The sequence below is a fragment of the Mesoplodon mirus genome, assembly GCF_964341445.2.
Source record: "Mesoplodon mirus genome assembly, chromosome: 3".
NCBI classification, from domain to species: domain Eukaryota; kingdom Metazoa; phylum Chordata; class Mammalia; order Artiodactyla; family Ziphiidae; genus Mesoplodon; species Mesoplodon mirus.
Window position 1 is genome coordinate 108709881 of NC_138978.1, and position 71234 is coordinate 108781114.

The following is a 71234-nucleotide window of genomic DNA, read 5'->3' on the forward strand; positions in this document are numbered from 1 at the left end:
AGTCTGATTACACTACCCAGTGCTTCATGGATTGTGAGGTTTGCCAGCCTGGCTGGTCATAACAGATACTATTTACTGTGTGACTCTAGGTATTGCCCCCTTTTATCCTTTCAGGGTGTTCTTTCCTCACACACATACACTGAACAGCCCTCAACTGAGTACTTGAGGGGAGCCTCTGTGTTTTTCTAGAGTTCTCCTTACCTGCAGCTTTCTCATCTCTGTTACTTTGCCTCCTTAAACCCTATTAGCTCTACCTGTTCAGTGCAGGGGGCCCACTAGGCTCTGCTTGGTTCCCCCTCCTTATACCACAGCCTAAAAACTCTTTAGGCAGAAAGTTAGGGCCATCGTGGGGATTACCTAGTTGGTGTCCTGCATCTCAGGGATCACTGTCTTCTGTTACCTGATCCAATTTCTTGAATCCTGTTGTTTCATATATTTTTTCTGAATTTATAGTTATTTCACATGGGAGGATAAATCCAGACCTTTTCCTCTATCTTGGCCCTGGTGTTTTAAAAAAGCATTTAAAACGAAGTACATATTTGAAATTGGATTATTGCACTTAAAATGTAAAAATACTTATAAGTTCAGAACTGAAAGTTTTTGTAGTTAAAATAAGAAATTTTATTATATCCTGGAATTTATGATTTGTCTTTTAGATTTTCACCTAGTTAAAAAACACACACACAAATAACAATGCCAAGAAATTTTTTTGTTTAAGGGGAAAGGTAGGGCCTTTCTGAACTACCCAGACAGGGGTCCATATGGTGCTGTTCTGCGTTCCCATCATAACTTAAAGGGAAACGTTCACAATATCTGGAGCCCTTGATGTCCTGCAAATAAAGGAGGAGGATGTCCTCAAATTCCTTGCAGCAGGAACCCACTTAGGCGTCAGCAACCTCGACTTCCAAATGGAACAGCACATCTACAAAAGGAATCTACATGGCATCTATATCATAAATCTGGAGAGAACTTGGGAGAAGGTTCTGTTGGCAGCTTGCACCATTGTTGCCATTGAAAACCTGGCTGATGTCAGTGTCATATCCTCTGGCCAGCGAGTTGTGCTGAAGCTTGCTGCTGCCATCGGAGCCACTCCTATAGTGGGTGCTCCACTTCTGGAACCTTCACTGACCAGATCCAGGCAGCCTTCGGGGAGCCAAGAGTTCTGGTGGTTACTGATCCCAGGGCTGACACCAGCCTCTCACAGAGGAGTCTTATGTTAACCTGCCTACCACTGCTCCCTGTAACACAGACTCTCTTCTGTGCTATGTGGACATTGCCATCCTGTGTAGCAATAAGAGAGCCCACTCAGCGGGTCTGATGTGCTGGGTGCTGGCCTGGGAAGTTCTGCACATGCGTGGCACCACCTCCCGTGAACACCCGTGGGAGATCATGCCTGATCTCTGCTTCTACAGGGATCCTGAAGAGATTGAAAAGGAAGAGCAGGCCTCAGCTGAAAAGGCTGTGACCAAGAAGGGATTTCAGAGTGAATGGACTGCTCCAGCTCCCATGTTCACTGCTACTCGACCTCAGGTCACAGACTGGTCTGAAGGCACAGGTGCCATCTGTGCCTATTCAGCAGTTCCCTACTTAAGACCAGAGTGCTTAGCCCACCACTGAGGACTGGTCTGCAGCTTCCACTGCTCAGGCCACTGAATGGGTAGGAACAACCACTGAGTGGTCTTAAGCTGTTCTTTCACAAACTCTTACAATGGAAATAGGTTGATGGAAAATAAACAGTTGCTAGTAAATAAATAAATATATAAATAAATAAATGGAAAAGTAGAAGGAAAGAAAAGTGGTAGAGGATGGGGTAAGCAGTGATCATTAATCAGAGAAGGGAAGAGGGAATAAAGTAACAGCAAGAAGAAATCTGTCTTAGTTATCTACAACCAGTGCAATGGGAAAGTCTGGCTAGAAACCAGAAAGCCTGGGTTTAGCTTCTGTGACCTTGGAAATGGCACTTAAACTATTTGAGTTTTTGTAAAAAAAAAAAAAAAAAAAAAACTACACTAGTGTTACCAGGAAAATATTATTAAATAATAGATTAAAAATGACTATTACAGGGCTTCCCTGGTGGCGCAGTGGTTGAGAGTCCGCCTGCCAATGCAGGGGACACGGGTTTGTGCCCCGGTCCGGGAAGATCCCACATGCCGCGGAACAGCTGGGCCTGTGAGCCATGACCGCTGAGCCTGCAAGTCCGGAGCCTGTGCTCCGCAACGGGAGAGGCCACAACAGTGAGAGGCCCACACACTGCAAAAAAAAAAAAAAGACTATTACAATGCCTGCCACATAATAAAAAACAGAATAAATATTAATTCCTTCTCTCTGCCTAATCATTTATATGGTTCACAAATGAGCAGCTTCAATAGAAACCCTGTTTTAAAATGTAGGTTTTATTATTATTCAGGTATGATAAGGCCAACAGATCAGGAGACAATTGCCTTTGAGAAGACAATTCCAAGAGGAGGGGGTACACTACACCAGGCAGGGCCACACAGAGAAGCACCAGGGTCAGTCAGGAGGCAGGGAGAGTGGGAGGAAAACATGGGCAAGAGCCTTTATTTTCCTGTGAGAGGGAACAAGTAAGGCAGGGTAAACAAGCTTAAGGATTTCTGGTTTAAATAATTTCAGCCGGTTCTGGGGTATAGGACCTGTCTCTACTTGTCCCATACCTGACCCTGGGGTGATTAGGGCAGATGGATAGTGGTCCAGAGTGTGAGAGTTGGATAGAGGATAAGGATGGGGTACGGGTTCTAGATTGGTTGGTTTGCATATGAAGAGCATCGCTATGTCTACTATGTCTAGGAATTAGCTAGCCCTGAGGGGGGCAGTCTCTCCTGGGGCAGCAAGGCCCCCAGATGTCAAAGCATTAGAAATGCAGAAAATAAAAAGGTATAATTAACTCAAACCCTGATCACTAAGATGGATTAATGGTGCTGTTCTTCTATGCCCAGACTTGGCCTTCCCCTTCTGCAGCAACCATGGAGACTATTGGTGACTTGTGGTGAGTGGATCTGGCTGTGGGCCAGAAGCCGAGGCCTTCCTTCCACACCTGTGTCTGCTCCACAGTCCGGAGTCGGAGCCTAGGCCAGGAGTGCCAGAGGCTGGTTCACCCTTAGGAAATAATGCCACCTGGTGTTAGTCCAAGTAATTAGCTTAACGCAGTATGCAGGGTGTTATTCAAGTGTTTCTTATAAATAGGTAATGAATTACTGACAATGACTCCCCAGATTAAAAACAACATTAAAGAAGAAACTCCCAGTCCCCAGAAGGTATTATTAGCCAGTCCATCCCTGCCCATGACTGGCCCTGAGTGTGATCCTTTGCACAGCCCAGGCAAGTGGAATCACCTTGGGAACACCTAGAAGCCCCAGAGCCATGTGTTCTGACCGGTGTCTCCATCAGGTTCTCTGCCCCGGCTTCTCTCCTTTTCACTGATAACAAGTGAAAAGAAAGGGTTGACTGAAGCCTTGGCAGCATCCTGCTTCTGAGATCTGAGCTCTACCCGGCATTGCGCTGCCTCCCAGCTCCCCTGGTAATGAGAGCCGCTGGGCCTGGGAGTCAGCTGCCCACCCAGGCCTGTGGACCAGTGCAGATGCCAGGGCCTGGCCCCACTGGGGCGTTAGTGCACTTGGTCCATGGGTCATGGCTGAGTGTTTAGGTCCCCCTTTACACAGAGCACATTTGCTTTCTTGTCCATAGACTACACTCCCGAGCCCAAGAAAGCTGTTGAATAGAATAGAAAATAGAAAGTCTCATCATTTTCTCTGCTTTTTCAAGTTTCTATTTGGGCATCCCACTCTCACCTCAAACTTAACTCATTAAAGATAACAATTCTTAGACATGGAAGAGGCTGTAGAGAGGACAATGTCTGGGGTCCCTTAGAGGCCTTGAGTCTGAGTCCATTCAAATGGTTTGCAAAAAAAAAGGGGAATGTGCATTTTCTGTGATTTCCATCCCAGCGGCAATCAGATGTTCAAAGGGCCCCTGAGAAGCCATCAGATATACCTCCTCTCTCTGGACGCCATCTCCTGGCCTCCCAGGCTCCGTTAGAGCCTCTTGCTTCCTACTTCATGGAGAATACTGAGATGCCCTTGACTCTCCATGCTCACATTAGGCTCACCTCTGTCTGTACATTTACAAGGTTAGTCCTTCCACCCGACCCCCAAGTTACCCCTCCCATCTTAAATTTTGAAATTTAAGATTTCTTCTCCCTGGTCTATAAACAGGCTTCAGAATTTCCTATTTCGAAACAAAACAACTATGACACCTGTCACCTCTGCATGTCCCTGTCATATCTCTCTGCCTCACACGTTCTGCAGTTTCCTACCCACCTCTTACTCTTTTCTCTACTTCATTGTCAACCACATGTAATCTCCGAAAACTGTATCCATTGTCAGTAGCCCGTCTCCTCCTGAGTTCTAAATGTACACTGCCAAGAAGCCATATAGCTGATGGATTAAAGGCGGGGAGTCTGTGGTCAGCAAAACTTGGGTCAAAGCCTGGCGCCACCTGTCAGCTGCTGCATGATCTCCTGCTGTTTATTTAACCTTTCTATGCCTGAGTTTCCTTCTCTGTAAAATGGATATAGAGGATATAATACCTAAAACGTGGGTTGTTGTGAAGGATGAATAAGACCTATAAAATACTCAGAACAGTGCTGGCATATAATAAATGCTCAATAAATGTGACCTCTTATTGTTTGCACCTGCACCTCCCAAAGATACTTACACTCAACATACCTAAAACTGAACTTACATTTTCTCCTTGAACTTCTTCTTCCTCTCTGTTCCCCATTTGTGATTAATACTTGCCTCCAAAGGCTGCAGTAACTCAGGCCCATTCATCACTTCAGGCTCCCTATGTCTCTCCTATTTGGTCCCTCTGCCTTCACTCTTTCCTCAAAAAGCCACTCTTCAAACCGCAAAGTCAGCTCGTCTTATTCCTTTCCGTAAAAATCTTCAATGGCTCCCTATTGCCTACCAGATAAAACCCACACTTTTAAGCTCACCACATAGAGCCCTGCGAGCTCCGGACTCTGCCCCCTTTTTCCAGGTCGTGCTGCCCCTTTCCACCCATCCCAGACCTGCTTCCTCCCGTATGCTCTCCCCAGGCCAAACTGCTGGCAGGCTTCCGAGGAGCTGTGCTGCTTCAGAGCTTCCTTCCTGTCCTTCCGGACACCAGCGGCATTTCAGTGCCTCACCCTTCCAGACCTGCGGCTCTGCACGGCCTCCTGTGCCACCCCGCCCCACTCTCCTCCGGCGCATCAGCGCGGCACACCGTCAGACATGGCTTCCTGGACATACTCTGCCACGCTTCTGTGCCTGTACCCAGAATGCTTCCTCCCGTTTCCTCTGTCAAATACTCATCCTTCAAGTTTTGCTCCCAGGGTCATGGCCGGGTGAAGCCACGCCGCTTCTTCAGGCTAAGCTGGCCCCTTTCTCTGTGCTGCTCTGGTCCCAGTCCCAGCGCTCTCCTCTTCCACTGTGAGGCTCTGTTGAAGCTGCAGTAAGACATCCTCCAGGACAGGGAGGGGCACACCCCACCCCCACCCCTGTCTCCCATCCCGCTTTGTTCTCTCCTGGGCACTTGTTAAACCATCTGACATGCTGCTCATTTGCCCATCTCCCCTCACTAGAAAATAAACTACATGAGGGCAGAAGCTTTTGTCTATTTTGATGTATCCCCAGAGCCTAGAATAGTGACTGGCATGTAATAAGTGCTCAACAGGGACTTCCTGGTGGTGCAGCGGTTAAGAATCCGCCTGCCAATGCAGGAGACACGGGTTCGATCCCTGGTCCAGGAAGATCCCACATGCCGTGGAGCAACTAAGCCCATGCACCACAACTACTGAGCCCGCATGCCACAGCTACTGAAGCCCGAGCGCCTAGAGCCCATGCTCCGCAACAGGAGAAGCCACCACAATGAGAAGCCCGTGCACCAAAACAGAGTAGCTCCCTCTCACTGCAACTAGAGAAAAGCCCACATGCAGCAACAAAGAACCAATGGAGCCAAATATTAATTAATTAATTAATTTAAAAAAAATAAGTGCTCAATAAATATTTGTTGACTAACTTGTCGAATCACGGATCAATGTTACATTATCTACTTTTGTTTCTCCGTAGCTCATATATTGTCTGCCTCTAGTAGGTACTAAGTATGTGTTTTTGAATGAATGGATGGGTGGATGAATACTTTATCACATTTACTAGCCCATTTTAAAAAGTTCAAATACTAATATTGGATTCCAAGTTCTCCATCTTCTAATCCTAGCCACTCAACTTTGAATCCTCTATGTCTCAGCATGAGCCCTTTTCTTGAGCTTAACCACTCTGCTCACTGCCCTTGACTCTATCTCAGACACTGTTCTCTCCACACCCCTGCCCAGACTCCAAACAGAAATACTATTTACCCATTTATTCAACTCATATTGATTAAGCAAGTACTTGAGATAAGCCAGTCACTGTTCCAGCCACTGTCCTCCACCTGTGCTCGTTCCACTTCTTTCTTTCCTCTTTTCCTTCTTTTCTTTTCTTGTCCTCATGGACAAGTTGACCTTGACCATTCAGACCCATGTGACTCTCCCTGTGGGCCCTAATAACCCATATTTTAGCACCTCATCACTGGCATTATTAACCTATAAGCAGATATTACACATATGTAGATTTTACAGAAAATGGGCTTTTAAAGAACCAGCACTTAACACTTCAAACATTTTTGTATGGAAATCTAATTTTTTTCAACATCTTCCGTCTTCTTAAATAGAGTACTATCTACAGAATATCCATCTAACTTTTATAACTCGAGGTCATCAGTATTCTGTGATGTGATAATGTACCAAGAGGAGTAACTGGTAAAAGGAAAGGGCATGAGTTTTGGAGTTAAACAGTCTTTGCAATGACCCCCCTTTGTGGTCCCTGCGGTCTCCTGAGGTCACCTCCTGCTCTCTTTTAATGTGTTTCTAACCTACAGTGGGCTTAGGAATCAGAGGACGAAGTTTATAGAAATATTTGTGAACTATATGTAAACAGTGTCTTAAGTGAGGGCATGAGAGATTCTCCTATGTATAAAATCTATTTGTTTTGGGTTTTTTAAAGTTTTATTTATTTATTTATTTATTTTTGGCTGCGCTGGGTCTTCATTGCTGCACGCGGGTTTTCTCTAGTTGCAGCGAGCTGGGGCTACTTTTCATTGCAGTGTGTGGGCTTCTCATTGCAGTGGCTTCTCTTGTTGCGGAGCACGGGCACTAGGCGCTCAGGCTTCAGTAGCTATGGCACGTGGTCTCAGTAGTTGTGGTTCGCGGGCTCTAGAGCGCAGGCTCAGTAGATGTGGCACACAGGCTTAGTTGCTCCGCGGCATGTGGGATCTTCCCGGGTTCGAACCCCTGTGCCCTACATTGGCAGGTGGATTCTTAACCACTGCACCACCAGGGAAGTCCCAAAGTCTATCTGTTTTAAATCATAAATTTATGCAATCTATTCAGTTGATCAGAGGCCATTCTCACTTAACTCCTGTTTTTCAGGTGTATTCAGAATTCTTGAGGCTGGATAAGTGACTTCGTAAAAAGTGTGCCAATAGTGCATTTAGCATTTTATATATTCTTTTGTTGTTAACTATCTTTATGTGCACATGTCATAACTTTCCAATTAGATTACTTTCCAATTAGATTATTTCCTGATTAGATTATTAATTTCCCAGGACAAGTGATATTTTATAGCCATTCATTCATTTGCTAAGTAGTTTTCAAAATGACTACTATGTGGAAAGAGCTGTGACAGAAAAGAGATAAAGACTTAGCATTTACACATTATTGAGGAGTGAGACAAAATAACCAATACACGGTAGAAGGTGAACATAAAAATCCAGAGAATTCAAATGAGGAGAAGAGAATGTTTTCTCGTTGGGGGAACTGGAGAAGGCTTTATAGAGACAGCATTTGTGTTGGACCTTGGTAGCAGGAAGAACTTTAGTGGGTAGCATTTTAGGGTTTGGGAAATCTGCAAGAATGGGTAGGAAGGGAGAGAGAGATATGCATGAATTTGTGGAATTACAGTCACGCTGTTGTCTTGAGAGCACCCAGTACATAGTACCCACTTTCCCCAACTGACTTTGGCCCAAATGATAAGACCAAGGAGTGGCAGATGGAGCCCCCAATATTACCCTTTTTACTGATTAAGGTTAAGCTAGAGTCTAGGCAAGAGTTCGGTAAGCCTGCTAACCGAACCCTAGGTTAAGGCTGACCCACTTTGTGACAGGTAATGGGAGCCAGGTTATACAGTCATTCAGTTCCTGAGAAATTTTCCAACTCATCTTTTAAACTCGAATACTTAAGACTGTCAGATAAAAACAAACAGTAGATGGCGTTTAAAGGTGAATTTATTATCTTAAAAAAGGGTTTATTTTGCACTACCTCTCTTTCCCACAAAAGCACCACATGGTAAGGTAGACATAATACACTAAAGTGTACTAAAATCACTTTTCATGAAAATCCATTGAGGATCTGTATATCTCATGGGGGCTATTCAGTAATATCATAACTACAATTGGAAAACCCTGGCCTGTTATAACTTTGAAGGGTCTACACTTTAAAGATGAAAGAGACATGTTTTTATAAAACTCTACATTTCTGCACCTGAGCACTGATTCGGGTGGACAGACAATGGGCTTTACCCTTAGGAAGCTGGCTGCCCTCAGGAGACAGGTAAGAGGCTGGCGAGGGGGAGGGTCAGACGCCTTACACGGCCAAGAGTGAGCAGTAAGCCTGGTGGCCGGATGGGGCTGCATGAAGATCACCTACATTGAACATATAATGTCCTCAAGAAATATAATATATATGGGAGAGAGAATGGGGACTAGGGAGGATGGGGAAGAGGTGGTGAGGGAAGAGTGAGGGCTTTGGAGGCTAAAGTTCCGTAACTAAGGCTAGCTCCGCGTGGGTATGTTTCCCCACCCCACTGCCCACACTACTTCATTATACACCACCTCTACTGGGCAGCGCTGCCATGTAAGCTGCTTTGGGTCCCAGCCAGACTCCAGACTCTCCACATGGATCCCTAACCCTATTCACCCACACAAGACAGCTAAGTAAGAAGAGTGTAAATATTCACATGAATAGTTGGCAACTGTTCAGTGTCTACTGGGCACCAGCCACTTTTCATAATCCTCACCGCTATCCTGCAAAGGCTGGCTTTATCTTCCTCTCTGCTTTTCAGACAGGGAAACAAAGACTTAGAAGCAGACCTGGTTGAATCAGGATTGGAACCTGGGGCTGCCTGCCTTCAGGGGTGTGCTCTTCTAGTAACTTCTAGGATACTGGGGTTGGGGGGGCAGCGACCACGCTGTTAAAGGGAGGAGGAGGGGTAGGGTCAACTTTGGGGGCCTATGGGGGTCTAGGTGTGCATGGTTATATGTGGGGTCATTTCCTGAGCTGCATGTGAGTTTAAGGGTGACTGTGTATGTGGGTTGAGGTGTGGGTATATATGGACATTTGTGGGCTGGTTCTTGGAATATGTGTATTTGAGAGTGTGTGTGTCGGGGGGGGTTAGTCCCTGGGCTGCTGGGCAAATGTGTTTTGGGGCTCCAGTGGGGGCAGACAGGCTTGAATTTTGTGCATGATTGTGAGTCTGTGTGTGCATGAGTGTGTAAGCTTGAGCGTGCAAGTATGTTGGGGTGCTGGGGGGGTAATCCCTGACCATGTGTTTGTGATGTGTGGATGTGTGTGTGTGTGTGTGGTCAGCCCCTAGGGTCTGTGTGGGTACGAGTGTGCCTGCGTGTGTGTGCGTGTGAGTCGGTATGTGTGTTTGAGTGTGTGTGTGTGTGTCCGGGGCGCGTTGAGCCTGAGGGTTCGGGGGAGACGCCGTTGGGCCCCGCCCTGCGCTGCAGGTGGGCCGGGCCCTCGGCTGGGCCGGCCGCGCTCGCTGCTCTTGGCTCGCGGCCGCGCCGGGCTCGCAGGGCTGGGCTCGGGCTGCGGGGCGGCGCCGGGACAGGAAGCGGAAAGCAGCAGTGCAGCGGCGGCGGCGGCGGGGCTCTGCCTCTACAGGAGCCCAGTGCAGGCCGCAGAGTCGGGGCCGCTGCGAGCCGAGACCGCGGGCCGCGGAGCCCGCACGGCCGGCGAGGAGGTGAGTCCCGCCGCAGGCCGGGCGCGGCGGGGCGGCGGGCGCGGGGTGCAGACCTCCCGCGGGGAGACGCCCCCACCCGGACCCGCGAGCCCCTGAGTCCTCCTCCCGCAGCCCCACCCCGGACTCAGACCCCGGTTCACTGCCCTCCTCCCGCCTCTGGCCAGGAGCCTCCTTCCCTCCCGCGGTCCATAGCCCGAGCCGTGCTTCCCGGGACCCCACTCCTCTCCCATCCCCGCGAGGTGCGCCCCTCCCTCCCCGGGGCCGCGCTCCCCGCGCACCCCACTTCCTCGGTCCGGGCATTTCCTCCCCACGCCTCGGACGCTCGCTTCTCCCCTGGCTGCACTTTGGGGTGCGCGCCCCGGCCGGCAGGGAGTGGCCGAGGGTTCCTGTAGGCACCCGCGCTGAGACACCGGCCCTGCGGGGCTGGGGCCGGACCGCCCTGCGCACCCCGGGAGCCGGGCGCGCTCCGTGGTTCCCACCCCGCCGCGGGGCTCGACCCGGGAACAGCCCGCGCCCGGGGGCCCGCCCGACCCTGGGCCAGAAACCGGCACAGAGCTGGCCTGTGTTCCCACCTCGCTTACAAAAGGGAGCTGGCCCTGGAGGCGGGCGGGGGGCGAGTCCGGTTGCGCATCGGAGAGCGCAACAGGCAGGTAGGAGTTTACTTTCAAAAACGCCGGGGTGGAGCAGGAGGCGTCCGGCTAGTCTCTGCCCGAGGCGTCCCGGTTGGAGGCAACCTCACCGCCTTGGGGCAGTCTTCGCCACGGGCAGGACCTCATTTCCTCCTGCAGGCTTTAAACTGCCCCAAGCAAACGTGTCCGGGGAAGTGTGAAGCTTTATAAAAATTTAAACGCGTCGGTGGCGGAGGCAGGAGTGGGGCGGAGCCGCGGCCTGGCGGCCCGGAGATGAGCTAGTGAGACTTGGAGCCGAGAAACCTGTGGCAGTTTTCACAGCTTCAAACCAGGTATAAAGCCCACCCCAAGAAGGTGTTGTGAGCTCGTTTAGCCGCTTGTTAAGAGATGTTAGAGCTCTTTATTATGATGATTTTGTGGCTGGCACGTGCATTTTGTTAAACCCCTTTTGGGGGGCTGTGATTGGAAATGCATGTATTTTTAGACAAATATTCCAAAAGTTAGCAAGCTGTAAAGAATCTGGCATTTTCACTGATGTGTTTATAAATTTTACAGGGTTGCTGAAAAATATTATAACTTGTGTCACCAATCAACAATGCTAATTAGCATTCTCCTTCCAGTGGGTGGGTTTGATTACACAGCTCCTAGTCTCTTTAAGTGAGATGGCAGAAACTGTCTGAATCCAGGGAGATGTAATTAGTCATTTTATGTAACCACTAATTAGAGTTTTTAGAGTTGAATTAAATCAATGTGATATAGTTGGGGCTTTGATTTGTGGGAGAAAACTGTTTACTCTCCAGTTCAAAGGAATAACACTCTTCACCTATCCATAAGCATTTAGCATTCCCAGACTTTGGTGTCTCTCAATATAATTAGTGAAACAGGTAGGGTGAAATATTCACTGTTACAGTGTTGGCAGTGTGACTTGGTTGCAACTTAATTTGTAAGTAAAATGGGAGAATTCTGAGAATGGCATATTTGTAAGGACTGCTTGCCAGGCAACACATTTTCATTGCCTTGTGTACTTGAGCAAAGGGATGAAACCGTAAGGGAAGGTTTCCTGACCGTGAAGCAATGCCAGGTCACCCTGGTCCACTGGAGAATAAACAAATGTTGAGTGAGGAAGGTATTCTCCCCTCCAGCCCCCAACACACACAAACACACACCCTGTTTGTTATCCCAGACCTCAGCAGCATTTGGGTTGAGTGGGCACTTATCACATTGTATTTTAATAGGCAGGCTCTACCTTTAGGCTGTGAGCTCCTTGGAGTTAGAACTATTTCAGATTCATTTCTTTTCTTTTGGACTCCCCACAATGCTTGGGACACTGAACCTGTGAGTAGGAGTTGAAATTGCAGAATTCTTTGTGGGTTATGTGTGGTTTGGGACAATTTGTGATTGTTGCCTCCCCTCCTCTCTGTAAATAAACAAGTCTGGTAATTGCTACATTGTTATATAGTTTCCATAGTCAAGGGTACAGGTTCTGGCATTAGACTCTCAGAGTTCAAGGCCCGGCTCCAGCACTTAACAGGTATGCCACCTTGGTTTTCTTAACTGTAACATGAAATTCATATTTTTTCTCCCATATAAGGCGTATTCTGAGGATTAAGTGAGATATTTTATGCAAATGACTTAAAACAGTTCCTAATACATGTGAAGCACTCGATTAACTGTGATCCATTAGATTATTATGGCCCTTCTCTCTCTATAAAGTGAACTAGCTGTGGCTAGGGGACTAGCTGTGTATGGGCATCGTGCTGTGCCATTTTCCAGAAGGTGGACAAGACAGGATTAGGTGGACGTGGGGCTGGACCATGTTTCTAGTAGTGGCTTTGGCCTCACCTGAAGCCTGATGAAAAGGTGCATGTATGTTCAGATGAGGTCTGTCATTGGTATCCTTCTGAATACCACTTATTGGACAGCAGTCATTGGACCCGGCATCATGGAATTTACAGGGGAGGTAGTACTTATGAAATTTACTTTTCCGAAGCTTAAAAATCTGGCAGGGGACAAGGGGGCGTCACTTGAAAACAAATATGCATCGTAAGAACTCCAGACACATTAACCATTCACAGCTTTTGGAAATCTATACCCAGCTGTTAAGGGTGTTTCAGAGGTAATTGATGACTGGAGCCAAGAGGAGATATTCTGGGAAGGTGAGCTGAAATCATTGGCAAGACAGGTAAAATGAGGTTGACATTTTCTTTTCTTGTGAATAGTGGCCCGGAATCACTCATTTATAAGAGCACTGTTGTAATGAAAGAATCACTGGGTTTGTTGCAAATGCCACAATCCCTCTGATCCCCACATCAGTGGACTGGATGATGTGTTATGGTTTATAGACCACAAGTTCAGCAAAATACTTCTTCCCATCCTCCCTTACAACCCTGAGGTCCTCCAGATAAACCCAATAAAACACACAGAGCTTTCTCCGATACTCACTTCTAACCTGGGGATGGTAAAAGAAGGCCTGCAAGGAAAAGAATGGAAATCAATAAATTAGTTAACTATAGCTAATGGGATTCATTAAAGGTAGACTCACATAGACCAAAAAAAGTACATAAGTTTAATGAAAAGGATACATAAGTCATGGGCCTCACAAAGGTATTCTTTCCAATGGAAGGAATTTAACTTTACTAAATAGTAATAATGCTTACCAGTTGTGAGTGCTTACCGTGTGCTAGGCATTAGTCTGAATGATTATGAATGATCTCATTTAACCCACCTTGAGCCTATAAGGTAAGCAAAATATAATTCTGTTGTTATAATTAGGGAAACAGGCACAGAAAGGTTAAGTAATTAATCTGAGGTCACACAGCTGATAAGTAGCAGAGCCAGGATTTGAACAGTGACAATCTAACTTCAAAACCTGTGCTCATTGCTTGTCCCCTGTAGAAGAAAAGTTGACTAAACAAAATTATCTAAATTATCCTTTTCCCCTTGAGTGCCACATAATTAAAAATGGGTAGCTTGAGGAAAATGTTAGCTTGAAAACAATAAAAATAATAAACGGTATAAACCCTTTAGAATTATATATATGATAAAAATCAAATATTCAAAGTGATGTGCACAGTATATGTAAACACAGTTGCTTCCCTTGGAAATACATCCACTGCAGAAGGAGTAGAATGGCTCTTTAAATTCAGCGTGTGTCTCTGTACCCCTTGCAAGGTAACTTTCTACCCTCCAACCCAAGTTCCCTTAATAGCTCTAGGCAGAGCTGTTGACATTTTTATAATCTCCTTTCTGAGAAGGTTAGCTTATGTTTACCACTGTCATTACCATAACATATTATTTCCCTCATATGATTTTCTGAACACTGTGTTTTCCTTTCAAGTAGGAGTCAGGTATATTTTATGTGAGTGAATGTGACTAGGGGCAGATTCTCTTCGAGGCCTCTGATCCCCACTTTGCTTTTAATAAAGGGGGGGCGGTGAAGGAGGGTCTCTGACATTTTTGCTGGGGAATTCCAGATTTAAGATGCTGCCACTTAGTCAAAAGTGCTCTTGCACCTGTCTCAACACTGCCCTCTGACCTTCATGAGATGTGATTTGACAAGCTCTAGCCCTATCCTGGTGTTTGCTTGCAGCCCGGAAGGGATAAATGACAGGAGGACAGGGGGTGGCAGAGACTGATGCCAGTTCTTACTGTGTCTGGCATATAACCTTTGCCGCTGAGTGAGACTTGTGCAAGCAGCAGAGCAGCTCCACTCTTGCTGGTTCGGATATCACTGTGGAATGTAATCTCTGCATCTTTTTCTTCGGTTGTAAAACGGAGGATTTAAAATAGACGACCTCTAAGGTTTCTTCCACAGTGAACCTATGGGCTCCACATCCCGAGATCTGCCACCTAAACCCTTCCTTTATTCAGCACACATTTACAGAGAGCCTGTTGTGCTCCAGGAGCTGGAGAGAGGGTAATGAAAGAGGCCCCTGCCCTTGTGGAGCTTACTGTCTCTACAGGAGCCAGTCCCTGTGTAATTGGAAATTGGGATATCAAGAAGTACAGGAAGCTGGGAAAGGGCCAGTTGAGGCCGGAGGACCGGAAAGGCCCTTGAAAGAAGCTGTATTTCAGCTGAGAGGGATGAGTAGGAATTGGGCAAAAGGAGGTGGGTGAAGAGTGAGTAGAGCAGATATACTGAGGCTGCAGAGAGCCGGGTGCCTTAGAGAACCTCGGGTAGAGAAGGAAAGCCCAGCTGGAGAGGTGGGCAGGGCCTGGCAGACCAAGTGAAGGATTTTGAGTTTTATTTGCAGTGCAGCGGAACACCGTGGAGGGGTTTTAAGCAGGGAAGTGACGTCCACGTCGTGACTTGAAAGATCACTCTGGCAGCTGCCCAGCCAGAGCCAGGCACAGTCTGGGTCATGTCAGGGGTCAGTGTGATAGACAGATAGTTCCAGATTCCAGGATCCACATTGACACCTTTATATGACCCTATCCTATTCAAGCCAGTGCAGCAGCCTATCAGTTTATTACCCAGAGAACCTGATTCCTTTTCTTTACTTTATTATCTTCCTGATAAGGCCTCCCTCTGACCTTATCTGAGTTCGGCTAATTTCTTGTGCATACAAGGGAACTATCTTGTAAATGTACTGCTGCAATGATAAGCTTCAGGATGTGTTTTTCTGTTAACTCTGTCAAAACTCTTCCATTGGCTTTTGAGATGAGTTCGCTCTGGATTTTGTCCGTCTGCCTCTGGTTGCTGCTTCTTAATCCTCACTGAGATCTTGGACAAGAATTGATAGCTCTGATAGAGACAGTGTGACCCAGAAGGGGCCCAAACCCTCTAGAGACTGAATTCTGTGAGGAAACCTGCAAGCTTTGTAATAGTTTAGCCCTGTGTCCTTGGAGCCTGGAGGAAGTGGGTGGCCTGAGAAATGGGAGAGTGAGGGGTGGATCCCAGGGGACAGAGGGCACTTAGTGACAGTAGAATGTGTGGGCTGAAGGGGGGAGAGAGTTGTGAAAATGGTGCTGGGTTGGCTGTATAGGGTCAGTAGGATGTTTGTATGGCGCCAGTGGAGGGAATTGAAAAGAACAGTCCGGGGCACCAGAGAGCATTGCGGGGGTGATGATAATCCCAAGCGGAGCAAGAGGCATCTGAGTAGGAAATGTGCATTGGGGATTTATCCTTTCAGTAAGTATTTGTTGGGTACCTCTTATGTTCAGTGTATCCTGGGGTAGGTAAACAGTAGCTCCTGTCTCCATGGAGCTTATCCTAGAGTAAATCCATGGACGGAGGAGAATAATGGGTGAGTTTTGAGTCTTAAAAGATAACTTGATGGGGGAGAGGGAAAGGACTGTTGGAGGAGGAGTAGCATAAACACCATCAAATCGGAGGAGGACAGGCAGCAGAGAGCTCCGCGAGGGCAGCCGTGTGCTGTGTGCCATTGTCATCGGTGTAACCTAGCTTCGCCTAGCAGGTCTCTCATAGCCCCACTAAATGTGGAGGCGGATGAATGAATACATGGGTTAAGAAGGTCTGAGGGAAGGAGGACAAGGATGGGACCTTTGGATTTGGCTCCTGGCAATCTCTGGCCAACTTAACGCTGTTTCAATGGAGTGTCAAAGATGGAGGATTGGGGCCTCCCTGGTGGCGCAGTGGTTGAGAGTCCGCCTGCTAATGCAGGGGACACGGGTTCGTGCCCCGGTCCAGGAGGATCCCACATGCCGCGGAGTGGCTGGGCCCGTGAGCCATGGCCACTGAGCCTGTGCGTCTGGAGCCTGTGCTCCGCAACGGGAGAGGCCAGAACAGTGAGAGGCCCGCGTACCACAAAAAAAAAAAAAAAAAAAAAAAAAAAAAAAAAAAGATGGAGGATTGGGGTGACAAGAGGGAGGGAATGGCAGCATATGCAAACCACCCCTTTGATAAGTATAGTTAGGAATTGTGAGAGAGAAACCAGACAAGGGCAGCTGGTAGAGTGGAGGTAAAGCTTTCCCCCAAACAGCACTTGGGAGCCCGTGATTTCCTTTGAGGGACATGCCTGGAGTTGCCTTAACGGACGGCCGGAGGTTTTAATGAGGACTAAGGATGACGTCCTCTTGCAGTAGGGGAATGAAATTTGCATTAGCCTGTGCCAGAGGCTTTATTTTGGGAGCTTCCTTTAATGCTTAACAGCAACCGTAGGAAGAGATCATATTAAATGGCCTCATTTTATGGGGGTGTTGGGGGGGGTGGGAGGGTGGGGGGATAAGCTCAGAGAGGTAAGTGTCTGCCCCACAGTGTCACGGCCGGGGAGCATGAATAGGATCAGCCCAGGTCTTCGGGGCCTGGGCCACCTGCCTCTGAGACACCCCAGCAGCATTTAGCCAGAAATAGCTAGAAGCTGGGATGGAAAAGAGAATCGAGAGTTAATGGGTTGGAGGGCAGAAAAAAGTATAGATGTTGTGGATGGTCAATTCTGGGTGTAGAAGACAGCAGTCAGGTTTCTGGGCCAGGCAGCCGGGTGTTGGAACCTGCAGGTCAGCAGAGAGCTGGGTGAAGGGCCTTTGGGGAAAGAGGCTCATTCAGGGCAGGTCTGGAGATCTTGGCTCACCTCCTGAGGCTGGCGTCTGCCAGGTATGGAGAAGAACACGCAGCATAGCCCAGAGCAGAAAGGAAGTGAGAGTCTAAGGTGCTGAAAGCTCATTGGAATTGCTAGTGAACATGCTGGGAGGAAGAGTAAGGAGAAAAAAAAAGACGAGCCGGCTCTTAAAGTCTTCTGGAAAAGTGGGGGAAGGTCCAAGAGCAAAACTAACATGTTTTTAAAATGCCTACAGTGGGGTTTTTTCCACATTTGATTCTTTACAGTCACCCCACGAAATAGGCTGCTTTATTTCCATTTTACGGATGACGAGACCTGAGGCTCCGAGGGGGACACAGCTAGTTAGCAAGCCCTGGACTGCACTGGGATGCAAGCCCAGCGCTGTCTGGCCGCAGGTGAGCCTCAGGTGGGGAGGTGAGCATGGGCACCCACTCTGCCTTGCTCCTTTCCATGCCTTTCTCTTACTGAGAGAGACAAGGAGAGCCTCTAGGTTGGGGACTGGTCACGGGAGTCTTGATAACCCCAAATGCCCCTTATCCAGCGTATCGGAGCTGGTGCTGGGAGTGGTCACAGTTGTAGCTTGTGTGTTTCTCGCATGAGCCTTTTTATTCATGCGATGTGGGTTCAGAGAGATTTAATAATTTGACTGAGGTCGTATAGCTAACAGGTGAGTAAAGCCTGGGATTGGAACCCAGCTCCTAATACTATATCAGCTTATATCTCCAGATCAACCCTGTGAAGTCCATGGCTGGTGGGTTTACCCCCATTTGACAAATGAGGAAACCGAGGCTCAAGAAGGCAGGTGACTTATCCCAGGTTGTACTTGACAGTGAGCAGCCCTGGCTAGACCCCGGGTCTCCCCACTTCTCACCTTGGGCTCATGCAGGAGAGCAGACATGAAATAATGAGTCAGGACATCAGGACAAGGGAGGCTAGCTAGCCCTAGGTGACAGACCCTAGGTAATGAATGACAAGGGCAAACACAACCTAGGTGGTACTGAGGCTCGGACTGTGTTGGCTAGTGGTGGTTTGTGGGTGATTCCCTCCAGGCTGGTGGGTCATTGCTCAGGAGCCTTGGCCTCCTCCCAGTGGGGGTAGAGGTATGGCATTTGCAGCTTCTTTGTTTTTTCTTCACACTGATCTCACTGGCTCTGTTTGCAGTGTCAGCTTCCAGGGGCGCTGGAAGGAGGAGCCCTGTGGGGTGGAGACCAGCTCTGGGGCAAGGGGTGCAGAACTCCTTTCACTCGAAGTAAAGGTTTAGCATGTGGGGCTCAGGAATGTACTTGGAAACATTTCCAATTTATTTTTATTGCATAGCAATATTTAATGAAAATGTGGGAAAAGACCCGGGAACCTGCAGCTAATAAATCACCTGCTTTCATTTTCTGATGTTCTGTCCTCCTTGTCCTTACATAAGTGATTTTATGTGATTGTAACTGGAATGTAGATTTCAGCGTCTATCTGCAATGCTGTATGTAGCCTGCTTTTTAAATTTATCCCTATATCATACAAATTTCTGTTCTTCATAATTATCATTTTAAAGAGCTCTATGATGTTTCTTTGGGTGAATGAATCATGTTTCCCTGAGCTAGTCCTCTGTTTGGGAGGCATTGAGAGTGTTTCTTGCTTTTCACTATTTTAGACAATGTGCTAATAATAGTTTTTCTTTTAAAAAAAGAGATTAGTTCCCTGAGGTAAATTCTCAGGAGTTTGGATTCCTGGATTGAAGAGATTGAGAACGTTTTTTTTTTCCCCCCAGTGGCTTTCGGAAACTCTGAGCAAATCCCTTAAAAGCTGCTTCCCTGGGTATTGTTTTGTAACCAGCACACTGGCAGTGGGAGCTGGGCACGGTGTCTAGGGCTGCCAGGAAGGCCGGGCTGTGTCTGGGAGATGGCCAAGGGCCAGGTCTCTCCCACCTCCGGTTTCCCGCTGCTGCGGTGGGGGGTGGGGGGAGGGTTGGGCTTGCCCGGCACCCACCTGTCCCCCTCCCAGACACCTGGGCAAGCTGGCTGCTGCCTGAGTGGCGCATTTAGCACTCAGGAGCCTCACTCTTGCTCCCTTGTTCCATCATAGAGACCCCAGAGAGGAGGTTGCTACTGTCACGTATCTTCTGGCCCCTTGGGTTTGGCTTTGAAGGTTGATATCTTTTTTTTTCCTCTGTTTTCCCAGAATTCGTTCCTGCCGAAGAGTAAGTCCTTGATTCCCAGGCCCTTTGAGGTCTGAGGAGGAGTCCAGTAGGTGAGATTCTCTACCTCTAAGGAGAAACAGCACCTGCTCCTTCAGCAAGAGCAAGCTCTCCATTGCTATGGATACCGAATCCACGTATTCTGGATATTCTTACTATTCTAGTCATTCGAAAAAATCTCACAGACAAGGGTATGTAAGCTACTGCTTGTTCCACTTTTCCTTTGGGGGAAACTTGCAGGTTGCTCAGGCTGCCTGGGCTCACTTTCAAACAGTCCCACTGCAGGGCAGTTGACGCCGGAGGTTCAGTCCACTGGTGCATGAGAAGCTGAGCTTTAAGAGCATTTAACAGGCATGGGGAGAAACTACACCACCAATTTACGTTTTTTAGCCACCATTACAGTTGATGACTTTAATTTCTCACAATTGATTTTAAAGTAAAGTTTCTCCCTTCAGTGGAAATGTTTTTCATTTCTAAGTACTTTTCACAAAGACAGTTCTCTCAAAGCTTTACCAAGAATGTAAGTGAAAGTTCAAAAAAAAAAAACAAAGTGTTAATCTGTTGCTTCTCACCCAAAGCTGCTGACTTATTGTGCATTATGCATTTGCCTGAGGCTTATCCACTGAAGTGGCAGGATTGGCCTAGTGCCTTATTTATTTCTCTCTGACTCTCTTCCCAGAGAGCAGGCCTGGGTTTTGAAAACTCCGACCTCGGGGATGGGACCAAATTTCCTCTCCTCTGTGAGGAATGAACAGGTCTGCACTGGTATTCATAAGGCCTGCAGTATTACAGACCTGCAGAATGGTGAGGAAATGAATGAATGAAGAGGTGGTACTGTACTGGTGAAGAGTGCAGTTGATAAAATTGCAGCGCTGCCTCTTACTTAGAGCCCTCATTTGTAAAATGGGTATAGCAGGGCTGTTGAGAGGACTAAATGAGATTATGCTTGTGAAGCATTTAACACAGCACATAGTAGGTCACTAACCAGTGGCTGTATTAATGCTACCAATGGCCTTGGCATTTCAGCACCACACTCAAAGGCCCACCTGTGGTCACGGCCCTGCCATGGCTGGGAATGGTGATTATAGTGGTGTTTCCCTGACTGAGCAGTTCCCCATACAAGCAGCTGAATGCAGAGCAGGATTTTGTTTTGTAAAACAGCAGTAAGATATGGATATCTAATTGATTTATTCATTTGTGAGCATGTATGGATGTATACACACAGAGAGGGATCTGGAAGGATAGAGTCCGAGCTGCCCAGAGTGGTCATCCACAGGGAAGGGGTCTACACAGGATGGTGACTGATAGGAACTTTCATTTATGCTTTATCTTTCTGCACTTGTTCAGTCTTTTACAAGTGTATATTTTGTGATTAAAAGTAGAAATGGAATGAGTGTAAAAGAAGGATTTTCAAAGATTATTTAATGACTTGAGAAAATATATATGATGCCATGTTACTAGAAAACAAGATTCAAAACTTTGTACGTGTAATGGTTATATATTCTTATGACACAGTGAATGGTAACAGATTGACCATGCCTGTCTCTAGGTGTGCAACTACTGGGATTATAGTTGTGTGTGTGTGTGTGTGTTTTTAACTTTCCTTATTTTCTAAATTTCATGTATTGCTCTTATAATCATAACAATCTGGGGAAAAGAGGTAAATGAGCTTGTGCTGGAGCCCAGGCAAGGCTTTCTAGTCAACATGGGAAACAGCAAGGAGGGCTGCTGAGTGAGGCGTAAAGTAACATGCCAGAGCCCAGATCCTGAGAAAGTCAGGAGCCCTCTGGTGAGAAACGTTTAATCACAAATTTCAATCAGCGGGTAAACATATCAGATTTGTTCTAAAATACTAGAAACAGCTGTGTAAAAATGTCCCATCTTTGAACTTAACTGGAAAAAGCAATTCCCTTGTCAGTGTGCCAAGCTTCCCCATCCTACACTGTGATGAGTGGAGTGGGAATTTGGGGTTCTCTTGGTGCTTGGGGATGAGTAGAGAGGGACGCCTTGCAGTGTTCAGAGGAGGAACCACCTCTGGCCTCCTTTATCTAGACTCGTGTCCCAACTGTCATTGCTCTGCACTGCTGTTTCCTCAGGCCCCTTGAGGCCCCCAGAAATGGATACTGCAGTGCTCTTGTGGTAACTTTAGGAGACCGTAACTTTCAATGAAAACAGCACGCAGAACTCTGAGGGCCTTCTTGGACCCCTGCGGAAAGTACTTGGCAAATGATAATACAAGCTGAGACCTTGAATAATTTAATCAAGGGTGTTGCTGAATGCCTGCTCAGAAGAGCTCGGGGTGAGAGATTCGAGATTTATAGGTGAACTTCCTGGCATCTTTAGAAAAGCAGCAACCTCTGAGTTGGATTCCCTGACAGGCAGCCCTGTAGGGCATAGTGACTGTGGGGCAGAGGTTGTAATCCATAGAGAGTAGGTGTCAGGAGTCCCTTGTCAGGGTGGTACTGGGGAGTAGTAGTAGCCTCCCACAGGCGTGCCCTGGACCCAGCAGAGGGTCTCTGTCACCCGGGAGTGTCCCTTTGAGGGCTGCTTTGCTCAGGGATTTGTTGGGAATTTGAACGGCAGAGTAGGAAAGGAGAGGGAGCTTGCTCTTTGGGAATCTTAGTAGAACTGTCAGAGGGGAATAATGAAGAGCAGCAAACTTGATATGCCTGATGACACCGAGATCATCTTTGGAGGACTGGCTGGGTCCTAAGCAGATGACAAGTGACTCTTTTCTAACAAAGAGGTTAGTGGTCTGGTTTTGTGATACCTGCCATCTCCAGAGGGTATCCAGTTAACTTGCTGGGAAAACGGCACAGACTCCAGCCGACCTCGCCTAACCTTTGGGTTTGGGAGCACCAGTTCCCTGAGTTCAATATAGCGGCTGCCAGTACTGTTGATGACCAGTTTGAGAGTGCCTGTGTTAGGACCCTTGGTCATTATCCCCCATCCTCACAGCTATCCCAGGACGGTGGGAGGTGGGACCCCCGTTCAACAGGTGATACAATTGAGACGCAGAGAGACAGCACTATTTGCCTGAAGTTAGGAGGTTGGTAGGGACCCTCAGGTTTAAGGCCCCATTTAGCCCTCCTTTGGAAGCCATGCTTTCCTCCCTGGGCTGTGCTGGGTGGAGAGCAGCAGAGTAACTGATAGGGAAAAAAGGGAGTGGAGGGTAAGCCATGTGACTAATGTACTAAAATGCATTGTCCAAAAGAGGCTGCCTGAGCGGTAGCGGGATCTGTGCTTTTGTTCCGAGGCCGGTTCCAAGTCAGTTTGTGCTGTGTCCAGCACCGCCCCCGCAGGCAGTGCCGAGAGGAAGCAGCCAGGCCCCCGCAGTCGCAGTTGGTGGAGAAAGGACAGGTAGTGGGCGGTGGTAGACAAGGAAAGGGAAGATTAACTGGTGGAGCTGCTTTCCCCAAATAGAAATAGACAGACAACAGAAAGAGGGCAAAATCATCTTCCCAGGAAATGCTGACTGTAAGTGGGAACGGTCTAGGAATCGACGGGGATTCTGGTCAGAGTGAGACGGGCTTTACAGCAGCACCCCCAGGGCTCAGCTCTAGAATCGCCTGAATACAAGCATTTACACACTCACACACGTGCAGTTACAGACACATGCCCAGGCCTCCAGCATGTTATTGCTTGCCCCCGACCCCTGACTTATCTTTACTCATATGGGCAGATGATGCATGGAGACAGGCTCAGAGATGAGGATACAAGGATTCCTTTGGCTGACACACCTGCCCAGCAAAGATGCGTAGGTGATCCAGACAACTCAGGTGGAGTTGGAAAAACACCAAGTTCACATATGTTTGAAAAATCCTTTCAGTAGTTTGGTAGCCTACTCCCTGTCTCCTGTTTCTCTTAGACACCGTGGACTGATGGTCTTCACCACTGGCGGGCCCTCTCCTGGAGGGTACTTGGCACATCCTTGACATCACGGCAGTTGGAGCTCTGGAGATGAACGTTTGGGTACTGATACAGTGAAGCAGCAGCCATACTGGCCTCAAAGCTCTGCATGCTGGAAAGCACTTGGAAGGCAGCCTTTTTGTTGGACTTCTCTATGTAGTCCGGGCTCAGACAGTAATTCAGAGCAGTAATTCAGGACCAGTGATTTTTATAAAAGCTGTACAACAGGTCTTTTTCCCTTGACAAGGACCAGCACAGCATGCAGCCCACGTTGAGTTGATAGGGTGAGCTTTCCATTGGCCCCTTACTTGACAGTGTATGGAAGGCTCTCGGCTCTGGGCCTGATGCACGCTGTCCTGAGTCCTGCTCCCAGCCTCACCCACTTAATGCTGTTTTAGTATAGAAGCCACACTGTACACTGCAACATTGTATAGCTGAGCGCTGCGCTCGCAGCTCCCATTATTGAGCCCCGGCTGTATACAGGGCATTTTACAAACAGGGAAATTTCTGAGTAGTCTCTCCAATAACCTCCTCCCCCAGGAGCATTTGGGTGGGAGAGCCTTGGGCAAAGTTTCCTGGACCACCTGCCTCCTAATCACCTGGGGTGCTGATGAAAAGGGCAGATTCCTGTTGTCTCTCCCCTCCGGACTATTTCTCTGGGGATGGGGCCAGTGAATCTGTACTTCATCTGCACCCCAGGTGGTTTGTCTGCACATTCAAGTTTGAGAAGCACTGGTTTAGGGTTTTGGGCTTGGAGGATGAGAAACCTTCCTGGGGTTGTCAGGTAATAGGCTCTTATATGGTTTACCTGTGATGTTACCAGGGGAACTGTAGAGATTGCTTCTCCTTTGGGGACTGTTGGGCCCTTTAAGGGCCAGGCTGGGCCAGTTGGGGTCGGGTCGAGGAATGGCTGGCCCCTGAGAGGCTGTTTCCAGCCCTGGGTGGTTCCCTACCCACTCTGGCCCTGGTAGTGTTCAGCCTGCAGGAATTGGCACTCAGTGAAAGAATTTTGATTTCCAGTGGAATTTGTGCTGTCACAGGATTTGACCCATGGGACCAGTGAAGAGACTGATGGGTTAGGGGAGCACGTGACTTGGCAGATGGCAGGACAGTGATAGATGTGAGAGCAGTTGGAGAAAGTGGGAACAGAGTAAGAGGAGGAGTGCCTCGGTCTGGCCTGGCCAAGGTGGGGTCCTGGGGAACAGTGATTCCAGACTTAGTCTAAACAGCTCATTCTAAGACGGATCAGACACATGGGAAAACTTTCCCAAATTGCTTATTGTTTCTCACAGTGAGTCCTTTTGAAGTGGTTGTCTTTGGCAGCCCAGAGTGTTGGGTGCACTGCTTTGTGTTCTCCAAGGTCATGGTCCAGTCATGACTTCTAGCAGTAGCTTCAAAGGCAGATTCCATAGCTCTGGTAAGTTCATCAAGTTCAGGGTGTGAGAATGAGCATAAGGAATACTTATGCTACAAAATCTTCCAGTTGCTCTTCAAATCAGTGCAGCCGAGCGGGTCTGAATCGAGGCAGTGGGGTCACATCCTGCTCTGCCACTTCCTGCGACTTTGGGGAGTCACTTAACCTCTGGGAGCCTCCGTTTCCTCATTTATAAAATGCAGACAATAATACCACTTAGGGTTATTGTTAGGATTGAACAAGATTAATATAAGAAAGCACTTGGTAAAGTGCTCTTTAAATTGGGATGGGGAGTGGAGTGATTGGCAGTGAGACACGCCCCTGGATAAACAAACAACATCTCTTAGCTGTTTCCTTAGTTGCCCAGTTAAAATAAAACACCAGAGTTGACCAGAACACATCTATTTCTGGACTCTAATTTAGCAATAGATTGTAGTGATAAATTACGCTACAGGGATTAGAGATGGTATCACTGAAAGCGTCTCTGGAACAACTGAAGCCTCCCTGCCCTTTGAAGGAATTAACCAGGGCTTATCCTAGGGAGATATTGATAAAGCAGAAGTTTGACCACAGAAAGTCTGCATGTGGTTTTGTTAGCTAAGTAGTAGGTTAATAGGAGGGATGCTGTGCAGGGGGAGGGGGTTTGACTGTGTGTTAAAAGCTTCTTTATCATCTGTCTCCAAGGAACACATACTGCTTCACCAAGTCAAGTCACCATTCTTTGCCATGTGTGGATAGTAACAGCAGTAATAATAACCACAGTTATTTCACATCCCTGTGACTATGTGGTGAGATCATTATCCCCATTGCATAGATGATGAAACTGAGGTTTTTCAGACGCTTGTCAACTGAAATAAAACACAACATGAGAGCTGTGAGCTCACTTTTATTTGGGGCTTCCTGAGGACTAAAGCCTGGGAGACAGCCTCTCAGATGGCTCTGAGGAACTGCTCTGAAGAGGTAGTGGGGGAGGTCAGCATATATATGACTTGATGAATGGGGTACATGCAAGCAGGCACACATCTTTTTGTGGTTGTTGTTGTTTTTTATTGCGGTACGCGGGCCTCTCACTGCTGTGGCCTCTCCTGTTGCGGAGCACAGGCTCTGGACGCGCAGGCTCAGCAGCCATGGCTCACGGGCCCAGCCGCTCCACGGCATGTGGGGTCTTCCCGGACCGGGGCATGAACCCGTATCCCCTGCATCGGCAGGTGGACTCTCAACCACTGCGCCACCAGGGAAGCCCCCAGGCACACATCTTGGTAGAAGGTTGCTGCTAGTCACGAGGAGCAGACGTCTCCATTAATGATTTTAGTGCTTTTCTAGGTATGAGAAGATACGAGAAATTGGGTTCATAAAATTTTCTCCTGAAAATGTCTAACTGTCTGAAGGGCTGTTCTGCCAGTTTTCCCAGAGCACAGAGTGCCTCATTCCTGATCTCTGCCCTGAACTCCTTTCAGGGTGTGTCGAAGGTCAGCAACTGCAGGGGCTAGTGACTTCATCCTTTTAGAGCCACTGGTGAGCGACATTCTTTAATTGGCAAGTTCAGTAACTTGTGCAAGCTCACACATCAGGTAGGGGCAGAACCAAAATCTGACCGTCTGTCTCTGTAGTGTGTGTGTGTGTGTGCAAGGCTTCTGTCCTGCCTGGGAGACCTCGGGGAGGAGGGCTCATGGGTGAAGGAAGGAGGACTGATGTCAGGGCGGCCTGTGGGACGGAGTTTGAGGGAACTTATTCTTGGCCACTGGGGGGCTCCTTTGGTGGGGCTCCTGGGTTGACTCTTCACAGTTGGGGGTAGGGGTGCCAGTCTCCATAGGTGGTTAATGTCCAGGTCATGACCCCTGGGCTTTGCACAGTGTTTGATTCCTTTCCTTATTTCAGCATTGACCCACAGCAGGGTGCACTCATCATCACCCTGGAAGACCACCCAGGAAGTTCATCTGGGGTAAAATGATGCAACAGCCTGCTTTCCTTAGGGAGCCTGAAACACACACACACACACACCTCTGTGTGTGTACCTCTTGGGGTCATTTGCTCTAACTTTTGCCTGTTTCTGTGGGTGCTTTAAGTTCATCTAGAATCTATGGGAATAGCTTTTAATTTTGAATTTGTAAGAATGAGAAGTAACTGATTCTCTGTATTGGTTTAGGGTTTCCTTTCTTCTCTTCTTGTCCAAAGGTGTAGGGTGACAGTGTGTCCCAGATTTTTTTGGACAGACCAAAGCTTAAGTATTTTGCTGTATTGTCCCAATTAAAAAAAGTCCTAGAAAATAAGTTTAGGTGAATTATGATCAAATCAAGTCAGTAATTTTACAATGAAATGTGCCTTACCTACAGAAACTCTAAAGTTCACAGTATTAGGCTTTGAAAAAATATGATCACTGTTGATAGAGAAGATGTGACAGTCTTTTTTTGGGTCTTGGAGTGGCAGAAAGAAAATAGTAAGTAGGGAGTAAAGATCAGCTTACTCTTTGCTGGGGGTGGGGTGGGATGGGTGGGTGTTGGCACGGTGTGTGTGTGTGTGTGTGTGTGTGTGTGTGTGTGTGTAGAAGTTTCTTAAATTCAAAATGAAATTTATAACGTTTTTTTTTAACAATGTATTTTTTTAATTTAATTAATTTATTTTTGGCTGCGTTGGGTCTTCGTTGCTGCGCACGGGCTTTCTCTACTTGCGGCGAGCAGGGGTACACTTTGTTGCAGTGCACAGGCTTTTCTTTGCAGTGGCTTCTCTTGTTGCAGAGCACAGGCTCTAGGTGCACGAACTTCAGTAGTTGTGGCACGCAGTCTCAGTAGTTGTGGTACATGGGCTTAGTTGCTCAGCGGTATGTGGGATCTTCCCGGACCAGGGCTTGAACCCGTGTCCCCTCTGTTGGTGGGTGGATTCTTAACCACTGCAGCTCACGGAAGTCCTGTAACATGTTTTGATGAGGGTTAATTAACATGGCATAAATGTGCTAGCGGATTATCTTTTATTATTTTTTTTCAGGGAAAGAAATAGAGAGAGGCACAAATCACCCCGGAATAAAGATGGCAGAGGGTCAGAAAAATCTGTCACCATTCAAGCTCCCACCGGAGAGCCCTTGTTGGCAAATGATTCTACTCGGACGGAGGAAGCTCAGGTAAGGATCAAAGGCAGTCTGTAAGTACACTGGCACTTGATCAAGCCTCTTTTCTGTAAATGTTTTCCTAAGTCTTGTTGTAATAGGTTCTCTTGGGTTTTTATCTTTATTTTTCTAGCATGTTAATTAGTTTATCTATATCCTGTGGTTTCTTGTTGGTCTAAGGACAGCCTGGCCTACCATTGGCTAGCTTGAGGATTCTTCTGAAGTGTGATTGGTTGGCCTGCTTTGAATGGTGTTGAAAAGAAGCCAGCAAGGCTGACGACAGAGCAGAGAAGGGAAAGTTGCAGGCTGCAGGCTCTGGAGACTCATTCCAAAGTAGAACAGTGTAAGAGAGAAGGAAACTCGCTCTCCAGAGACCCTAAGTCATGTTGGGAAGAAGAGCTCAGAGGTTAGGACAGCCCAGACGAAGCCTCACTAAACCTGGAGCTGTACACTTAGATGCCTGCTAGGGAAACATAGGTGAGTGAAATAGACCCTGGGTTACACAGAAGAGGCAAAAGTATATCAGGCTACCTTGGGAGTAAATAGCAATCTGTGTGGCATGTCAGTGTCAGGGCTGTGGCATGGAGTGATGGAATCTGGCACCTGGAGAATGCATTTCCTCTGTCAAGGAAACAGCAGGAATGCAGGAATTAAGTGTTCCCGGGTCTTGCAATATTTAAGAAAAGCTGGAAGTTAGGATTTTATGTGAAATCATCCAATTTTAAAATATGGACTATTTATTAAATTTTTTGAAACATTGTGTGTGTTCTTCTCTCTGGGTCCCAACTGTCTCACAGTCTACTTGATTTGAATAAACATCTGAGCTATACTCAGAAACATGTTTGCACAGCCCCTTGAAGTATATGCATGTCTAGCCTTAGCCCCAGATAAACTGATGTGTGCCCACACAGCTGTAAAGATATAGATAAGCCTGTATCTGTGTGTACCTATGGGTACAGACAGATGTGCATTTATAAGCAGATGTATGGACTGAAATTGGAATTCTTCAGAGCATGCAAGATGCTCTTAGAAGCCAAAGCTGCAGTTGTGGTTGAATGTGGGGTTTGTTCAGTGGTAAGTAAATGCCTTTAGTCCTTACTACTGCACAGCCTGCCTTGGCTCTGGGGCAGTCATAGGGATGGAGAGCCAGAGGGCCAGAGGAATGGTTGGATGGATGGGGCCAATCCTAAGACTGGACCACCCTTAAGTGCTGCAGGGGTCAGTTTCTTCCTGGATGTGAATTCAGAGGCGCTGGTGGCCCACTGTGAAGGCATTTCGTCTGTCATCTTCTCTACATCTTGTAGCTCACTAGGAAGCTACATTAGGAAGCTGTTGGTGTATACACCAGGGAAAAGCATTGAAGTGGGCATTTGGAGGCTGTACTTCTCAGCAGCTATGTGACTTGACTTTGGGCCTTCACAACCTTTGTGGGCCTCAGTTTCTTCATTGAAAATCCAGGGGATTGAGATAGAGGATCTAAGATCCTTTCTCTTCTAAGAACCTCAGTCTTGGGAAGATTGTTGGACATCTTCATTTATTAGGCACAGATGTGCACATATTCTTAAAATGGACAGGGGATTTAGTTAGCAACTCTTTGGCAGGAAAAAAGGTGAGTAGCTAAATCAGCTACGTAACAAAATGACCACGATACTAGTGATCATTATTTCAACACTGATCATCAACTGAATATTAGGCCCAATACAAAACATGGAATCCAATATTTGCCTTCACTAAGAGTGTTACAAAGTAACTTTACTGATCTGTAAACTCACCTTATGTTAAAGCAAGTTGTCCTTCTTTGAATGTGTGGCTGTTTCTTCTCGTGCTTGTGTTTTTTTTCTTTTTCAAAATTGAAGTAAATTCACACAGAGAAATGAACAGATCTTAAGTGTACAGTTTGAAAAGTTGTAATAGCTGAATAAACCCATATAACCCACATTCCTATCAAGATATATTTCTTTCACTCTAGAAAGTTCTCTTATGCTTTCCCAGTCAATCCCTGCCCCTAAACCCCTCTAAGGCAAGCCCTGCTTTGATTTCTATCACTGTAGATTAGTTTTGCCTGTTTTAGAATTTAATATAATTGGAATCATATTCTTTTGTTTTGGACTTTTTTTCACTCAGCATAATAACTTTGAGATTCATCCATGTTTTGCTGTGTTTCAGCAATTCATTCTTTTTTATTTTTGCTGAGTAGTGTTCTAGTGTATGAGTATACCACAATTTGTTATCCATTCTCCTGGTGGATAGACATTTGGGTTGCATCGTTTTGGGCATGAAAATAAAGATGTAAAGAACATTCTGGTTCAGATCTTTTTGTGGACATATGTTTTCATTTATTTGGGGTAAAAATCTGGGAGTAGAATTGCTGGGCCATACGATTAAGTGTAAATCTACATTTATATGAAACTACCAGACCAGTTTTCAAGAGTGATTGTACCATTTTAAACTTCTACCAGCAGTGAAAGAGTAACGGTTGCTTCTGGCTGTTATCTTAACTCGTAACTTCCCTCATAGTACTTGATACTTGTAACTTTCCGAGTTGAAGAACTATTGTTCCCAGGTCCAAACCTTCCCTGCCGCCATCACTATTTCTTGCCATAGCTTATACATTTCATGAATCATAATTTTTTTTTTTTTTTTTTTTTTTGCGGTACGCAGGCCTCTCACTGTTGGGGCCTCTCCCGTTACGGAGCACAGGCTCCAGACACGCAGGCTCAGCAGCCATGGCTCATGGGCTTAGCCGCTCTGCAGCATGTGGGATCTTCCCGGACCGGGGCACGAACCCGTGTCCCCTGCATCGGCAGGCGGACTCTCAACCACTGCGCCACCAGGGAAGCCCTCATAATTTTTTTGATTGTTACTAGATTTGAGGTTATCGTTTGGCTGTGAGATCTCTATCTTGCTGATTCAGCTATTAACTTAGATTTTTCTAAATTGGTATCTTACGCATTAATTGCACCCAACTTACCACCATGGCTGACTGTTTTTTCCAAGTTAAATCATATAGTCAAATTTCTGAGGCAAAAACCTCTTTGGACCCAATGTGGCTTTTCATTGTCTTCTTGCTCTTTTGTTGCTTTGGAACGACGTCGTAGTTGCTGGAGAAGTAGAGAAATTGTTTAAAACCCTGGCAACTGGATCATGTTAAATGAAGAGACAATCGCTCCAAACTACCTCAGACTTTAAAAAGCAAGAGAAAGTGAGACAGTGAAAGCAAGAAAGTAAAAGGCACACATTTTAGTAATCTCAGTATTTTTATGCTCTTGATGTTTAGTTTGCCATGAGAACATGTGTTTAGGGAGGAATTTTTGAGCTGTCCTGGCCAGAGATACTTGTATCTGTTTAGCTTGTTCAATGAGAAATGTTGTCAGATTGCTTGATACTTATTGAAAACATCATGGAGTTTTTAAAAATGTGTGTACCATCTACGGGTGACTTTTGATTTGTATGTAGCCATGTAAGTTTCCCTCCTGTGCAAGATCTTCCCTTCTCAGAGCTCCTGGAGAGCATAGTAATACTCCCCACTCAGGGGTTGGGCTTTAAAGTAAACCTTTATCGCCCAGCCATGAATCAAGAAGGAAATGCAGAGGGTTCTCTCCTTAGGCGGTAGGTGAGCTCGCACACGTTAGTCTAACAGCAGGATTGTCTATTCCCGAGCCTCTCAGGGATGCCAACACAGTGGATGATAATCACGAATCACCCAAACACGCAAACAGGTCAAATTATGTTTTCTCTCTTTGAAAAGTTAAATATATAGTACATTTTGAAAAATTTCAATGAAAATTGTTAAAGTTATAAAATTCCTCTATTTAAAGAGCTAAGCCTCCATTTCCCAGGAAGCCCACTCATGTGGGTTGGTTGAAGGAGGCGGACCCTCCCTGTCCCCTGTGCCTCCGCGGGCTTTGTGGCTTTTACACGTGACCTGTCATGTGGGTCTTCATCCTCACTGTTCTCTCGCTGTCAGGATGACAACTGGGGGGAGACCACGACGGCCATCACAGGCACGTCAGAGCACAGCATCTCGCAGGAGGACATCGCCCGCATCAGCAAGGACATGGAGGACAGCGTGGGGCTGGACTGCAGGCGCTACCTGGGCCTCACCGTCGCCACGGTGCTCGGACTCCTGGTCTTCCTCACCCCCATCGCCTTCATCCTGCTGCCCCCCATCCTGTGGCGGGAGGAGCTGGAGCCTTGTGGCACCATCTGCGAGGGACTCTTCATCTCCATGGCATTCAAGCTCCTGATTCTGCTCATTGGGACCTGGGCACTGTTTTTCCGCAAGCAGAGAGCCGACGTGCCGCGGATCTTTGTGTTCCGTGCCCTCTTGTTGGTCCTCATCTTTCTCTTCGTGGTTTCCTATTGGCTTTTTTACGGGGTCCGCATTTTGGACTCTCGGGACCGAAATTACCAGGGCATCGTGCAATACGCCGTCTCCCTCGTGGACGCCCTCCTCTTCATCCACTACCTGGCCGTTGTCCTGCTGGAGCTCAGACAGCTGCAGCCCATGTTCACGCTGCAGGTGGTCCGCTCCACTGATGGCGAGTCCCGCTTCTACAGCTTTGGACACCTGAGGTGAGGGGGATCGTCTAGGGGCAGAAGGACCACTGATGTCTTGCTGGAAGACAGCTAGTCTTCAACAAGTGAGGGGTGACGGCAGGCGCCAAGAGCCAGGACCGGGCTCTGACTCTTTTTCAGGTTTTGGGGGGAGGAGGAGGGGTGTGTGTGTGTGTGTGTGTGTGTGTGTGTGTGTGTATGGCAGGGTGGAGGTGGGGTTGTTCATGTGCATTGACTTTCCTCATTTTTAGATGGGGTGGCACAGGTACTGGCTCTCTTCCAGCTTGGAGTTTTGTTGGACCTATTTCCAAAGTTGTTGGCAGCTCTTAAAAATGATGGAGAGGGCCTCCCTGGTGACGCAGTGGTTGAGAGACCGCCTGCCGATGCAGGGGACACAGGTTCATGCCCCGGTCCGGGAAGATCCCACATGCCGCAGAGCGGCTGGGCCCGTGAGCCATGGCCTCTGAGCCTGCGCGTCTGGAGCCTGTGCTCCGCGACGGGAGAGGCCGCAACAGTGAGAAGCCCACGTACAGCAAAAAAAAAAAATGATGGAGAAAGGAAGCCTTAGTGATGGCTGCTGACGTTGCTCCGGAAATTGTCCTGTGAACGATAGAGTCATCAGCTGTTCCATTTTGTTCATGATGGTACATCTGGTTTACACCATTGTCCCAGTGGAATTATTAATCATTCCTTTTCTCCCCACTCTCAGAAGTGTCCTGGTTTGGGCAATAACTTATATGGTCACCTTAGTGATCCTCCAGTAAAGACTCAAGTGCAAACTTGGAAGAGTTGAGTGTTTTAAAAATGTATGCGCATGAGAAGAAGTTAGAAATACATTAAGATGTCATATTTTAAATCTGTGCATAAAATCAATTATTTTGTGGTTAACTAAAAGAGTGATCATCATTATTTATTTTATTTTGTTTTTATTTACCCCGAGGTAAACACTTTGTATAGATTGTCTTCACAGAACTCTTTGGTGTGGGTACTATTAATCCCTATATTACAGATGAGGAGATGGGGGTTTAGGGAATTTAAGTAATTTATACAAAAGAACATGACTAGCTTTGTTTAGGATCCACTAGATGCCATGAAGCCAGACCTAAGTTAATGCCCGCATTATGGCATCTCTCACTTGGTGTCATTGGCCCATTTTTCTATGTTTTTTTCCACAAACTGTGGGCTCCCTGAGAACAGGTGCTGTGTCTTACTCTTCTTTGCATCTTCAGTGCCTGGCCTAGAGCATGGCACATGGTTGGCACTCAGATGGTTACCGGATGAGAGAATGACCTGGGATGTGTGACATTGTCCTCTCCTAGGGCTCTCCTCCCTCCTCTGCATCAACATGTATGTCGACGTGTGTAACCTGCTTGGCGTATGGTAAGCACTTTGTTGGTTGTAGCTATTACTGCTGTGATACTGCAAAGCAGCCAAGATGGCAAGGGCACCTTAGTGGAGATCAGAACAATGGGCTTTGTCATATTTTTGGCTGGGGCCCAGGGAGGTGGCCCAACCTCGGTTTGGAGTCAGTGATACTGCCAAACCATCTCGGTGTTGGCACGAATCTTCTTTCATTTCTCTGGCTCAGATGTACCGCCTGAGGACTGGGTGGTTTAGCATTCAAGGCCTGTGCCACTTTGACCGATCCTTGGAGGGAATCGGTGTCTGATTCACAGGCTCTACGCAGCGAAATCAGGTGTATTGAGTCCTTTGCAGATGCCAGAGGGGCTCTGAAGGCAAGTCAGTCTCTGCTGCCTATTCATCTTAGGCAGCTTTCTTTCCCCATATTTTACATTGGAGAATGACCAGCAGACTTGTATTAAACGTCTGCTGCGTACAGAGCCCGGACCTGGGGACTCTGGAGACACAGGGTGGCTGCCTCCAAAGCTGTATTCCGGAACTCCTTGGAGGGGGGCCAGTGCCACACTGTGCAGTGCACAGTTGCAGACACAGGCCTTGGAATGGGCGACGGGAACACAGGAGGATGGGGTGGACTTCAGGCAGTGACAGAGATAAAGCCCGGCCACACATCTATCTCAGGACTGGACAGGTTTTGCTAAAGGTCAGGAGGATGGAGAGAAGTCCAGCTCTGGTCACAGAGAGATGAGTGACATTTGGGACTCTGTAAATGTAAGTAGTTAATACACTGGCCCGTGGTGAGGCCTGCTGTGGTTTTGTGTTTTGGCTCAGCCCTAGTTGTGTGAATCCCACCTGCGGAGGTGGAAAAGGGAAGGGAGTCTTCCCACTTTAGGTAGTCCAGGCAGTGGGGCTGGCTCCCTCCGTGGGCTCCCATGTCCCTCCTCCCTCTAGGACTGCTTGCTCTGCATGCTGGATCAGGGTGGAGGTGGGGAGGGGACACACAAAACAGCCCCAGGGCAGTGTACCACGGTATGTTCAGAAAATTGTGGGTCGTCCCGGTTCCTCACCAGATGGTTGCACCAGCCAGGGGTAGACCTGGGCAGGAGACGCAGGGCCCACAGTGCTGTGTGGCCCAGGGCTTGCCGCGGACCCCTCGGGGTTGTCCTAACCATGACCAAACAGCTGCCTAGTCCTTACTTGCTATCCCTGAAGCCACTCACCCTAGCTCCCCAGGGAGACGGAAGGCGGCCCGGGGGTGGCCCCGTATCTTCCTTCCAGCCCCTCAGCAGGACCATTTGTTTTCCTCCTCTCCTGCCTTCATAAGGCCCCTCTTGCCCCTCACATGGAGACCCTGGTTGTGGAGTGGAAAGATGGCCAGGGAAGGAGAGGTGTCTTTACTCCCGGAGCCCTCGGGCAAGGCCAGCCACCCACGCGACAGCCAGGCTGTGAGATCTGGGGCGGGCTCGGGATCCGTCTCTCCCTGCTGTCCCCCGTGGGCCTGTCACCCGCCGAGCCTTGGGCTAAATCTGGTCTAAACCCATTGGTGGCTGGAAGAGTCACTGGGTCAGAAATAGAACTTCTAAGCCCTTTTGTAAAGTGTCGAAACAGGAGGGAAGGGGGAATCGGAATAGACACAAAGCAGGTTCCGGGGATCAGAATAGCAGGTCATCCCCAGACCCGCCCGGAATCAGGCCAGTCTGCTCTCCCGTTATGTAAGGCCCTCCCCGGAGCAGCGGCCTACTGGGCTGAGATGCAGAGCGATGGTGAGTTCTTTTGTTGTTTTGTTTTCAAAGGTGATTTTATAAAGTCAACTGAGCTATTTTTGAGAGTAGTCAGAAAAATATCTATTCTTTAGTGTCTTAAAATATGTTTCTCCTTAGCTCTCATAAAAGGTATTTGCAGAGACTTGGCTTGTTGGCAGGAATGGGGGTTTGGGCTTATTTGAAAACTTTCAGAAATGTAAAAGGTTCCAGTTGTACAAAGTGAGACCCCAAAGTAGATTACGATACATCCCAGTGACGTAGGGATTACCAGGGCTCTTCGGGATGTCTCCCTTTCCCCTCCTCGCTGCTGTCAGGGGTGGGGGCAGGTGCTGTAGTGGTGTCGCCCCTTTACAATTGAGGGCCCCGAGCCATAGGTTCAGGGACCTGCTTGAGACCGCAAGGAACCAGCACCTTCCTGTGCATCACACTCCGTCCCTGTGTTCTCTGCAGCATCCTGGGGTCTTGGCACATTGGGTTCGTAATTCTCCACACATACCTCACGTGTCACTTTTCTTGGCCAAGTTCTCGCAATGAGTTACTAACTTTTCCAGGATTTCACCAAACACTAGGTTTTGATCTGACTGTATCTGGGGAGAAACCCAGAAGAAAAAAGAGACTTAAAATGACATTTAATGATCCTCATTAATGATTTCTCAGTTTTGAAATCTTTAAAGGTAAATCCTGTAAATATTGGAGCATAGCAGCCAGTGTAATTGACTGACTGAATCCAAGATGCAGAACAAAGCAACAACAGTGGAAACCTTACCAGTTAACACTGACATAGACCTTAACGTGTGCCAGGCACCTTCTAAGCTCTTAACATGTAACCCATTGAATTGTCACAGCAATCCTGTGAGGTAGGCACTGTTACCCTCATTTTCAGGTGAGGAAACTGAGGCTTGGAGGAGTTATGTAGGTTGTCTATGACCACACAGTTTGTAATTGTGGGAGCCAGGATCTGAGCCCAGGCTGGTTCCAGAATGATCTTAACCGTTTCACCATGGTGCCCCTGAACAGATGTGTTCATGTTCACATCACTGCTTTAAGAATGCATGAGTGGGCTTGTAAGCATTTTTTGAGTGCTTACCGTGAACCAGGCTGGGTGCTAGATATTTTTGTACACCTTATTCTATCTCATTTAAATCATAGCTTCAGGGCTGGAAAGGACGGTGTGAAGAGGATTGTCAGAGGTTGGCTGGCTCCCATTCTACGGTCGTTCCTTAGCTCCACTGGTTCTTTTATTCAGTCGCTCAGCAAACAAAGCCTCTGCCTTATAACCACAGTAGTAAGTAGGTTTGAGCCTTTGTCTGGTCAAACTTTTTTTTTCTTAATTTACTTTTGGCTGCATTGGGTCTTCATTGCTGCACGCGGGCTTTCTCTAGTTGCAGCGAGCGGGGGCTAGTCTTTGTTGCGGTGCAGGGGCTTCCTGTTGCGGTGGCTTCTCTTGTGGAGCACGGGCTCTAGGCACACAGGCTTCAGTAGTTGTGGCGCACGGGCTCAGTAGTTGTGGCTTGCGGGCTCTAGAGTGCAGGCTCAGTAGTTGTGGCGCACGGGCTGAGTTGTTCTGTGGCATGTGGGATCTTCCCGGACCAGGGCTCGAACCCGTGTCCCCTGCATTGGCAGGCGGATTCTTAACCACTATGCCACCAGGGAAGTCCCCTGGTCAGACATTTTTAACTTTCTGTTTGTCACATGTCCTGAAGAATAGCGGTCGCCAACCTTTTTGGCACCAGGGACCGGTTTCATGGAAGACAATTTTTCCATGGATGTGAGCGGCGGCGGGGGAGGGTGGGGGGGGCAGGTCAGGAGGTAATGCGAGTGATGGGGAGCGATGGGGAGCGGCAGATGAAGCTTTGCTCGCTCGTCCGCTGCTCACCTCCTGCTGTGTGGCCTGGTTCCTAACAGGCCAAGGACCGCTACTGGTCCGTGGCCTGGGGGTTGGGGACCCCTGCCAAAGAAGACCTCTTTTAACTATGGCTGTTAAAACCACCCCAAAACTTAGTAGTTAGGGCAACATTATTATCATTTCTCATAGTTCTGTGGGCTGGGCTCAGCTGGGAGGTTTTTTGGCTGGTCTGGCCAGTGGTCCCTGTGCAGTCATGTGGTGAATCCGCTGGGATTTTGCTGCTTTCTTGTCCAAGGTATTCTGTGGTTCTCCCCTTCCCCAGAGGGCCTTCCCTCTGGGGGAGTAGTGTCTTCATTAGTGTAGCTAGACAACTTCTCAGGGCTCCTAAGAACACACAAGCAGAGCTCTCTGAGCTCTCCTTTAAGGCTCAGGCCTGGAACTCACCCAGTACTACTTGCACGGCGTCCTCTTCTTAGAGCAAGTCAGAGCCCCAGCCCAGATTTAAGGGGCAAAGACTGCACCAGGTGGGGGCTGTTGGAAGCGTTGGTTCATCGGGGTTCACTGTGTGGCAGGCGCCCACAACAACCTCAGGCCCTCATTCTCAGAGCCTGCATATTCTTATAGTTCTAAAAAATTTAATTATTGACTTTGAGATCTCCAAGAGTCCAGAAGTAACATATTTCAAGTCAGGGAAAGAGCTGCTATAAGGAGGTACATGAACATCAATGGAGGGTGATAGCTGGTAGTCATCAGCAAGGACAGAAACCACAAAAGCAGATTGAACTCTCGTCTCAGTCCTCTGGGAAACTTGTCTATTCACAGTGACCCATTCTGTAAGATATCCATGTTGCCGAAGCCCCATTGTACCTAATTCAGCCAGCAGGTTTTTTAACTCAGTGCTTCATTCATTGAGACTAAAAGTATCTTACAAATCGGCATTGACTGTGGACCATTTAATCAAAGCTCTGGTCACTGATCACAGAACCACCCATGCTTTAGAAGAAATGATTCTTGGATTGCGTTTCAAACAGTGGAAGTTTATGATCATGTATGGTTGTAGCATTGTGTTGAAAAGGAACGAATACAGACTGAATGTGTTCCTTGAAAAATTCATAGCTAGAAATGAGGAAACAAGGAACATGTTATTGGATGATGGAGAAAAGGTGATCTTTGTAATAAAATGGCAAAGAACTTGGTGGGATTATGTTTTGCAGGAAGGACATGAATTTTGGGGGAACCAGAGGTGGAATGTTACCCCCAAATTCATTGGTTGAAGCTCTAAACCCCAGTGTGGCTATGTTTGGATATAGGACCTCTAAAGAAGTAATTAAGGTTAAGGGAGTTCCTAGATCTTCTAAAATTAGTGGCCTTAGAAGGAGAGACACCAGAGAGCTTGCCTGCATGCTCTCTCCCCTGGTGCACACGCACTGGGGAAATACCATGTGAGGGCACAGTGAAAAGGCAGCCGTCTGCAAGCCAGGGAGAGAGTCCTCAGCAGAAACTGAGTTGGCCAGACCTTGAGCTTGGACTTCTAGGCTCCAGAACTGTAGGAAAAGTCGCTTCTATTGTTTAAACCACTCAGTCTCTGGTATTTTGTTATGGCAGCCCAAGCTAAGACAGGAAACGTTAGGCACCCTGGTGACCTTTGACCCTAAAGCCCCAGGAAACCTCGGATCAATGAGCAGAGCTTAACCCCATGAAACAGAGCTCCTATTGTCCTCTCTCCAGCTCTAGCCTGTATCTTCCCAGCTTGAGTGGGGGCCTTGTTTCTCTCGATGGCACTTTGGTTTTCTAGTTAGAAGTGAGAAAAGGAGTCTCCTGGGGACGTTAAGGTTACTCCAGTAACGCCAGGATACATCCAGCACTGGAAATCTTGCGTCTGTGATTCTGGGTCAAATGATACCAAAGCTGGTGATTACCCCACTGATCAGGCTTGGCTGTCACGCTGGGCTGTGGGCCCCTCCCTCCCACGTTCAAGACCGGCACCAACTGTCGCTGGAGGGCCTGGCTCCATCGCCTGTGAAGTGGGGGCGTGTTTTAAAATGACCGCCAAAGGTCTTGGTTCATGTTTTTTATGATCATGGTTTCCCATGCAGTCTCAGTTTTGGAAATGTGCCTTCTTGCATAGCTGCTTTTCAGTAAAGATATTAGCAGTCCCCACCCCCACTCCCTAAGGAAACAAAGGATGAAAATGAGTAAGAGCTAAAGAGTAGCGTGTGCAGATTTTTGCTCAGGCTCTGCTCTGCTGTGGGAGAATTTCGAAGGCGGGCTCAGAGTTGCCGTTTGTGGTTTGGCCCCGTGGTGCCTGTTAAAAGTGGCTTTAATGAGAGTGGAAGGTGCCGGACACTGCGGGCCAGTGTTTGCTCAGCTGCCTACTGGCAGCAGCCACAGCTGGGAAGGCTGCCCTCGCACGGTGTCTGCCCACAGATCCTCGCTCCGAGGCGGAGAGTATGGGAAGGAGCCCTGGACGTGAACCTGGTTTCCATGGTCCCATCCCCACACCCCTGCCCCTGGCGGCGGGTGGTGGATCCGCACTAGAGTGGTGTGTGGTCCGTTTTCCCAAGGACTCGCCCCTCTGCCTGCCTGGCTTTCTGCACGCTCCCGCACGGATTGATGGGTGTGATTTGGTTCAGTGTGTGTCGTACACTAACACTCAAGAGGGCAAGTGAACAGGGTCCCCTTTCCCTGTCCTGCTCCGTATTGGCCTTGCTTGGTCTCTGTAAGCAGAGATCCGTTGGCTAGACTGGTTGCCCTTGGCCTCCAGACCTTTCCATTTGGGTGCCTGTGGTTCTTCCCAGGGCCAGAGGTACCCGTGTCAAGAGGATGTGAGGCTAGATAAGAGCAGGCCAGCCGAGCATCTTGGGTGGGTCTGGAGCTGCTCTTGGTCCCGATCTAAATCTGCTTTTCAAGGCACCCAGAACAAGTGGTCGTCTTTGATGTTTATCTGGTGTGATTTAGCTCAGTGATTTAAAGCTTGGAAGGCTGATTTCCCATTGCATGCATGGCAGGTGCAGCCCAGGTTGGATGAGGGGCCTGTGCCCTGGCCTGGAAGTGGGCTGCGAGCTCTCTGGGCAGATGTGACCATAACCAAACCTGCCACTTGAGGGGAAGCACATCTCATAGGTCCCCCCGGTGCAAGGGGTCTGCCAGCATCTTTCTGTTATGGGACAGCCAGCTATGACTGGATCATCCCCTAGGTGGGGGCTTTCTTATCAGTTTTGTCAGCACGCTCAGAACCACCCAGTGGTCTCTCCGTGTTGCAGCCTAGAGGAATGACACACGTCTCGTTGTTTAGTTGCTGCGACCAGGAGGACCAGGGCGTTGCATGTAGCTGTTGGCGACTTCTGTGCTCACAGACTCCTGGTGCTGGCAACGTGGTCTCCTCCCAGTGTGACTTTGCTTGTTTTATTAGAGAGGGTGTTTCCCAGGTTACACTTTCTTAGCAGGAACTTAAAGCGGGACAGTAAAGGGCTTGGAGAAGTGCCCTGTGTGGCCCGCCAGACAGCACATTTCACCTCCTTCCCCCATAGGACTATGCGGCTTCTGGTCTCAGTTTGCTATCTTTCAATGGGGATCCCCTGCAGCACTTGTCTGCAGCTGGTGTTCAAAGCCTCGTCCAGGGACACCTGCCAGTTTTCGAATCTCAATTCAGAGAACTTGGTCGCTGAAGCTGAGGAGCCGGCATGCCTGGGTCACTGGAGAATCCATGTGGCCTGGAGAAGGGCCTCCATGGGCCTCCCCAGCAGGACAGGGACGCTGGCCACTGTCCCCTCTCAGGATGGGCCTCGCATCTCAAGATCTCAGGCAGCCACGTGTCCCCCGCGCTCTGTCATGAGGTCCCAGAACATCCTGCCTTTCTCCCAGATCTTCCTGCATCCTAACCCAGACCTGTCAGTAAACAGGAGCCGATTCCAGTTTTTGCCGCTCCCTGTCCTCAAGTTCCCAGGTGATGACTGCCTGTTATCTGTGTGGGACTTGTGTAAGCTACTGCCCCCAATGCAGCTGTAAGACAAACATTTTAATTGAAGGACAGGAGGGCCAGGAGGTATGAACACTCGTGTGTCCGGTTCTCAGTAGAGGAGGTGGTAGGAACGTTCAGGGGCTAATTATATGTGCGTCTCTGGGACTCACACGAATGTTACTGCAAATGCTCCTGACTCTCGGTCACAAAGTCCGTTTATCTCCAAGTCCAGGGAGCAGTGAAGCCCACACATTCAGGAAGATGTAACCCTTGTTGACTGTCCTGGGGAGAAGTAGCAGTCGGGTGAAACCGAGGGCATCAAGCTCTCTCCCAGGGTGGGAATTTTCCCAAGAAGCTGAGTCAACTTTCATTTTGGATCCTGCATTTTAGAGTTGTCTCAAAGACCTGGGTTCCAGCCTAAAATTCACCTACCAGGTAGGCATGCCTTAAAGAGCAGGAGATGCGGTGGCCGTGGTTCCCAGGCTCCTTTACGGCCATTGTCCTCTGGGTCTTCTCAGCTGGCTCACCCTCTCTGCTAACCCCCATGCCCCCACCGACCTTTCCTTCCCTTGTCCTCTCGCCTCACCCTCTCCCCTTTGCCATTCATGCAGCGCCTCGGCCACCTAACCTTAGCTCAGCCTTGCCCTCTACCTGCCTCCACCCTGCTTTCCCTAAATACAAGTGTATTCTCTTCCTGCAGCTGCTGGCAAAGGACCACAAACTGAGTGACTTGAACCAATTTTCTCTCTGAGTTTTGAAGGTTAGAAGTCCGAAATCTAGGGCTTCCCTGGTGGCGCAGTGGTTGAGAGTCCGCCTGCCGACGCAGGGGACATGGGTTCATGCCCCGGTCTGGGAAGATCCCACATGCCGTGGAGAGGCTGGGCCCGTGAGCCATGGCCGCTGAGCCTGCGCATCCAGAGCCTGTGCTCCGCAACGGGAGAGGCCACAACAGTGAGAGGCCCGCGTACCGCAAAGAAGTCTGAAATCTAGGTGTTGGTGTTGGTAGGGCCGTGTTCCCTCTGCACCAGGGAAGAGCCCTCCCTTGCTCCTCCTCGCTTCTGGCCACTGCCTGCAATCCTTGGTGCTCCTTGGCTTGTAGCTGCATCTCTCCAATCTCAGCTCTGTCATCACACGGCCTTCTCTGTGTGTCCTATTTTCTTCTTATATAGACGCCAGTATGACCTCATCTTATTAACTAATTGTAATTACATCTGCAAAGACCAATAAGGTCACATTCTGAGTTTCTGGGTAGATGGGGATTTTGGGGAGATGCTCTTCAACCCACCCCATCAGGTTTCTCAGAGCTGTCCTAGGACTCAGCACTGTGACCCCATTGCTCTTGTTGTAGCCATTTAGGTGGATTGTTGAACACCAGCCTGTTTCTGCCTACGTTGCTTCCTCTGCCTGGAATTGGCTTTATAGGCTGTCATCCACATGGTGTGACCATCGTTCATCTTTTGAGACTCAGCTTTGCCTCCTCTTTGGATCTTCACCTGAAACTCCCACCCCCACTCACATGCTCTGTCTTGGCCCCCAAGTCACTCAGCTGTACTTACCTGTTGGGGTGGTTGTCACCGATGGGAGTGTGAGCCCCTTGAGGTATCATTCACATCCATCCCAGCACTTGGGACTTAGCAGGTGCTCATAATTCCTACTTGCCTTTGGATGGAGTGGTCAAGGCTGGTCATTAGAATCTTTCTGAATGTTAGCATCCTTAGTTGACTGGCAGGATAATGAACACTAACCCTGAAGGGGGGCCTTTGCAGATTTCACTCTATGACCAGCACACTGTCTCTCCAGAGCTTTCCTGTCAGCACATACCCAGGCAGTCAGAATAAAGGCAGCTAGCTAGTGTTTATGTGGGGCTTTGGTATGTAGGAAGTGCTTGCTCATTTTTCACACAGTGGGAAAGCTGTTTTTGTTGACAGAGCTCAAGGGAGCAATTAACATTTGAAAAGAAGTGGCTAAAACCTGAACAAGGCTTCCCCACCTGGCCCTATCTCTCACCTTTTCTCCCTGCTCTGGGAGAACTTAAAGCTGTGGAGTGTGAGGCCTCTGACTGGGTGAGCTCTTACAGCCTTAATATTTCTGATTTTAATAGCATGTGCTAGTTTAATTGCAGAAGCCACAATCAAATCCGAGGAAAGTGAATGAATAGGAAATAGACAACTCTGTATGGGGGGGGCAGGGTGGTGTGCACATACTTTTTTAGGCCTCAGGGCCCTTATCTGCAAAATAGGAAGGTTAAAAGGGAGGAGGTTTATGTCCACAGTTGTTTTCTTCAAGTATATGATGGGCTTTCACAAGAAAGAGGGGCTTGGGTGCGGAAGGAAGCTGTGGGTGGACCAATGGGTAGAACTTAAAATAAGGTCATTTCAGTACAAAGTGAGAGCATATTTTCTTTTCAAGCAGAGGCTGAATGATTTCTGGGGTGTTTTAAAGAGTTGGTGCTTGGATTGCGAGTTGGGACTAGATGGACTCTGATTTCTTCAATTCTTGAGTCTATGCTTGGGAGAACGCTAAAACTCTCTTCATTTCAAGAATTTTCTGATTAATGTAAGTAGAGGGACTTCCCTGGTGGCACAGTGGTTAAGAATCCGCCTGCCAATGCAGGGGACTCGGGTTCGAGCCCTGGTCCGGGAAGATCCCACATGCCATGGAGCAGCTAAGCCCGTGCGCCACAACTACTGAGCCTGCGCTCTAGAGCCCGCGAGCCACAACTACTGAGCCTGTGTGCCGCAACTACTGAAGCTCGCGTGCCTAGAGCCCGTGCTCTGCAACAAGAGAAGCCACCCAGTGAGAAGCCTGCACATCGCAACAAAGAGTAGCCCCTGCTTGCCGCAACCAGAGAAGAGCCCGTGCGCAGCAACGGAGACCCAACGCAGCCAAAAATAAAATTAATTAATTAAAATAATAATAATAATTTTATATATATATGTGGAGATTGGATCATGCTTTTATGTCCAGGAACTGTGTGACTATTTTAGCCAACAACCAACCCCATCCCTTGATACAAAATGCTCAGACTCATTAGTAATATGATACTACTTTATATTTGTATAATCCTGTAAGTTTATAAATGTTTTCACTGGCAGTATTTCATTTGCTCTTCTCAACAACCAAATGCATTAGTTGGTATTCCCTCTCTATCATCAGCCAAGAGACAGGGCCCAGAAAGGGGAAGTAACTTATATGGTTTACAGAGTAGCAGGATCAGATCTGGAATCCAGGCCTTCTGACTCCAAGGCAGTGCTTTTTCTACTTTTTTGTACCACAGATGCCTCTCAGTAGCTACAGGTTTGATTTTTTAGGAGGCTGAGAGTTGGCAGCAAATACTGCATAAAAACAGAGAGTAGCATGACTTTATGGTCTAGGTCCCTAAGGAAAGCAATGGCCCTGGCTCATTTCCTGTAGTAGTGCCCTCGTGGTAGCCCTTGGTGGGGAGGGCAGTACAGGTACACATAGGGGACAGATTGGCCTCCCCAACAAACACAGATTTGTAAGCTCACGGTGCTACCATTCATAAGCCATTTGCTTTGGGTCAGGCACTTTAAAATATATTATCTCATTTAATCTTTAACAAAAACCTAAACCAGGCAGGCAGCTTCTCCTTGGGAAATAGGAAAGTGGAGGGTGGACTCCTGAGTCTCCAGTATTTTTCCTGGCCTCAGTGCCAACTGTTGAAGGCTCAGAAAGTCATTGAGTTTGGAATTGTCCCCATTGACATTTAAGCTCATGAGACAACTACCACGGGTGACTCCAGACCTCAGCCCAAACCTGTATATTTGGGTCTTGCAGTCTGTCACTAGATTTTCTGACCAGCTACTTGCACCGGGCTGGCCCAAGTCACTTCATTAACCTTTTAGTAATACATGTACACAGTTGACTGTTTTGGAGCCCACTTACCGTGTTATAGCAGGGTTTTCTGTGTTGTTATATTCTCGTCTTACAGATGAAGAATCTGAGCTTTGGAGAAATGAGTTAACTCGTTCAAGGTCAAAGAATAAATGGAAGAGTCAAGGGTCGTGCTCTCTGGGCCCTGAGCCTGCACCATCTACAATGTGCCTCCTAAACCCACAGTCAGAGAGAGTGGAGAGGCTGCGGAGGTACAGATACGTAGGGCATCAGTTTGGTTTTGTTTTTCAGGATTTATTTTTCAAAAACATGTCTTTCAGAGTTTTATGAACTAAAATTTGAACTGTGTTCGGAGGTGCTTCTCTCCAAATGTGTTTTAGAAATGTAGCACGAGGGTGAGCCCTCTCCTCCATTGCCATGGCAGTTTTGTATGACAGTTGTCACTGACACTGGAAGATGTTCTGTAGCTGATTAGACATAGCATTTCACATTGCACCCTCTTTGTCCTGAAAAGAAAATAGACCAGTAGAGTTGAGGGGGTTACTTTCCCACTGGGAACAGCATCAACTTCTTCTGGTTCTCATCATGGCTAGTCCATCATCCATGTTGTCCTTTTCTGGGCGTATCTGGGATTCCTGTACTTGTGTTTTTATGTGCAGGTCTCAAGTGAATTTCTGTTACGAGCTATGCATATCCATGCGCTGTTTTCCACAAATATACGTGGTCTGTGAAAAGGGGCATTTCCCTGGGAGGGTGTATTGGAATGCAGTAATTATTGAGCTCAGACTTCTGTATCTTGGGAAAGTGCTCCTTGCCATGGGTTTTTGGTGTGGCCATGTCCACAATCAGTCTGGACATCAGGCTCTGCCTACCCGTATACACGGTTTCTGCATGAGGATCGTTTAATCAGGTTACTGTCTTTTGTCTATGACTGTGGTAATCATAAGAGAGGCAGCAAATTTCTTACCAGCTCAGTTTTTCTTGCCTCCCTCCTTCCCCAGAGGCAGTCTGGTCCGGAGACTGGGGCTAGTTGAAGGGTTTGCTTTTGTTCATCTCTGAGGCCCCTCTGCCTCTGAAACTCCATGGTTTTATGAAATACATGCTCAGAACTGATCCTATACCTGTGGCAATTACTAGGGTTTCCTAAATGTGCAGGTTGAGCCAACGAGTACCGTGCACCGTAGGGAAGCCACTGCAGGTGTCCCTGTGCGTGGGGGACTTTCCCGGGGCTTGTTGGAGAGCGAGCCTCGCCCGTGTGACTCCCCTGACAGGTCAGTGGGGGCCGGAGGGTTGGAAAAGCCTTCCTGAAAGAAATCAGCCCTGCTTTGGCCCTGTGAGATGCCATATTTGGAAGATGCCAAGGAGCAGAGGCAGGGGGCTTCTGAACCCCGACACTGGCTGAGGACAGGGGTGCTCCTGCATCCTGGCATTATTGGCTGAGGACAGGGGTGCTCCTACATCCTGGCATTGTGGAGCCATAACTTAGGCTGATGCTAGGGTGCCCTGCAGGGTGTCCCCTCAGTAGATGCCAAATGATACAGTAGTCGTAGATTTCTTTTATCCTGAAGTTATCTAACAAACTCAACCAGTCCAGAGCATGAATCAGGAGCCAGAACAGAAATGAGAAAGCCCTTAGACTTGGGATTGAAATCGACATCGGACTGCCATACTGGAGCGGATATCACTTAGCCCGAGCAGAGCGCCTCACTCCGGTGCAGCAAAGCCCATTTTCTCTATTTATACCAAGGTTGAAGATGTACAAGAACAGAGGATCATTGCCTGAGGCAGCTAGGTTGACAGCAGCTAGGAATGACTTTGGTAGCCAGTAGTGAGAGATAACATGGTGAAGAATGAGAAAAAACGGCTGTGAGTACTCCAGGTGACTGCAGCATGGGCCCCAAGAGGAACCCCTGCCTCCTAAGGGCTCTGACATCCCCCTCTGATACATACGAGGCACAGCCCAGTACCTAATTCGGGCTGGTGATCACCCTGACTCACCAACAAGACTTACATCATATATTACGTAGTCTGCTCTCTTCAAAAAGGTAAAGAGGGGCTTCCCTGGTGGCACAGTGGTTGAGAGTCCACCTGCCGATGCAGGGGACACGGGTTTGTGCCCCGGTCCGGGAAGATCCCACATGCCGCGGAGCGGCTGGGCCCGTGAGCCATGGCCGCTGAGTCTGCACGTCTGGAGCCTGTGCTCTGCAACGGGAGAGGCCACAACAGTGAGGGGCCTGCGTACTGCAAAAAAAAAAAAAAAAAAAAAAAAAAAAGTGAAGATAGGCAGATTGGATTTTAATCCAATTTTAATCTCAACTTTTTTTTTTTTTTTTTTTTAGCTTCCGTGTTGGCTTGTCAGCCTGTGGAGGCGGGCAGGTCCACAGCTGATTCTGGGGCTTTCTGGTGCCTCTCTGTTGAGACGGGGCTGAAGGAAGAAAACGTCACCTGAGCTCTGCCCCTTGTTTGGTTTTCTGAGCAAAGGCTCCAGAGCCTGGGGAGGCTCCTGTCCAGTCCCTGAGCCCTCCCCAGGCCACCCAGGGCTCTGGCGTAATGCTGATGGTGGACTTGCCCAGTTTGGAGAGCAAGGCCCCTGCCAGAGCTGGGTGTGGACCGACATCCCTTCTCCGGGCAGCATGGTGGTTTTGGGGGTAGAGAGGTTGGGAAACAGGGCTGCCAGGCTCCGGTCCAGCCGTTCCCTCTCTGCCTTGCAGGCCCCGGCTGAGGTAGTGTGATGCCCTGGGCCCCTCCTTGCGGGCTGGCTGAACAGAAAAGCCAAACCCCACAACCACAAGAGGGTTTGCTTTGAAGACAGGCCTGAGCATAACCTCTGAGTTGCCTTTTTAAGTTTTAAATCTTGATCAGGGAAATACTTCTCTGCTGGAATCCAGGCCCCTTGAGATGTGTCCATGTCAGCACAGGAGCCTGGGATGAAGTAGCTTGCACGCGGCAAGTCTGTGCACATGAACAGACCTACTTCTGTGTAGAGGGGCTCCTCATCTCCAAGAAGCCCAGAGACTTTGGAAAAGCAGTGCCTGGGCAGGCGGGTGGGGGTGCATAGGAAGGAGTGTTCGTGTGTGATCAGCAAGCAGGCAGAGGCCACCGTCAGCCTCAGGATGGAGCAGGAGGTGGAGAAGCAGCACGTGCCCCGCCTGTGGGAGAATGTCACGGACACGGACAGAGCCGAGGCTGGCCATGCTGAGCCGGGGATCCGCCGGGCAGGGTGTCTGTGGAAGCCAAGAGGACTTCTGCACAAAGATCTATGACACACAGACCTCAACTCGAGGGCCACTTCGCTTCCTCAGGAAGTTGCTCTTACGCCTACGCAAGTCCTAGGTGCTTAGAAGCCCTCCTCTGCTCTTCCTCAGCCCGTGTATTCCAGCTGGTGGTCACAGAGCTTCTGTTCCGCATACGCCGCCGGCAAGGAGAAGCTCCTCCCACCGTATCTTTGCATTCCCAGAGCTTGGCTGACATAGGTTCTTAAATACGAGTGGTGAGTGGGTGACTGGAAGACTAAATGACTAGGGCTTTTGAATGTGGATTTGCTCTTAGGAATCTTATACTTCTGGAAGTTGGTCTTCCCAGATTTCCCCAGCCCCGCATGAGTGTGCATATCTAGGTTGATACTAAGCCCCAACTGAATGTGGATCACGGATCGAGGCACTGTGGGGATATGAGTAAGAAAGCATTGCCATGACTCTGCTCTCAAGGAGATGAACTGATTGACTTCTAGATTGTTTTCCGACTCCATGTTAAACTCTGGGGGCACAGCCCCAAGGGGAGCTGAGGACTGGGTTGGCAGAGTGTCAAGCTGATGGGTTAGGGGGCTGTCTTTTCTTGGTGTGAAGAACCCTGAGCCGCTCGGAGAGCTGTAGAAGGCAGTGTGGTCATCCAGGAATTGAAGGCAGCCCTATCCTGGTGCCCAGGCTATTGTAAATAATCCTTATACGCTCACCTACTTAGCAGGGAAACAGGAAGAAAAATACAAAGGGCAAGATGTAAATAACTATGTGGAGTTTAGCACACTGGTGGTTGGTGGACATCTAAGAGACCTGGAGAGGTCCGTGCATACGTACACTGTCCTACAGTGGCCACACATCTGGGAGAAGGAACAGATTGGAGTTCCAGCTCTGCTGTTTGGTAGATGTGTCCTGTTTGCAGGTCATAGATTTTTGAGCCTTGGTTTTCTTCCCTTGAATGATTGTGAGGGTCAAATGAGATGAGGTATGTAAAATCCCTGGCTGTGCTATTACAGGTCACTCTTTGAAGGGGTGAGTGTCCTGTATCTGTGTCCAAGAGCATGTTCTTTTGCAACCAATACCGAGTATGGGTGCCCCCTTCACCCACCTGCTACCTCTTCTCTGCTCCTCTGCTGCTCCCAGAGGGGCCAAGCTGGTGACAGGTTAGAGATCGCAGGACACTGGCAAGTGGAGTCCTCTTCACACACCCCTGTGGAGGACTGGAAACAGCAACCCACGGAGCAGGAGGCCTTGTAGACCAAGAAAGAGTGAGGTCCCATCTGAGGCCTCAGGGGGCTCAGGGAAAAGGATCTTGTTTCCTCTGAAAGAGGGAACTCTTGCTGGCCTGGGATGGGTGGGATGCAGAGTAGGAATCAGGATTAACTAGTGTTTGCAGCCAGTATTTTTCCAGTGCACTTTGCCCCGTGTGGGTGTTGTTTTGACCTACAGAAAACTGAAAACTCTACATTCCTTCCATCAGGGGCAATGAGGTGTAGGTAGAAACACTGCTCTAGGACCTGACAAACTTGAATCTACACTTTGTTGTTTCACTCAGTAGCTCTGCAGCCATCTGTAAGTCCTTGACCTTTTCGGGGTCCTCAGTTTGCTCTTCTGTAAACTGAGAAAACGAGGAACGTTCTGTGTAGCCTCAGCAAATCTAAATTAGAAGGTATAACATTCCTTTCTTGCCTATTGGCTAGATGGGATGCGGCTAATGATGTAGCCTGGGAGAAGGCACAGAAGCCACTGAACGATGGGACTTAAGTTTCATCTTTAAATTCTTGTCCTGGAGACGAAAGATGTGGTGAAACCAGGAGCCTTCTATGTGCGGTTACCCTTGGTGATCTGTTATTTTACCTGACTCCAAAAGAGGATTTTTTTTCACATAAGACCTGCTTGGAAAAACTGCATTAATTTTGCCTTCTTTTCTCAGTATCCAGCGAGCGGCATTGGTGGTTCTGGAAAATTACTATAAAGATTTCACCATCTATAACCCCAACCTCCTAACAGCCTCCAAATTCCGAGCAGCCAAGCACATGGCGGGGCTGAAAGTCTACAACGTAGATGGTATGTGCCTTGAAGTGGTGTCTCTGGTGGGTGCAGGGAGCAGTTGGCCAACCCAGTACTTAGATTAAACTGTATGTTCCATTTGGTTCTACCCCTCTCAGGGTCTGCCTTTAGGGTACATTCTCATTTCAGAACAATTTTTCCTTTTTTCTTTTTCTTTTGTCTTTTCTTCCTTTCCTTTTTTTTTTTTTTTTTTCCTGACAAAGATATTTTTAGAGAAATGTTGATTGATAGTCTGCATATGTGGGAGATTCATTCATTTGAGGATTTTATGAAAACGACATGAAACAGTAGTGATGTGGGTTTCCTGCCTCCTGCTGTGAACATCTTGCATTGAAAGCTCATAGGAAAAGGCTGCTTTTCAAAATTTGGATAAATTACCGAAGATTCAGCTACTCCAATCCATTAAGACTATAATTCAGACCTCTGGTGAGATTCTTACAGGCATTTGTCAGTCCTGGCTGAGAACCAGAGTTGAGTGGGTGGCTGGAGGCCGGAGGCCAGGCTGGGGACATCAGAGCTGTGTTTCGGGCTATCAGATGGTTAAGTGCAAGAAACAGGACACGGTGTCATTTCTTGCCAGGTACCTTGGGTCAGGGCAGGAGCTTTGCAAAGCCTAGAAGAGGATCATATTGTTAACAAGTCGAGTGATTTATAGGCGGTGTCAGTTTTAGTGACAATATCCTTCCCCTTTTTTTGTTTTTGGCTCTATGAGATGTGCACTCGCTTGTGAATCCTGAAGGATTGGTAAATTTCACAAACCTAGTGCAGAATCCCACTAGCAAGCCAGGCCATTAAGTAGATGATGCGTAAGGAAGCATATGATCTGCCTCGTCCTTCTGAAAAGTTAAGGCAGTCCGTGGTCAGGGGAACGAGACCAGGAGTTCTAGGTGTGTATTAATAAACATGACATTTTGCAAGACCCCAAGCCTGGGTATTTTCTGTAAAAGTTGTGGCTACCATGACACTCCAGCACGTGTGTGGTCAATGTCTCCGTGGCCATTGACTCTCTTTTTCCTCTGTCCTGTTCCCCTCATCCCTCTCATTCTCTCCCATTGTCTTGTTGCTGAAATGAATGTTCCAACTGCCCTTATGGCCAAAATGGAACTTTATGTAACAGATGGTAAGTAACATCTTCAGCATAGTCTGTGCTATTTTTGGCCAGCATTTTAATTGTCAAGCATTCTTCATCTCCTTGGGAGTTCCATTTCCACTCATCAAGTTGGGGTTTGGGGAGATTTCCTTCTTCTTGTGAGCATTTTGAACGCAGATCAGGGGTCCTGTTCACCCTTCTGGGAAGTTACTTTTGGGATTTGTGTACGTGCTTCACAGGGGATGGGTGGACGGTACTGACAGACTGTGGACTAGTTTTCTGCTCTGTTTCGCAGCCCCAAGGCATTAAAACTGTCCTTCCTCCATCGTCCTTTCCCCCAAAGGCCCCAGTAATAACGCCACTGGTCAGTCCCGGGCAATGATCGCCGCAGCTGCTCGGCGCAGGGACTCGAGCCACAACGAGTTGTATTATGAGGAGGCGGAACATGAACGGCGGGTGAAGAAGCGGAGAGCAAGGTACACTGCCCACCCCCCAAAACTAGCATGCCTGTAACACTTTTCTTTTGAATGGCATACTAACTCTCTTTTTCAAAAATTTATTTTATTGAAGTATAGTTGATTTACAATGTTGTGTTCATTTCTACTATACAGCAAAGTGACTCAGTTATACATACATTCTTTTTCATATTCTTTTCCATTTTGATTTATTACAGTATGTTGAATACAGTTCCCTGTGCTATACAGTAAGACCTTGTTTATCCATCCTATGTATAACAGCTTGCATCTGCTAATCCCAAATTCCCAGTCCTTCCCTCCCCCAACCCCCTCCCCCTTGGCAACCCACAGTCTGTTCTCTGTAAGACTTTTTTTTTAACCAGAATGAAATTTCAGTTTATAAACATGACCTGCTTGGGCCTTTGGAGGGAATCTTGCTCCAGTGTTTCTCAAACTTTAGCATTCAAAAGCATCACCAGGAGGACTTGTTAAAACACAGATCTCAGGTTCCGGGCCCTACCCGCAACAGATACTTAAGTTTTCAGTAGGTCTAGAGTGGGGCCCACCCAAGAATTTGCATTTCTTTAAAATTCCCAACTGATGATGAAGCTGCTGGCCCTCAGCCCGCACTTTGAGTGGCCCGCCCTATATCCCCAGGCTCTTGCTGATTTTCAAGATCTGATCACATTAGCCGAAGTGGACAAAGATGGTTTTCATCATGTGTGCTGGGCCCCTTCCTTCTTTTCTCCCAGGGGCTGCTGGTATGGGCGGCTGGATCCGGGGATACAGCTCTGGCTCTCTGTAAGGCTGATTCTGCACCACCAGCCACCTCTCAGTGCAAGCAGAGCCTTTTGTAGCCGGAGTTTGAGGGGCCTTAAAACTCTTTTCATCTAACCCTTCATTGTAAAGATGAAAGGGACTGAACTGAGTCTCCCGAGTAAATTAGTGGCAGAATTGAGAACAGAAGTCATCTCCGACTCCCAGCCTCCTTCCACCTCACCCTGGAGCCCCCATTCCACGTATTATTTTTGCCTTTGCCTTCCTTTCCCCTTCCCTCCTCTCCCAACCATCTGGAGTGACAACTAAGAACTGGAGCCTTGGGTGAGCTGGTGGCAGACTGGGAGGAGTCATCCCACGTTCAGTGTGACTCTGTTCTCAAGCCCTGCACCACGGTCCTGACTGCTGTGTTTCATCGCCTGCAGGCTGGTGGTTGCAGTGGAGGAGGCCTTCATCCACATCCAGCGTCTCCAGGCTGAGGAGCAGCAGAAAGCCCCAGGGGAGGTGATGGACCCCAGGGAGGCCGCCCAGGCCATCTTCCCCTCCATGGCCCGGGCTCTGCAGAAGTACCTGCGCACCACCCGGCAGCAGCACTACCACAGCATGGAGAGCATCCTGCAGCACCTGGCCTTCTGCATCACCAACAGCATGACCCCAAAGGTGCGACTTGTCACCGAGCTTGGAAAGTCCCATTTTAGGGTATTACCAGGAATGATAAAATCAAAGGCTTCTCTAAAGCACCAACTAATAAGAATGAATGATTCTCACTTATTTTATGTTGTTTTGGCACAGTCGTTTTTAAAATGTGCCTTTGGAGGCCTCTAGATTCAAGCAGAGGAAAGACTTTCACTTAGAGACAGTCCAGGTAGTAGTTCAGGTTACTCTGCGGATTCTGGGGCCAAGTTGACTCACTTTAACCTGGCACCTCCACCAACTAGTGGGGAACCTTGGGCCAAGAGCCTAATGGCTCTGTGCCTCAGTTTGCTAGTCTGTAAGTTGGGGATAATACTAATATCTACCTCATTGGGTTGTCATGAGAACTAAGAGAGTCCATTCATGTGAAGTGCTTAAAACAGCGTCTGTCATAATATAAGGACCAAATAAATAGCCATTATTATCAACAATAGAAAACGTGCCATCACTTTGGTGTTTTGGCTCTTAGGGGGTTAGCTTTACTGAATGCTCTTTTGGATTATGACATGAGCACACTTTTGGGGCTGTTACAAGAAATAACCATGCATCTAATAGAGGGCTGTGGCCAAGGAGGCAAAGTAGAGGAAGGGTTCAGCAAAGGACCTCTCTTCAAACAGAAGTGGGTTCAAATCCCGGCTCCAGGGGCTTCCCTGGTGGCGCAGTGGTTAAGAGTCCGCCTGCCGATGCAGGGGACACGGGTTCGTGCCCCGGTCGGGGAAGATCCCACATGCCGCAGAGCAGCTGGGCCCGTGAGCCATGGCCGCGGAGCCTGCTCGTCCGGAGCCTGTGCTCCGCAACGGGAGAGGCCACAACAGTGAGAGGCCCGCGTACCGCAAAAAAAAAAAAATCCCGGCTCCACCACCTGATTGGTTTGTGACTTTGCCTAAGTTACTCTTCACTTGTTTCCTCTTTTATAAAATGGGGATAATAATAGTATCTACCTGATAGGATTGTTGTATGAGAATTATATTAAATATGGCAGCATGACATGTAAATCATGTGGTAGAAAGTAAGTGAGCTTGCATCCAGTACACATGTAACACTTGGTAGTGATATTAGTAGTATAAGGACCTGTGTTCATACATTGCCTTGTAATTACAACTCCTGGTTGCATTGTCACTAACCAGTAACGATCCTTAGAAAAGCAATATGGAATTATTCAGTAAGAAGCCATAACGTTTCCCATATTCTTTGACTCACTAATCCCTCTCCTAGAAAAAGTACTCAGCACAGTCAGCTATACTCATGAATATATAGGCACGTGATTTTTGCAAAATAATCTGTATTAACTCCAAGTTGGAAATAACTTAAAAATAGAACAGTGGCTTACATATTACAGTATTTCACCTGTTAAAACATGGAAGAGTCTTTGTTAGAATATTAAGTTACAAAAAACAGAATGCAGAAAGCTTTGAACACTGTGGTTGCAAGTGAGTACAATATGTCTGCATGTGCAAAGTGATAGCTCATACCACATAGAATGGAAGTGGTGGTTTTCCTTTTTTCAAGGTTTTTTTCTTTTTTTTAAGTTTCCTGGTTGCTTTTGTTTTCATTTAAAAAAAGTATACTTTTCTGAATTAAAACTAATAATCTTTGTATAAAAATCTAAACGTTAAAGAAAAGTATAATGTACAAAGCGAAGTTTTCATTCCCCTAGCCCAGACAGTTCTTACTGATATAAAGAGTAGGAGTATATTCTTCCAGGTGTTTGTGTGTGTGTGTTTTTAAAGCAGAAATGGTTTAAAAAAAAAAAAAAACAGAAATGGGATCTCATACCATATAGGTAAAGTTTGGAAACTTGCTTTTTTCACTTAAAGCTGTCTTTTGGCTATATTTCCATGTCAGTACTTCCCAATCTCCGTCATACAGATCTGACTCATTCCCTGTAATAGCTGCGTCTTATTCCACTGAATACCATGGTTTGTTTAATGGATTGCCTACTGATGCACATTTGGATTAAGATCTTTCATTAGTGTAAACCAGGGGTTGGTGGTTTTTGTTAATTGAGTTTTATTGGGACACAGCTACACCCTTTTGTTTACAGATTGTCTACGGCTGCTTTCTCTCTACTACAGCAGAATTGAGTAGTTGTGACAGTGTGTGCCTTTGCAACACCAAAAATATTTACATTTAAAGAAAAGTTTGCCAATCCCTGGTCTAAACAGTGTTGCAGTGAATACCTCTTTTTTACATATGTGTTTGTGCATTTATGCAAGTATTTCTGAGGGATAAATTTCTAGTAGAGGAACAGCTGGATCAAAGGTACAGATCCTGCCAAATTGTCCTTCTAAGGGGTGTTACTGTTTTACACTTTTGCCTTTAGGATATGAGACCGTTTATTTCCCCCTTACCCTTGCCAGCATTGGATGTCATCGTTCTTTTTGATCATTGCCCATCTAAGAGGAGGGAAATATATTTTCATTATTTGAAGTCATATTTCTTTAACTATTAATGTGATAGAACATCTTTTCATGTCTTAATTTTCTATTCTTTTATGAATTGTCTTATTAATTTCATTTATCTAACTGTTGAGCTGTTTCTTTTCCTTATGATTCATAAGAGTTGTGTTTTTTGTTCTTTTTTTGGCCGTGATTTAAAAAATAGTTCCTGCCTTCCAGGAGAGTATAGTTTAGTGTAGGCCTCAGATAAGCAAGTTGGCAGTAATTGTTCAGAAAGTAAAATGTCACACGGGAGTCATGCCATGATTAGAGGCCCTTAAAGGAGGACATGTTCGCCTGTCTGAGAGGTTCAGGGAGTAGTGTGAGAAGATTTAAAGGGCCAGGAGGAGTTTGCTGAAGGACGACATCCAGCAGCAGGAACAGCACATGTCGAGGGGAATGTTGAGGAACCCACGGAGCTCAGCCCTACTAGAGCCGAGAGAGAGGGAGGTGGACGTGGGGCCCGGCCATCCCCCGGACTTGCCACGCACACACTCCATCCACCATAAAACGACCTTGCATCGTGAGATGGTTAGAGTCAACCACTTCGTCCTCACAGCAGCTCTGTGCATTAGCACTGTCATCTCCTCTACCCACAGAGAGGTTAAACGGCTCACCCAGAGGCACACAGCAGTAAGGGCAGAGCATGCGTTTTTGTGTGTGCAGGTATATCCCTGTATTTCTTCTGCTCACATTCCCAGAGTGCTTCTCCGTGCCTGGCACTTGCCCCGAGGAGCTCTTGGGATGGGAGGAGGCCAACCTATGAACAGGTACAAGCCATGGCCTGGGCCGTGGGACCCAGGCCCTTAGAGGCGGCTGGTGCCTCAGCCACGGCTTCTGGGCAGACGTGGGTACCAGCCACCCTGCCTCCCTCGCCTCTGTGCTTACCACTGTTGGCACCCTCTGGTTGGAGAGTGAGAAAGTAGGGGAGCCTTCCCTCCCCAGCAAGGACTCCGTGGGGCAGGCCTGATGGAATTGGGTGTGATCTGCGGGGCCATCCTGGTTTGTTGGGAGGACATGTTTTCCCAGGAGTGAGAGCAGGCAGCCCCCAGCAGCACCGCCTGGAGCGGGTGCTCCCTCCCTAACAGCATCTCCACTTGTCCTTGCAGGCCTTCCTCGAGCGGTACCTCAGCACGGGTCCCACGCTGCAGTACAACCGGGAGCACTGGCTCGCCATGCAGTGGCGGCTCGTCAGTGATGAGGCCGTGACCAGCGGGCTGCGGGATGGACTCGTTTTTGTCCTCAAATGCTTGGACTTCAGCCTCGTAGTCAATGTGAAGAAAATTCCGTTCATCATGCTGTCGGAAGAGTTCATAGACCCCAAGTCTCACAGATTTGTCCTTCGCTTACAGTCTGAGACGTCAGTTTAAAAGTTCTATATTTGTGGCTTTATTAAAAAAAAAAAAGAATATATAGAGAGATATATATGTATACCAGAGGGGCATCTTTGTTTTTATTATTCTTCATTGCTGACTGAACTGGCAGATGAGAGACCAGGGTCCTTTGACCATCTGCACTTTATTTGGAAGGAAGCAGAAGATGTCCGTCCTGGAAAAAAGTGACTGATGACATCTGACTTGGGGATGGGACGTCTCGAGAAGCCGTTCCCTGGCGTTTCTGTGACAGCTGCAAACCAAAGCGGAGCTGGAGGTTCTTGGGAACCTCGCCTTACGACTCGTCCCTGCCTTTCGTCCAGCACCCAGCCCTGCCCTGGCTTCTGGCCATCCCACTCGTGGGCCTCTGGGGACACGTCTTTGTCCTGTTTCAGGGAACCAGACAGGACATGTCCACACGTGTTTGTAAACATCCGGCGCCACGGGCTGTTCACGAAACGCCTGCCTTCATCTTTGTTCTCTGTTGCCTTAGGTTCTGCAGAGAAAGATCGCAGTGACAAACGTGCACTGTCAGTTTACAGCTCTTAATGATTTTATTTTTTTCCCCAAAGAGAGAATCTGCCTGCCCCGGTTTTGACCTGCTTGCCTACCAGCTTGAGCAGGTAGCCCTTTCCCAACCCAGTGATGGCCTACCTGACCCCACTGCATCCCTCCCTCACCCCCCCAAAACACACCACACCCTACCTGGCTGGCAGCCCCGGCCAGGGAGCCCAGCCTTCAGAGCCGCCCAGGACCTGCCTCTTCACGTGTGCCCTCGGGCTCCATGCACGGCCTCAGGGCCGCCCCACGGATTGTTTGTTTACGTAGGGAAGGGTGAAGTACCCCCCAGGTAGGTCCCAGGGAGGGCATGCCAGCTAGGATGTCCCTTTCAGGCTGCGGCAGGAGCCCCTCCCCCCACTGCTCCACACCCACCAGGGGGAGACCCACGCTGTGACTCAGGGACTGGCAAGTTCAGCTCGGAGCCTCCATTTCCCGGGAGATACGTCCTCACAGCTCCATAGCAAGCTGTCCTGCCAAGGGACAGCTGCGGCGTCCAGCCCCTGACTTCTGACCACCGTCACTGTGTGCTCATCACCTCCGCCCCTTACTACCCGGCAGGGGCTCCTTTAGGCCCTGGTGCTAAATCACTTGTAGTTGGCAGTAAAGTGAGGAGAGGGAATGGGCAAGCTGCAGCATTTGGGGAAAGGAAAGTAGGGAGCCGAGCTTGTGATCCAGAATGAGGCCGGCCTGGTCTGTTTCTTAGATGGTTTTAGTGGGCTTGCCTGGGCCCGGGCCCAGGGGAGCAGCCGGGCCGGGCGAGTGGAGGCGCCAACGGACAGAGCCCTGCAGCGGGCTTCAGTTCCTCCATCTGCCTTCCTGTATCCACGGCAAACCTTTGCAGAGTGTTCACTCTCGCTTTTCCCCAGTGTTTAGGGTAACCAGTCGCCTTGCTATAGCCATGGATGACCTGTCAGATGCTCTTTGCGTACGTGTTCGCATGTACCCTTTCTGGTTTATGCATTCCACAAGTGGTACAGTGTTTGTTATTACTGTCTTAAACCAAAATTGGCTTTCGATATTTGTCACACACCTGTACCTGAAAAAGTAAACAGCGTTCTTGAATCCACAGCCTTCAGGTCAACAAGAAGATGTGTTGGAAAAGCAGGAAGGAGAAACCATGGTGTGGAGCCAAGACATACTATTTAACTACATGGTTTCCGTTTATGAAAAACACATACCATGTAACCATGGTGCTTTTGTTCTTCTTAGTTTTGCCTTTAGGTCCCTTCAAGCTGGACATTCCTTTTGATAATGTCTTTCTCAGGAATATATTTTGGGAGACTGGGCAAGGGATGGTGAATGTATAAGAGACTTTGGCTGCATAAAGGTTATACTGTCCCAGACTAAATGTATCAGAGGCTGCTGCATCAGAAACCCAGCAATAGAAGTGCCATACATGTATATTCATATGGGTAACAATGACACTATCCATCAACATTCTAAAAAACTGTGCTTACAACCCTGTCCTCAATTACCAGTCCAGAAGGGGTTAAGTTGGATTCATGGCTTTGGTGCCTGCCTTCCCAGCAGGGTGAAGAAAGGTTTAAATTAAGGAATTTCTTTCCTCTCTCTCTCCCAGTCTTTGCATAGGAGAATGTCAGACTTTGTGAAATTATTGTTTCTGTTTTAAATTGAATATTGATTTTTTTACACTGACTTTGTATTGAGTCCTTTTCCAAAGAACAACGTAATAAAATGCAGGATCTTTGTATCAAGCCTTTGCACTTGCAAACTCTTAATAGCTTGAGTTACTGGTGCAGTGGGAACAATGTAAATGGCATTTTTTTTTAAATGTAAGTTTTCAGAAAAGCTGTATCATACAATTGAACACAGTCCTTTTCAGTTCTTGCAGTCAATAAGCTCTTCTTTTGAAAAGGAGTAAACTGTGCCCTGGGCTAGTAGAATTAGAAGATAAGTTCACATTAGAGGATACAAGATTTTGTTTGCCTGAAATCTTTATAGATTTTCTATAACTTTCAACCTGTTATTAAAATGTGAACGTTAAACAGTAAGGAGTAGAAAAACTTAATGAGGAGTATATGTCTGAGGTCGTTCTCTTCCCTGGTGATGTTGTAACCAGTAGATAGTTTCTGTTCTTAAGTGTGTGCTTTTGAAGATAATGACATTTTTAATCGTCCATGAACTAAACATTGAAGTCTGCATTCTTAGAGCTGGAAGGGGTTTTAAGGTTTGGTGATTGATCCATCCTTTGCATTATCAGTTAAGTTAAAACGTGTAATAGTTTTGCGAAAGTTTTTAAAGTAGGCCCTAGAGAAAATGCTTGACCATTTTTTGCCCAGCTGTCATCATCTCCCTTCCTTCCTCTCTGTCCTCTGTCTATGCACAGGACAAATTCTGTACAGCCAATGGATAGAGGAAAGTGGCCGTAGTGTGTGTGTGTGTGTGTTGTGCTGCGGCTCATTGCCAGAGCTCGGGCCTCCTTTGCAGTGGGGAGACTGTGGCTGTTCGGATGTGTGTTGGGTGGGCATGAGATGCTCCGCTGTCTTCACCATAGTTGGTGGTAGTCGAGTACTCTCTTTCTTGTGTCTCCTGGTCGCTTTGGTGTGCATGTATATAGATAAGGCTGTAGCCCTGTGGGAAGCCACGAGCCTGTTAGGCTGACAGAAACTGATGACCCTGCCCCTCCTTACTTTCTCCCAGGAGAGTTGAGAGTAGCAGCCGCCCAGTGAAATCAGCAAAATCAAGTCCTTGGTTTACTCTCATCTGTGTGAACCCTGCTGTGGAAGGCTCCCTACACTGGGACACATTATTTGTTTGTGGGTGTGTGTTTCTATATATGTGAGCATTTCTCTGAGTGTAATTACCAGATGGACGGCATGTTTATGTTAGCCATCTGAACATCTGTGTTAATCTGTAACAGATGGGTACACAAATAACTTGTGGATGTGTTTATATAGATGAGTGTGTGAAAGTGCATGTGTTTCTACATATGCGCTGTGTTTCAGAGATATCCTAACAGCACCCATCTTCTGGGAGGTTACTCTAAAGCCAGATACTTCTCCCTCCCCTCCTTTACTCCTTCCCCTAGGTTACACTGGCTTCTCCCCAGGAGTAAATGGCTTTAGCACAGCAGAGTCTTCTGGAGAGCCTGCTGTCCTGTAGGCAAGTCCATTAGACTTTCTTGCCTCAGGACTTTATGACCTGAAAACAGCAAGAAACAAAGAAAGAAAAGTCAAGCTCCATGATAATGACTGCTCCAACTTCACTACCCCGGAAGCCTTACCATAGATTTCTCAATATAACTTAAAAATTGAGCTTCATTAAAAAAAATATATTGATTACTAAAAGCAGCACAGAAATGGTGCCATAATATTCAAATAGTCCAGCAGACACCCTGCAATTGTAAAGCGATGTAAGTATTTCTGGGTAGTGTTTGTGCTTTGTGAGTCTTGTTTTACAAAAAATAAATCACTACTGTGAATTTACTGCTATGTAACCTTGTGGTCATAAGCCATTAAAAATAAAATATGAGTTATTCTTAAGCCCATAGCACAGTTTTTGAATGGTATTCAGTGCAGTAGTGAATAAGGTACCTTAGACACTACGTTGAAATCTACATATTGAGCTTTAACCAAGTAGATGCCCAGAAAATTAGATTTGGGGTCACATTTTTGACAAAATATATTTTGGTCAAAGAAGGAAGAGAAGGGTAATATGTATCTATCAGGTATCGTATGTTAGGCGTTGTCTTAAAATGTGAATTCCTTTAAGGTAGGTGTTAATCTGAATTTTACAGGTAAGAAGAGGGATGATCAGAGAGGGAGGAACTTGCTTAAAATCTCATGGCTAATAAATGAAATTTCAAATCTAATGTTTGATTCCAATCCCTCGGTCACTGTACCTTGAAGTATTACCTAAATAATTTGGCATTTTCTGGATGTGGAGGAGAGACCTGAGGATACTTAACCTTGAATCAAAACCTGGGATTGGGGGTTCGTTGGAGGTGGAGTCACATCTGTTCTTTGACCTCGGGTTTGCACCAGAGCTGTGGCTCCAGGGAAAGCTGCTCCGCCGTGCTGGCAGATTTCTCAGGAATTTTGATGGAAAGAACTTGAGAATCCTCCTTCCCTTAGGAGAACCAGCCCTGCTAGCGCTGAACCTGCTGGGGGACTCAGGTGCTATTGTTGTGGCAGCCACCCTTGGCTTCTGCCCCTCTCCCCCTCCACTCCCACCCTGCTGGCTTGGGCAGGTGTGCACCTTGGGGAGGTGTGCAGGGGCTGACCTGGCCTCCTTCTGATCTGAGGAGGCCTCTTCCTGGTGCTTTGTCAACATTATGCCCCAACAGCTTCCACTGGTTGGGGTGGGAGAGGGACTGCCTGCAGCCCAGCCTAGGGAGGTTTGGGACTGGAGCCCCTGGCCTCCATCCTTGACTTCATGTTCTCAGCAAGCACTTTGCATCCCACTATTTTCCCCACATTTGCCCTCTAGAGTTTTAATCACTAGGCATAAAACAGGACTCTGAGCACACTGTTTCTCGCTATTCCAAAGTCTTGAGGTTTTGGTTTAGTTGTGCATAAACTACCTTCTCTCCTGCTGTTTGCTTTCAGTAGAGGATAGGAAAGGAAAGATGACACACCTCTCAGCATTGCTGCTTATTAGGAACGAGTAGGACACATTTTCAGAGGGTAAATAGGGAACGTATAACTACTGAATAAAATTAGATTTTAGTACTCTGTGTCCCTTTTACCAGGCCTGCCCCATTTCTACTTAGATAACCCAATTTGTTTTGATTCACCTGTAACATAAATCTCTTCAATGGGTTGTTTTAGTCTCCCCAACACAACAACAGATTTCTGACACCTGAAGCAGCACGGTGAAATGTTACTCCCAATATGGCGCCAGGAATCTACAATTGATATGTCTCTCAGCTTGAAAACATCAGTGTCTTGTCCTTGTTTTAGTGGGATAAAAACACTCTTAAGCCTTGGGGACAAATGTGACCAATTCCCAGGCTTTTCTCTTGAGTGTCTTTGGCACTTCTTTTGGCACTGAAATAATACTTGGATAAAAATATTTGAATGTGCAGTGTCTGGTTTTGTATTTGCTTGTATTTATCTGAGCTTTCCCTTGTGCACATGAGCTTTCATTCTGAAGGAGGTCATCCTTTAGGAGTTTTTAAACCCCCAAAAGCCCTCACCTTGGGAAAGCTTCATGTCTGAGGCCAGAGACTCTTGCTCAGGGAATTAGTAGTAGGACCCGGGCATCTGATCTGCGGGTGTCAAGTCTAGTTCAATTCATGTTGTAGGGAATTTAAACAGTTATACACCATCACCATTCCAGGGGCCAGGTGGAGAGAGGTGGCAGTTGCTTTCCATTTGCCAGCGCCCCTCAGTTACCGAAATAATGGAATATTCACTTAGTGTTGATCATCATTCTAAAAAAAAATCCAAACTTTTTGCTGATAAGTCCTTATTTTTATAATGGATTCACAGTAGGCTTTAACTAAATAGCAAAGTCCTCTGGGACTCCTAAATTATGACATGTTTAACAAAATTTGATTTCCAAGCAGTTGTTTATGACAACTATTGCATAGAGTGCAGGACACCAGCCAGGATGAGGGCAGTGGTGGATACTGGCTCACTGGGGTGGTGAATTAACTCATGTTGTGATGACCACTTCCTCAACAAAGATGCTTGGGAGAAGACCAGAGAGGCTGGGGCCAGGTCTTACTCAAGGGAAGTTTATTTGACCATCACTTTTGTGTTGAAAGGACTTTACATTTCTGGATTTAGAATCCAGTATCAACCCAGCAACTTCAGTGACAAAACCATCTGTCTATCTGATGGGGCCATAACTGTTTGTGCAAAGATGTGGCCAGGGGTCTTTTTCATTCTCCCTTATTAGTTAATACTGCACTTTGTAACCAGAAGGGAAGTTCTGCTGGTTAGCAAAATGCACAATCACTAGATATGTATGACAAAGTCTGAGTGTGACTTCCTGTACAAACTAGGTGGTGGGCTCTATTGAGACATTGCAAACATGTGAATGAATGAATTACACTACCAGCAACCATCTGCCCAAGTACATTTACGTATATTCATAAGATGTACGCAGTGGAACCTCTTTTCATTGTAACATCAGTAACAATGTTAGAGTCTATGAGGGGCATAGTGTACCTGGCATCCAAGTTATTTTGTTCTCTTTTGGGTCCCCCATTCCAATTAATTGTAAAACATTTTACATGTTACATTTTTTATACTGTAAAACTCGGAAAATAAAATGAAATCCCAAATTACATTTTGTTACTTTTTTTCATGTGATTACTTCAATCTAAAAAGTTTTATTTTATTTATTTTTTTATTGAGGTATAGTTGATGTACAATGTTGTGTTAGTTTCAGGTATACAGCAAAGTGATTCAGTTATACATGTATATATTTTTTTCAGGTTATTTTCCCTTATGTTAGTACATAATACTGAGTATAGTGCCCTGTGCTATACAGTAGGTCCTTGTTGGCTATCTATATATTTCATATATAGTAGTGTATATATGTTAATCCCAAACTCCTAATTTATCCCTCCCCCCTTCCCCTTTGGTAATCATAAGTGTTTTCTACTTTTTAAGGAACATTTTCACTCTTGAATAATTTTGATACCCTCTTAAATATAACCTGTCAAGTTTCTCTGAAAACCAAGATAATTGTAATGATAGATTGAACAGGAAAGTGGAATTGCCATTGTAAGAAAAACTACAGGTTGCAATCATTTTATGGTCAAGAGAATGTTTTAAATGAATAGATTACTGAAAATTAAATTCTTAGGCTTTAAAACTTGGAGGTGAAACAGGCCTTCTGAGTAAATCAGCAAGTGAAAAAAGATCTTTGAGTCAAGTAAGGAGGGAAGAAAATGTCAGACCCTGGAACTGTGAGGAGGGTGAATGAATGTTGGATTGTTTTTGCAAATGGCTTGCTAATTAAATTTAAATTATTGACTTATTTTCGATAGGTCTCTTTAAAGGGAACTTGATTATTTGACAAAGAAATATTGGAGCTTGCCTTCTGCTACTCTCAGCTATCCTTACTGAATGCTGGTAGCACACAGTCAGATTCTTACCTGTTGCATGGATAAAGATCAGAGAAAGTAATTGATTTGATGATATTCATTGTATAGATTATTGACAAACTCTATTTCTCTGGGCCAAGATGGGCACAATTTACACCTGCACAAGCAAAACCTACTAGAGAAAAGATTAAAAGTGTATGCAAACATAAACCAAAGACTTCTCTTTTTCATTCATTACCCATAATACAGATATAGAATTTTGGAAGAGGTTCGAGAATGTCAGATGATAAACTGAGATTATGGAAGTGGAGTGAGGGGTATCAGGATGGCATCAGCTACAGCCATTGCCTGCTTGCCCAGTGCCAGAGACGAGACCCACCAGTAGTAGTGTGGGAATGGGCAGTATCTCTGCACAAGAGAGACTTGGTAATTCCCTATTGGTGTCATGCAGCATCTTCTAGTTATGCAGGCTGATGCTGACGTGGAAAATCAAAACTGTATTTGCCTTCTGGATGTGTTCTCTATATTTACATCTGAACGTGTTTCTGCAGTTCTGAGAATTCATAATGTCTCAGACAAAATGATGATGCATATGTAGAACAGACACGGGGGCTTTAAACATGTTTCCTTGCTCAACTCTCCCATCTTACCCACTCAGTTTTGCCTTCTGTGATCCACATGTGGTAACGAGGTTTATGGGTCCATTGACTGAATATTGGAATGAGTGAATGAATGAATGAGAACGTGGCAGCACACTCAATGCTAAAACTACTGGGTGTTACCTAATCATCTGTGACTAGGGTGATCATTAAGAATACTGGTCATCACTGCTCCAAAGAGTTCTGATCAATGAAATACCAGGTTAATTTGAAAAAGGTCCTTAATTCACCTTGCAACCATTTGGGTCTTCAGGTGCATTAAAATAAATGCATGGACACTTAGGTGGCTGTGGTCATTCCATGCCCAGAGAATGGGGCCTGGGACCTCTGCTATCATCCCCATGCTGCTTTGCTTCCCATCATGATGGCTATATTGCTGGGGGATTTTGCTAACCTGAGGAAAGAGAACATCCCCCATTGGAAACCTTCTTATTGAGCCAAGGAGATAGTCTTCCTATTTCTTCAGCAATTGGCTATCCTCAGCAAACCTGAACAGATGACACTGTGTTGCCAAAAACTTCTTGGGATAAGATAGACTTTTGAGTATCAATAGCACATTTTAATGGTGCTAATAGTTGTTAAATTAGCTTTACATTGGGGCTTAGAGAATATTTAGTCAAACAAGATTAAGTACCAAGATCACTGAGACTGGTTCAAGATGGCAGAGTAGAAGGATGTGCTCTCACTCTCTTGCAAGAACACCAGAATCACAACTAACTGCTGAACAATCATCGACAGGAAGACACTGGAACTCACCAAAATGATACCCCACATCCAAAGACAAAGGAGAAGCCACAGTGTGATGGTATGAGGGGTGCAATCACAATAAAATCAAATCCCATAACTGCTGGGTGGGTGACTCACAACCTGGAGAACACTTATACCACAGAAGTCCACCCACTGGAGTGAAGGTTCGGAGCCCCACGTCAGTCTTCCCAATCTGGGGGTCTGGCAATGGGAGGAGGAATTCCTAGAGAATCAGACTTTGAAAGCTAGTGGGATTTGTTTGCAGGACTTTGACAGGACTGGGGGAAACAGACACTCCACTCTTGGAGAGCACACACAAAGTAGTGTGCACATCAGAACCCAGGGGGAAAGAGCAGTGACCCCATAGGAGACTAAACCAGACCTACGTGCTATTGTTGGAGGGTCTCCTGCAGAAGTGGGGGGTGGCTGTGTCTCACTGTGAGGTCAAGGACACTGGCAGCAGAAGTTCTGGGAAGTACTCCTTGGCATGAGCCCTCCCAGAGTACGCCATTAGCCTCACCAAAGAGCCAGGTAGGCTCCAGTGCTGGGTCGCCTCAGGGCAAACAACCAACAGGGAGGGAACCCAGCCCCACCCATCAGCAGACAAGCAGATTAAAGTTTTACTGAGCTCTGCCCACCAAAGCAACAGCCAGCACTACCCACCACCAGTCCCTCCCATCAGGAAACTTGCACAAGCCTCTTAGATAACCTCATCCACCAGAGGGCACACAGCAGAAGCAAGAAGAACTACAATCCTGCAGCCAGTGAAGCGAAAACCACATTCACAGAAAGACAGACAAAATGAAAAGGCAGACAACTATGTACCAGATGAAGGAACAAGATAAAACCCCAGAAAAACAACTAAATGAAGTGGAGATAGGCAATCTTCCAGAAAAAAAATTCAGAATGATGATAGTGAAGATGATCCAGGACCTCGGAAAAAGAATGGAGGCAAAGATTGAGAAGATGCAAGAAATGTTTAACAAAGATCTAGAAGAATTAAAGAACAAACAAACAGAGATGAACAACACAATAATTGAAAAGAAAACTACACCAGAAGGAATCAATAGCAGAATATCTGACGCAGAAGAACGGATAAGTGACCTGGAAGACAGAATGGTGGGATTCACTGCTGTGGAACACAATAAAGAAAAAAGAATGAAAAGAAATGAAGACAGCCTAAGAGACCTCTGGGACAACATTAAACACAACAACATTCACATTATACGGGTCCCAGAAGGAGAAGAGAGAGAGAGAGCACCCGAGAAAATATTTGAAGAGACTATAGTCGAAAACTTCCCTAACATGGGAAAGGAAATAGTCACCCAAGTCCAGGAAGTGCAGAGTCCTATACAGGATAAACCCAAGGAGAAACACACTGAGACACATAGTAATCAAATTGGCAAAAATTAAAGACAAAGACAAATTATTGAAAGCAGCAACAGAAAAACAACAAATAACATACAAGGGAACTCCCATAAGGTTAACAGCTGATTTCTCAGCAGAAACGCTACAAGCCAGAAGGGAGTGGCATGAAATACTTAAAGTGATGAAAGGGAAGAACCTACAACCAAGATTACTCTATCCAGCAAGGATCTCATTCAGATTCAATGGAGAAATCAAAAGCTTTACAGACAAGCAAAAGCTAAGAGAATTCAGCACCACCAAACCAGCTCTACAACAAATGCTAAAGGAACTTCTCTAAGTGGGAAACACAAGAGAAGAAAAGGACCTACAAAAACAAACCCAAAACAATTTAGAAAATGGTCATAGGAACATACATATCGATAATTACCTTAAATGTGAATGGATTAAATGCTCCAACCAAAAGACGCAGGCTTGCTGAATGGATACAAAAACAAGACTCATATATATGCTGTCTACAAGAGACCCACTTCAGACCTAAGGACACATTCAGAATGAAAGTGAGGGGATGGAAAAAGATATTCCATGTAAATGGAATCAAAAGAAAGCTGGAGTAGCAATACTCATATCAGATAAAATAGACTTTAAAATAAAGACTATTACAAGAGACAAAGAAGGACACTACATAATGATCAAGGGATCAATCCAAGAAGAAGATATAACAATTATAAATATATATGCACCCCACATAGGAGCACCTCAATACATAAGGCAAATGCTAACGTGTATAAAAGAAGGAATCAACAGTAACACAATAATAGTGGGGGACTTTAACACCTCACTTACACCAACAGACAGATCATTCAGACAGAAAATTAATAAGGAAACACGGGCTTTAAATGACACAATAGACCAGATAGATTTGATTGATATTTATAGGACATTCCATCCAAAAACTGCAGATTACACTTTCTTCGAAGTGCGCATGGAACATTCTCCAGGATAGATCACATCTTGGGTCACAAATCAAGCTTCAGTAAATTTAAGAAAATTGAAATCATATCAAGCATCTTTTCTGACCACAACGCTATGAGATTAGAAATCAATTACAGGGAAAAAATATAAAAAACACAAACACATGGAGGCTAAACAATACATTACTAAATAACCAAGAGATCACTGAAGAAATCAAAGAGGAAATCAAAAAATACCTAGAGGCAAATGACAATGAAAACACGACGATCCAAAACCTATGGGATGCAGCAAAAGCAGTTCTAAGAGGGAAGTTTAGAGCTATACAAGCCTACCTCAAGAAACAAGAAAAATCTCAAATAAACGATCTAACCTTACACCTAAAGGAACTAGAGAAAGAAAAACAAATAAACCCAAAGTTAACAGAATGAAAGAAATCATAAATATCAGAGCACAGATAAATGAAATAGAAACAAAGAAAACAATAGCAAAGATCAATAAAACTAAAAGCTGGTTCTTTGAGAAGATAAACAAAATTGATAAACCACTAGCCAGACTCATCAAGAAAAAGAGGGAGAGGACTCAAATCAATAAAATTAGAAATGAAAAGGAGAAGTTACAACGGACACTGCAGAAATACAAAGCATCCTAAGAGACTACCACAAGCAACTCTATGCCAATAAACTGGACAACCTGGAAAAAATGGACAAATTCTTAGAAAGGTATAAACTTCCAAGACTGAACCAGGAAGAAATAGAAAATATGAACAGACCAATCACAAGTAATGAAATTGAAACTGTGATTAAACGTCTTCCAACAAACAAAAGTCCAAGACCAGGTGGCTTCACAGGTGAATTCTATCAACATTTAGAGAAGAGCTAGCACCCATCCTTCTCAAACTCTTCCAAAAAATTGCAGAGGAAGGAACACTCCCAAACACGTTCTATGAGGCCACAATCACCCTGATAGCAAAAGCAGACAAAGATACTACAAAAAAAGAAAATTAAAGACCAATATCATTGATGAATTTAGATGCAAAAATCCTCAACAGAATAGTAGCAAACAGAATCCAACAACACATTAAAAGGATCATACACCATGATCAAGTGGGATTTATCCCAGGGATGCAAGCATTCTTCAATATATGCAAATCAATCAATGTGATACACCATATTAACAAACTGAAGAATAAAAACCATATGATCATCTCAATAGATGCAGAAAAAGCTTTTGACAAAATTCAACACTTATTTATGATAAAAACTCTCCAGAAAGTGGACATAGAGGGAACCTACTTCAACATAATAAAGGCCATATACAACAAACCAACAGCAAACATCATTCTAAATGGTGAAAAACTGAAAGCATTTCCTCTAAGATCAGGAAGAAGACAAAGATGTCCACTCTCACCACTGTTATTCAACATAGTTTTGGAAGTCCTAGCCACGGCAATCAGAGAAGGAAAAGAAATAAAAGGAATACAAATTGGAAAAGAAGAAGTAAAACTGTCACTGCTTGCAGATGACATGATACTATACATAGAGAATCCCAAAGATGCCACCAGAAAACTACTAGAGCTAATCAATGAATGTGGTAAAGTTGCAGGATACAAAATTAATGCACAGAAATCTCTTGCATTCCTATACACTCATGATGAAAAATCTGAAAGAGAAATTAAGGAAACACTCCCATTTTCCATTGCAACAAAAAGAATAAAATACCTAGGAATAAACCTTCCTAGGGAGACAAAAGACCTGTATGCAGAAAACTATAAGACACTGTTGAAAGAAGTTAAAGATGATACCAACAGATGGAGAGATATACCATGTTCTTGGATTGGAAGAATCAATATTGTGAAAATGACTATACTACCCAAAGCAATCTACAGATTCAGTGCAATCCCTATCAAATTACCAATGGCATTTTTTTACAGAACTAGAACAAAAAATCTTAAAATTTGTATGGAGACAACAAAAGACCCCAAATCGCCAAAGCAGTCTTGAGGGAAAAAAAATAGAGCTGGAGGAATCAGACTCCCTGACTTCAGACAATACTACAAAGCTACAGTAATCAAGACAATATGGTACTGGCACAAAAACAGAAATATAGATCAACGGAATAGGATAGAAAGCCCAGAGATAAACCCAAGCACCTATGGTCAACTAATCTATGACAAAGAAGGCAAGGATATACAACAGAGAAAAGACAGTCTCTTCAATAAGTGGTGCTGGGAAAACTGGACAGCTACATGTAAAAGAATGAAATTAGAACACTCCCTAACACCATACACAAAAATAAACTCAAAATGGATTCGAGACCTAAATGTAAGACTGGACACTATAAAACTCTTAGAGGAAAACATAGGAAGAACACTGTTTGAGATAAATCACAGCAAGATCTTTTTTGATCCACCTCCTAGAGTAATGGAAATAAAAACAAAAATAAACAAATGGGACCTAATGAAACTTAAAAGCTTTTGCAAAACAAAGGAAACTACAAGCAAGATGAAAAGACAACCCTCAGAATGGGGGAAGATATTTGCAAATGAATCAACAGACAAAGG

At 46.7% G+C, this 71234-nt stretch overlaps 1 protein-coding gene and 1 pseudogene across 3 annotated transcripts in view; both read left to right on the forward strand.

The window, feature by feature from the left end:
- Positions 1–1591, forward strand: part of LOC309799187 (small ribosomal subunit protein uS2-like) — a 9698-nt pseudogene extending 8107 nt beyond the window's left edge. Inside the window, exon 2 of the transcript in view lies at positions 797–1591. The product of the transcript in view is annotated as a small ribosomal subunit protein uS2-like (transcript). The remainder of the gene's footprint in view (positions 1–796) is intronic.
- Positions 1592–10010: 8419 nt separating this feature from the next.
- Positions 10011–59622, forward strand: VANGL1 (VANGL planar cell polarity protein 1). Of its 2 annotated transcripts, none has more exons than XM_082616471.1 (8): positions 10011–10118; positions 19435–19641; positions 27756–27888; positions 31841–32448; positions 50384–50517; positions 51954–52086; positions 53268–53502; positions 57083–59622. In XM_082616471.1, exons 2-8 carry the CDS (start codon positions 19571–19573, stop codon positions 57341–57343), a joined length of 1575 nt encoding a protein of 524 aa, XP_082472597.1. In that variant the 5' UTR covers positions 10011–10118; positions 19435–19570; the 3' UTR covers positions 57344–59622. The 2 variants fall into 2 exon arrangements, with proteins under 2 accessions (XP_082472597.1, XP_082472598.1); XM_082616472.1 differs by lacking the exon at positions 10011–10118 and adding an exon at positions 17557–17660.
- The last annotated feature ends 11612 nt before the right edge of the window (positions 59623–71234 follow it).

Coding starts and splice junctions, on each gene's coding strand:
- VANGL1 (XM_082616471.1), top strand. CDS start 19,571: ATGGATACCGAATCCACGTATTCTGGATATTCTTACTATTCTAGTCAT. Junction 27,889..31,840: donor CTCGGACGGAGGAAGCTCAG/GTAAGGATCAAA, acceptor TCTCGCTGTCAG/GATGACAACTGGGGGGAGAC. Junction 32,449..50,383: donor TACAGCTTTGGACACCTGAG/GTGAGGGGGATC, acceptor TTCTTTTCTCAG/TATCCAGCGAGCGGCATTGG.